A 72089-nucleotide genomic window follows, 5' to 3' on the forward strand; every position below is an offset into this window, starting at 1 on the left:
ATGGGGGCCTCAATGATACCCCCAAGAACTACATCCATCATTAAATAGATCCAATTGACATTCCCCTACAAGAGGGAAAGACAAAGACTAAGAAGCTCCCGCTCCCTCTCCTCCCCCCCCCCCCCCCCCAATAATGACTAATATTTTGTAAAAATGGTAAGTGTCTAAATGCAAAACATTATCTAATGCTTACAAACAACTTGTCTCCCCTTGGGGAGAAACAAAACCAAGTACAAATGCGAGAATGATTCCCATTCAGGAAATGCTTTGAAAGATGGAAGCATGAAGAATGATGATGATGTCTTTAACAATTACTTGTGTGTCTCCTTATCCATGAAAGATGATGATGTTAGAATCCAATTAGGTACATTCCTAATTAAAGAAGAAGGTGACAAATTGGAACTATGTGAAAATTGATTTGAACAAGCTCCAAAGACAAATATGGTTTGACTATAGGAGGGTAATGGCTATCATCAAATTGGAGACTTAATCCCCAAATGTGTCCTCCAAATCTAAAAGACAATGATGGTCCTCATGAGTAGGTGTGATGGAAATCTCAAATGACTTTGCACAAGGAACCAATGGAATTGAAGGTACATCAACTATCTCCGAAGAAAAATCAGGAACCTCTGAAATAACATCGTCTTCATCTTCTAAAGTGTAAAAGTACTCCAAACAATGAAATTCCCCAATAGTATCACAATCATATGGTATCCTTTTTTGAAAGGCACGTTGCAATTTTAAATAGGATCGTATGGGAATGGTTGAATATCAGGATCTCCCTATAACTCCCAAATTGTTCTCCAAAGAGCATGAGGATACTCAATATCAACAATAGACCTCAATATTTTATCATCAACATGCATGCCAATAACTCCTAGGATATGATCCCCTTTACAAGTCCAAGCAAATTTCTTACAAATGTGCCAGGTAGGGGAACAAGATTATAGAAATTGGGTTATAAATAAAGCCATCTAAGATGAGTGATGATGTCATATCTCCATCATTTATAGTCTCCCCTCTTTAGGATGATCAAAGAAGAATGAAATATAAAACCCATTAGAAACTATGATAATTTTTCAAAATCACAAAGATATAAATCCTCACATAAATATAGAAACTATCAAATATGATCAATATTGCAAATGAAGCCTTTTCAAAAAGATAGAACATCTCCAGGAAGTAGGATGTCCAAGTAATAATTCAATATGCCATACAATAAAAAAACTAAATAAATAGTACCTAGGGTTGAATCTAGAAAAAGTGCATGGGCACAATGATAGAGCTCTTTAATACCCTTCCAGCATTACAAGAATCAAGAAAATCGGAGTTCGTGAAGAAAAGTTATAAGCTCGAAGGTCCAAAATGGAAAATCCAACTTCAAGTTGCAATAAATGTTATCAAATAGCAAAATCAAAGAAAATCACGTAAACCGCTACGAAGTTGACAGATGCAACTTTTCGACGATATCTCGTTTCCAAAAAATTGACTCCATATGCCTAAGATATGGCTCAAAATGAGCACCTACACAACAAAAGCAAAAAATAAAGACACTGCTAAGGGCACCCAGACAATGATGCTTGGGCTAGTATTTATGGAGAATGTGTTCTAAAGGATATATCCACATAATCAAATATTGCAAGTATATTAATTTATACAAACCACATGGTTGTATCATTTGAGTGTTTGAATATTTACTTTGCATGCATATGTTCGAGCATTACATACTTGGAGAAGCATGATCATTTAGGATTCACGTGCACCTCAAATTGGGGATAAAAGGTAATGATAAAATTTGCATACCCATGCCATTTCCCATTTAATTTTATGCTCACTTGAGGAAATATCTTGGTACATGTATGTGGTGACAAATAATGTAAAGTTGTTTAAAGATGGACTCATTTTCCTACCTTTTGTCTACCTCTATATGCACTCATTTCTATACATTTAACACCTATCTTATCCATATCCATTTGATTATTACATACATCAATGCACACATATCCTGCTAGTCATTATGCACTTTGACTTGGCTCTTTGAATGCTCTAGGATAGGTCCACAAACCTATCCCACGGTAACTCAAATTCAAGAATCTAAATTTGATCAACTAGCACTCTTTACCTGTCTTGCCCAAAGCTAAACACATGTTTGTGTGATTTGATTGTCATGTGCTAGCATTTAAAGATATTTGTTACACTCATTATATTCATCCAAACATTTTATGTCTCTCTCATCATAGAGCATTAAAATAATACTAAATAACATAACACTTCGATCTTGGTATACTAAAATTAGTAATGTGAATATACATCTTAGGTGTTTGCTTGATATCTTCGTTGAATTGTTTAGTTGCAAAAGCTTCTTATAACCTATCAACAATCCTTCAAGGTATTTTAAAATACCATAAATCCCATAAGTTGACAAAAAGAGCAACATAATTGATATATTTTTATAGAGTGGGCAAAAAAACAAAAGTCTAAATTAAAGGTAGCACAAATTATGATGTAGAGGATTAAATTGCAGTCATTACACATATCCACACACATATCCTCTAATAATCTAGAGGATAGAATCAAAACTAAAAACACTTATGAAAGTGAAATCACATTAAAAAAAATCAAACCCTTTAGCTATTTATATAGCTTAATGTGTGCTTATTTATATGCATTCTACTGAATTAGGGTAAGGTACTATTGAGGGGAGCTTCTTAAAAATATTCAGCGGGTGTTGCTAATATTTTTTAGGAATATTTTAAATTTGGTGGTCTCATGAATTTAGTATGCAGATAACTTAAAAATTTAATTTCTGGAATTTAAGGAAGCTCGTGGTCTCATAGACATACAAAGGCAAAAATAAATAAAATAAACTTCATTTTCCTTCGAAAATTTTGTTTTGGTGAGAATGTAAACTTTTAGATGTTTGACAAGTGACAAATTAAATTCTTAAGCAAGTGAGGCAATTTCTAACTCCACCCATTTGCGCCTCTTAAATATGTAGATCTAAAATGTAAGGACTACTATTTTTTTGGAAAAGATTCTAAATAATAGCATAGCAATTTTTTTGCTTCTTCATAGAACCCCATCTTCTATGAAAATAGAAACTGAAGCCCCTTCATGAAACCTTACCCTTAAGAAGCAACATTAAAAAAACAACAATGGTTGGTACACTCCAATTAATTTTCCTTTTCTTTTCATTTGAGTAGGACTTTGATGGGAACATGATTAATTGGATCTACATCTTTTGAAAATATGTGCTAGCATTTTATTGCCACTTGGACAATTCTAATTACATACATTTTCCCAAAATTTTGGTCCATGGCTCTTTCTTCTTATCTAGTTTATGCTTTGACCTTTAAAATAGATTCCAATACCAATTCCAAATGGAAAGATACTTTTCAATTAAAAAGTGCACGTATTTTTTTGTTTTCCGGAGGAGTCTTTATCATTTCTTTCTTTATTTACCATGCCGTGTGGCAAATAATGTCCAAAACCCCACTCGTCTATTTCAAGGTTATGATGTAAGTGATTACGTCAACTTCAATTAATTTAATAAATTGTAAGATATCTTAAATATGTCTTTATGAAGAATTATTTTATTATAGAAAGTTAAAAGTAGTTTATAGGACAATGATTTTTTAAAGTATTAAGTTTTTTAATTGAAAAATAATTAATCTAATTAATTTTAATGTTGATGTTTATTATTTAGTGTGATAATGATTGTTTTGTTTTTTCAATCATCATTTTTTAAAATATTTTTTTAATAAATTTACTAATAAAATATTTCTATATTGAACTTGAATGTCACTTTAAACTTTGTACTTTAAAATAAAGTGATTATTTATTTCAATTGTCTTACATGTACAAACAACATATACCTTCTCTTGTCATCCTTCTTTAGGACTCTTATGTTTGCTTGTTTCACATCAAAGTTGATGTGAGTTAGTCTTTAATTGGACCACAATTGTCCTTACTCTCCAATTGATCTTTGTTACTATATAAGCCTTTTGATGGTGATCGGATGTAGGGTTGAATTCAACAAGATAATGATTCTTCTTCCTTTTGACTACTTTTCCCACATAGGTGAATTTTTTTCATAATATATAATTGTATGTCTTTGTTATTTTTTGGAGGCACATTAATGTTAATTTTCTATTTGTTCATCCACTTGCTGTTCTCCTTTGTCTTGAAAACTTCTTTTGTAACAACCATAGGCCATCTATTTGCATCCATTTGTTTAGTTTTAGATATGGTTGGAGACAAACCATACGAGTTGCCTCTATATGAAGGTGCATGCTTTTTCTTGAAAAAGGACATTACGAATTAGAGCTTTTATTTTGAATTTACTTGTAATCACTTCTCCTTCTAAATCCTCTCTATTTGTCTCCATTTTGAGTTATGATGTGTTGTTAGCCCACATAAAGAAACATTTGTATCACTTATGACCTAAATAAAACATATATTGTTTTCTAGTCCCATACTTCAATCTATCTACTATTGTAAAAATTATATAAAGAATACTTTCCAGTATCCTAAAATTCTCTTCTTATGCATGTTTCCCATCTAAGGTTATTGTTCAATTCTATTCCATGATCTATTTGTACTTAGTTACTCTGTTTAGCAGACCCCCTTCAAAATAAAAGTAGAGTTGTTCTTTTCTTTTAGTTAGAGAAGATCAAGATCTTGGTCTTGTTGGTGTTTTCTTGCATGCCTACCTACTCATAAAAGTTCTCAAGGCCTTTAAGTGCTCTTCTAGTCCCTAAGAAGACCTTGCAATCAAAATGAGGCTATATACATACAAAGGAAGTCTCACAACATGCTCTCGCAAACACATATTATCCCTTCCTTATTGATTTAGTCATTCTTCAAATTTGCTCATATAATAATAAAAGAGATGGTAAAAATCATTATTCAACTCACATGAAACTCCCAAGACATTCTTAAAATCCTATTTAAATTTTAATTTGAACTCAAAAATCCTCATAAAATATGCAAACTCACGTTTATGAGGTCAAATTTGTGAATGAGTTAAATTTGACATATTATATACTCCTCGACTCATAACACTATGTCATTAAGGTTGAGGAGATTTATTGAATTGTACTGCACACACTACCAGTAGGTTTTTTATTCTTAAGTAAATTTGGTAATGATGTATATTACAAGTGGTTGTGAAATAATTAAATAATAAATGAAAGGTTACTATGAACAAAATTGTACCATGTCAAAGTTAATATTACATAGGACTTTTATATTTCAAATTATTAAATAATTTTTTATGAGATCGATGTTAGAAATTTTCATAAACAATGATTCTATATAGGACCCAACACTTATGAGCTAATCATAAAACTAGGAAAATGAATAAAAATATTCTATTTAATACGATAAAGTACTATTAGAAAGACTAATGTACAAATATATATATGTCTCTATGTAAGCAATGTGAGTTCAATGTTGTCATTGATGTTAACCTGATATGTGTGGATTTTGCTTGACATGCAAAGGTCCGAAAATGAGTGTTCAGATGTTATAATTTCTAGTGGTGATATTGAGTGAATATGTGGTGTTTCCAAAAGATGATAGTATTGGAAGTTGAAATATGCAGGAAAGAGTATTTAAAATCTTTATGGAAGAATGCTTTGCATTCCTCCACTATTGAAGATGATGGCTTGTGGTTCTGGATTTAATGTCTATGTTTTGTGGATGTTGCACTATTTTTTTTAGGTCCACAATAATTGAGGTGTTGAAGTTGGTTGTTGCAGTTTGCTGATAGTGAGGTTATCATTTAGCATTGGTTCGAAGAAAGCTCTACAGTGTTGGTTCAAGTGTTGTGGCTTGTAAACCATGTTCATGTTGTTTGTGCAGTGTTCCAGTTCAAAATTCAAGTGTTAGTTTTCTCGGCAAGTGAAGTTATGTTGTTCTGTTGTTTGACATTGTCATTTGTGTTGGTATCTAGCCAAATTAGTTGGTTCATCTTATTTGGATCATACTCTTTTGGTTTGGATATGCATTAGAGGTTTTGTTAAGGTGTTGTTATGGGTGTTACCATGGCATGTGAAGATCCGCAAATGTTAAGTCATTTGAATTAGATAATGTTTTTGGGGTGACTAGTTAACATGCTTTATTATTTATCTACACATTATGTTTGATGTAGACTTTGGAGGATGCGTTGTTGTGTGTGGTTCATTGGAATCGACTCAAGAAGACATGTTGTGATGTATTTGGGTCCCCTTTATCTCTTAGAGTGGACCACATTTAGCATAGTTGCTCATGGATGTCAGCTTTGTGTAAAATATGATTATTTTGTTTGTGGTCGACCTGGTTAAGAGTTTTGGTGAATAAATTGATATAAATGGATGTGCAGATGTGTGAATTTGGGTATGGATTGATTGAAAGTGATGTGGAAGTATATGTGAGAAGTAGAAGTGTGAATATCATCTTTTGATGAGCCTTGATGCTCATATCTTTCAATATGATAGAGTTTTAAGACAACGAATGTGTGTGTTGTATTTGCCATGATATTGGTCCCTTGAATAAGAGGTTTAAGGATAGATTCATGATCGATAGATCTTATTCATTTCAATTTATCGTTCCTTTGTGTTTGCCATAAGATAGTGAGTCCTTTTGGCAACTTATATGTAGATTTGTATCTTGGCCAACTAGGATCATGCATCTCGACTTGCAAGTCCATTGTACCTTGCCCTAAGGTTGTGCACCTTGGCCTGCAAATCCAAATTAGGAGTAGTGAGGTTCCTTGGCCTTGTGCCTAAAACATTGTATTTAGTTATTCATATAGTGAGTATTATTCTCACCTTTATTTTTCCCATGTTGGGTTTCCACGTAAAATTATGATGTTCATGTGTTTGACATTTATTGCTTCATCTTTCATTAGTGTTTGGATGGTTAAAGATAATTGATAAGTGTTTGTGATTGAAAATTTATAAGGATTTTCTCGAGATTGATTCAACCCCCTTCTCAATCTTGTGGTGTGTTGTACAATGGTATTAGAGAAAGGTTCCTCTAGTAAAAACTTAACAGCTTGAGGAAGGTTCAGGATGGTGTAGTACAATGGTCACAAAGTACCAAAGTTTGATGGCTCAAATTACTCCTTTTGGAAGGAGCAGATGTAATCTTATTTGGATTCTATGCCATTTAGAATATGGGATGCTATTAAGAATGGTTATAATCCTTTGACTAGTGGTCGTTTAACTATGGATGAGATCAAGATGTATGAAAATAATGACAAGGCAAAAAATGCACTTATCAATGGTTTGAGTGATTCAGTGCTCTTGAAGGTCATGCCTTATAAGATTGCAAAGGAATTTTGGGAGAAGCTAAACAATATTTATGAAGGATATTAGAAGATCAAGCAAGTCAAGATGCAAAATTTGAAGTATAAATTTGAGACCTTGATGATGTTTGAAGATGAGATCATTGATAGTTACTTGTAAAGTGAATGAGATAGTAAGTGCAATCAGAGGTATTGGTAGAACTACGGAAGAAAATGAGGTTGTGAGAAAAGTGATTCGAACACTCCTTAGATCCTACAGACCAAAGTTGTATGCTATTGAGGAAATTCATAACATGGATACATATACCTTGACTTGACTCTATGGATCGATCCCTACTTTTGAGATATTAATGTTTGAAGATCATCACAATGTTAAGAAGGATGTTGCATTCAAGATAACAAGAAGATTGAAGATGTAACTGAAACAAGCAATGATCCATATGATGAGGAAGAAGACTTTGTGATAATACTAAAAAAACGATCCAAAAAATGCAAAGGTAAGTTGCCCTTTAAATGTTTTAAATGTGGAAGAATTGGTCATTATGTTGCTAGATGTACTTTAAAGGAAGACAACTATAAGCGAATCAATGACGATAATAAGAGAAAGGATGATTATACAAGAGATGATAGAAATAAAAGAATAGGTAACAAAGACAAGCCCAAGAAGAATTTTTATTCATTGGAGACCCATTCATCTGAAGATGAAGATTGTGATGACTCAAATGATGAATTATTATTTTAAGCCATAAATTAAAAGGATAATGAAAGGTTTGATAATTCACATGATGAAGAGAATAATGAAATATCAATTATTATAACGAGTGCACTACATCCAAAAGAAGAACCTAAAGCTTGGATAATTGATTTCAGATATTAAAATCATATGATAGGTGACAAAAGGAAGTTCTGACTTTTAAAAGTATGATGGTGGATCAATGAAGTTTTCTAGTGAAGCATTTGCACCTATTTGGTGGTAAAGGAACCATATCTATTGATGATAAGAATAAAAAAATGATATTTATTATGTTAAGGGTTTAAGACGTAATCATCTGAGTGTGAGTCAGGTGTGCAGTAAAGGTTACAAGCTCATATATTTCTAGATCCAAATGAGAGATCAGAAAAGGGGTTTTCAGAAGGTTAGTTGCAAAGGATATAAGAACAAATGGCAATGCCTATTACATAAAGGAGAATAAAGGAAGTAGTTGTTCGCTGACACGAAGTAGTGAATGTTGGTTGTGGCATGAAAGGATGGGACACATTAATTTTGACAACATGGTGAATATTAGTTCTACTCAAGCAATGAAAGATTTGCCAAATGTTATCAAACATGCCAATACAATGTTCAAGGAATGTTAGATGGGAAAGCAAACAAGGAATAGATTCAAGAACAATGAGTATTCTATTGCAAAAATATTGGAGTTGATTTATATAGACTTGTGCAAACCTACAAGGACAAGAGGACTAAATGGTGAAAGGTATTTTATGTTGCTTATTAATGATTATTCTAGAGTGAAATAGGTTATCTTCTTGAAAGAAAAATAAGAATCCCTAGATAGATTTAAAGTGTTCAAATCTATGGTTGAAAATCAAGTACAAGCTAAGATCAAATGTCTAAGGTTGGATAGAGGCGAAGAATTTAAATCAAATGAATTTGGTAGATTTTGTGAAGATCATGGTATTAGAAGACAATTGTTCTCACTTAGGACTCCACAACAAAAAGGAGCTATTGATAGGAAGATTATAATTACTATTGAAATGTCTAGAACTATGTTAAAAGATACAAAATTTCTTAATGTGTATTAGAAAGAAGTTGTGCACACTGTTGTCTATCTTATTAACAAGGTACAAGTGAGAGTGAATCATACAGAGACACCTTATGAGCTATGGTATGGAAGATCACCTACAGTCAAATATTTCAAAATCTTTGGAAGAAATTGTTGCATCAAAAGTTAATTTACTTTTTCCAATATTAAATAAATACGAGATGATAAATATCAATGTTATAATACAATATAAAGTGGCCCCAAGAATGTTATCTTCTAGTTATGCATGTCCATCTAGGTTACCCTAGGTGCACCACACACATAATAAATAAATAATACATTATTAACATTATGAAAGATGCACAACACCTAATTCCCAACATTCTCCCACTTGTTGTATACATTGCATGAGGAGAAAAAAGTTACCTCAAACATGAATAAGGGAACAATCCCTCTGTCCACACATACCATCGAGGAATCAAAATGCTCCACATGCTCCATCAAGATACTTGTAATAAGAAACAAAGTGACCACCATCTTAAACATGGATGCTCTCATTAGATTCCATCATGCCATTGTCATTACACAAAGATAAGAATCCATACAATTTGTCACAACAAAGCATAAGTCCTACCTCAACCGAAATCCCAAATACAAACACTCAATCCAAAGGTATCAATAACGCATCAGTAGCTGTCAAAAAGCCGATATCCATAGCTAAAATAGCACCTGCAATAAGTGCTAACACATCCAACTATCCATGCCTCTATGATACACAAAACATATCAAGTGTATCTCATGTCATCAATATATGCAACCCATAACATACAACCATAACTTCCAAGTGCTATACATTTCACATATACACCTAGAAACTCCCACTACATAGGTAATGCCAAATCTAAAAATGATTAAGACATCTAAATATCCACAAATAGTATCATACATAAAGTGTAACCATAACAATGCAGTATCAAGGAACATCCACAACAATATATATAACTCGTAAACCAATAACGTGCAAGTACAATTCTCACCACAAGTCTCTATAGCTTTCCCATGTTCTCCACGACCAACAAAAGAAATAGATAAAGGAACCTCCATGTCATCTCCCACATGACAACACATGACCATAAACATAGCAATCACCACAGATCCAATCATACCTCAAATCTAATGTAATGCAAAAACAAACAAGAAGATAACCAAGACCAAATAAAGAAATTGCAAATGAAAAAATATAACATGTCCTTCTAAATACACATCTAAATCCCATCTATGTCAAGTATAACATCCTCCATAAAACCCCCGAGAGAATAGCATGAAAAACACCCATCTATTCAATCCCATAAGATCAAATAAACATATATACCATTCAATCAACATGGATGCAAGACTCACATAACCATTAAGATCAAACTCTTAATAACAACCATTCCTAATGAAGGAAATAAGCCTAATACCATGTCCTAAACTCAACACCAATGAATGTAAATCGCAATGCATGAGGAGATAAACATGACATGCACACTCCTCAAATGATCCATCTAAAACCAAACTGTTGGCAATTTGGAGGTATGGATTATGTGTTGTATTGATGTTTTGTCATTGATGTCAACACTAGCTGCTTTGGCTATTTACCAGTATTTGGTTGGTCTTGGTAGGTTGATTGGTTTTTGGTTGGTAAGATCATGTTGATCCAATATACTCTAGTATGCTTTAGCTTATGGAATTGGCTTAGTTATGCTATTCATGCTACTCATATATATGTTCAGTCAGTTGGTATTGATTTGGTGATCGGATGCTATCCTATATGCTGGTAAGCCTGGTTTATTGATTCAACGAGGGTTTCATCGGTAAAGCTTTGTTGAAGATATTTTAATATTATGCATAAGTGGTGTTGGTGCGTCTTCTAGTAGGGATTTAGGATGCTGATGGTGATTGTGTTCAAGCCTTGACTGATTGGGATCATTGCTTTAGCGTGTGTGGACCTAAATTAGGTTCAGTGCTATCTAGGTTATGGTCCGACTTAATGTAACGTGTTGTTGGGACTTCTCGTTGTGTTTTCAGGATGACTTATGGGTTGGATGATATTTGTTTGGTCTCAGGCTGACATGTTTTATAATTATGTAATATGTTTTATTATCTGGGTGGATGATCTAATTTTTAAGGTCTAGGGTTTGTATATATATGTATGATCTCATTGTAGATGATGGGATGCAAGCGAATAATGTAATAATCATTCATGCAGAGGATTTGGTCGATCATAGGTGATTGATTTGGGTTTATGGAAGAGGTTTAAGACCTCTGGTATTGAGCTTAATTAGAACTGTACTCAAGCATATGAGATGCTATTATTGCAGTTCATTCTTCCTTCTGGATTGTAGTCTAGATTTCTTATGTAGTCAGTGAGACTCCTTTTGTAATGAGCAGTGTGCTCTGGGATATTGGCCTTAGTGCAAGTGCAAGCCCCTCAATTTGCAATCACATACTTACTGTAGAAGTATTATATGACCGTGGGTAGGCTTCCCACCGTGGTTTTTCCCTTTATCGGGTTTTCCACATACAAATCTTGGTGTCATGTGGATGGTATCTATTCTCTAATTGTTGCATGTGCTTAATTGGTATATCTGTTATTTCGGTAATTAGTTTATGTATTCTGGTATTAATCTTATTTGTTTCGGTAATAAAGTTTTAAATGCTTAAGGTTCCAGTGATCTGGTGACAACTGATTCCCCCTCCCCCCTCTCAGTTGTCCTTCGATTATTTGAACTGTCTAACACAAACAACTATAGCTTAATATCCATATGTATAAGAAGATAAAAATCAAATCATATTGCACTTGAAAGTAACAATGGGAATACCTATCAAGTGATAAACCACCTAGTAGACCATGAATAGGGAATGAGAATGCTCCTCCAAAACATCCAAGTCATCATGACTCATCTAAGAACAAAATCCTCATAGGTCCACATTGAACTCAGGTCCAAACAACTTCTTGCTAAAATCCTCACCAAGAGTATCCATCTCAACAACATGTCTATGGTGTAAGAGAACTCCAAGCCTCATTTATGTCTCCGAGTATCCATGAGTACTTGTATCCAACCAATCCTTCCCAAACTCCAAAATACAACATAGCACCAATGTGAAGTAATCAAGGAAATGATCATGTAATAAATACCAAGAGAACCAACCAAGATAAATGTCAAATCTCCAACCATATAATTGGGAACATAAACACGACAACATGAGCTAACCATCCCTTCCTAGGAGATAACATGCTCCCTATGAACATATCAAATAGCTATATCATGCCAAAACTCTAAGCATGCAATCAAGAGTAAACCATGACATAATAGCAACCATCATATCAAACAAGGATAACATTTTAATTAAAAGCATACTTCACACCTCAACCAAGGACTCCATGAGTCCTCCAAGATGTCAACATCTCCAATAATCATGAAGATAACCATATCCTACAAGTGAACCTACAAATATGGAAGACCCTTTTGTAGCAATTGGATCAAGTGCTTCTCCAAACATCTACAACACTAATGAAGATCATCCACCATCAAAAGGTGAATCTACATCACTGCCAACAACTCAAATTGAACCGTGATACCGAATCACACATGAAACCATGATAGCCATCTCCTAAATGAAGATCATCCAGGTCTACACACACATACAACTATAATGTCAAAAACCAAGATCTCTAAGCTAAGAAGATACAAAACTGCCAAACATCACTACCACTAGCTCCAACTGAAAGTGTAATCAAGTTATCTATGACATCATGATAAACCATCCTCTAATTGAGCATCAACCAAGATCTTGACACAACCAAAAACTTGAAAATGCACATCATGAGCTCCCAAAAGCTAAAGTTAAACCATGATTCTCAAACAAGAAAATACATCACCACAACCAATCAGAAATCCAAAATAATCACGACCAACAAAGCACCGACAAATCCAACCATGTCATACCAAAGTCCCAAAGCACACATAACACCCATGACATCATGATCACCTCCACTGAACACCATCTAACCTCCAATTTGTCGTACTTGTCGGCATCACATAGTCAATAACATATGTACTCTATCATGATTGTACTTGGTAAAGCTATCTCTCCTCCTCAACATGACAACCAAATCAGCAAACCAAGTGACTAAACCAAGCCATCAATCTGAATGTACATCAACGAAAGGTCTATATGCATAGACAACCCACATCTGAGCCATACATGTAACTTGCAAGTGTATACAACCTACATCACTACACAACTTGTAATCCCAACAATGCAACATAAAAATCTAAACCAAATATAGATAATCATGTCAAAATGAGAATAATTTAAGATATAATTGAGTATACAATGACACAAGCTACAAATCTCCAAGATTTAACTTGCCATAAACTCATAAAGTCATCATAGTAAAAAAAAAACCCTTAAACAACTCATATTAGAATAACATCAAATAAATCATGTTAAAACAACTCCAAACCTAATCCATTATATAGTTATTAGAACAAGCTCTTTGCCAACTATTAAAGTCCAAAATCCAACTCCATTTACTCAAGTTACAACCTTAAAGCCAAAAAGGTACCACAAACTTCCAAAAATCATTTCACTATCGAAACAATAAAATTTAGAAAAAATAGCCATACCATTGCATAACACTCTAAGTCACCTTTCCAACAATTATAAGAAGTTGAAGATACAACATCATATGCCTGAGTTATGCTTCGTAGAAAAAATAGCCTATTAAGCTAAAAATGCAAGTATGAGTGAACACAGACTCCAAAAGTTTTTCCAATTGGACTTAATCAATAACTTTTAAATAATTTAAAAAATATATTTTTGGGGGCTGGACCAGACCCGATCCCCATTAAACTCCAAAAAATGTATAGTGGCATTTTAAAATTTTAATTTTTGATTTAGTAGAAAAAAAAATATTTTTTTAAAGTTTTCGGTGGGCTTTTTTTAAGGGGTTGACACCCCTATCGGTCAATGAGCTAACAAAGCCAACCGAGACTGTGTCTCATACCGACTTACCAGTACTTGATGATAGGTGTAGTATCGACAGTGGTATCGCTTGTCAGTGCTTAACATAGGGTGAGGAGTTGTGTGGTTGCACCACCAACAAGACACACTACACACAACACCATTTTTTTCATTTCGACTTAAAAAATGAACAAGATTTTTTAATACAGAGGTTATATTTTTTTTACTATATCTTGCAGGTTTGACATACGGTCGTATGACCTAATTTTTTTTGCATTTTTGCAATTGCACCAAAGGGGGTCAAATTTTATATCATTTTTTGTCTCTCGACCAACCTGAATCCAACTCTGAGGTCCATTTTGTCTCAGGAGGTCATCTGCAACACTTATCCCATAAAACCCTCATATTTTGCCATATCTTCTATTCTCTCATGCAAGTCTATAGATTCAAAATTAAACAATATTTGCTTGACCTAGGGTCACCCAACTACAACCATGGTTTTGATACCAAATGTTGGAAAATATGCAGCCATACAATGACATTTTTCAGATAAACCATAAGAGAAATCAATGTAAAAAAGTATTTGAAATCCATATGCAAAAGAATAAACAACATATCCATGAAAGATGACAAATATATACCCTAGGAAAATCCTCGTGAGGAAAAATCCAGCCTCCAAAATCATCCATCGACCATGTATTACTCAACAATGCAACATTACAATACATACATGAACACCTAAATCACAAGCCCTCTCCAAGCACTCCATGTGAAAAATTATGTAACCACACATCCCATGCCATGCTTCAAACCTCCACAAATGTTAACTTGGCTTACCTGATAACCTTAAACAACTACCCTTGCGGTTGCTTTTATACACACAAGCTCCCACAAAACTACTAAATGGTATTATAAAACCATGTGACTAATACCATGGGATTACAAACCATTGACCCAACATTTAATATTGGGTACTAAGTTTTCATTTTATTAATTTTCTTTCATCGATATTAAATAAATACAATACAACATAAAGTGGCCCCAAGACTGTTATCTCCCAGTGATTCATGTCCATATAGGTTTCCCTAGGTGCACCACAAAAATAATAAATAAATAATACATTATAAACATTGAGCAAGTTGCACAACACCTAATTCCCAACATATCAATCAAATAACAAGCAATACTTACAACTTATGCCCCAAAACATTTATCAAGATTAGCATCACTCAACATGTTCTTAGTTCTTTTCGTTAAGGTTTGATTCATTCTTTCTATTAGACGACATTTTGTTTGGGAGCATAAGGAGTAGTTTTCTATTGAACAATACCTACATGCCTATAGAACTCATTAAGTTCTCTTGAATAATATTCACCCCTATTGTCAGATCCCAACACCCTTATAATCTATTTATTTCTTAACTAAGGTTTTAAATTCCTTAAAATTAGCAAAAACTTAAAAATACATGCATAAAATAAATCCAAGTGTATCTTGAGATATCATTAAATGAAAGTAATATAATATCGAGATTTACCAAAAGAGTCAACATTCATTGGTCCAAACACATCCAAATGGATGATCTCTAATAATCTCCTAGACTTATTAGTCCCATTAGGACATGATGACCTATTATGTTTACTAAACACATAAATCTTACATAAAATATTTTTTCCAATAAAATAATGAGGAATATCGTCAACCAAATTTTTATCTAGAATGGTCTTAAGACCTTTTTCACTTATGTGATCCAATCTACGATGTCACAACATATATGTGTTTTTAGTGCTAATTACATGGGAAAATTTACAAAAAGTATAGGTATTAAACCTAAATATAGTTCATATTTGAGATCCTTTAGAAATCATCAAACTTTCTCTTACTAACCTACAATCAGACTTATCAAATGTCACATGCATTCTAGAATCATTCAACTTGAACACTAAAAGTAATTTTTTTGCAAGTTTTAGAATGTGTAAAATATTATCAAGGGTTTTACCCCTTCCATCACTAAAACACAACTTTTTGAGATATAGCTTGTTTGAAAAACTTTTAGCTTGATAAATTCCATCTATACTCTTCTACAACTTAAATGTGGTATCCTATAGAGATGTTCAAGAAACTGGAATCCCCCATATCTTCTTGTCCAACTTCTTCCAAATTTCATCCACCATTACAGATTTCTTCGTATCTTACGAAATCGACAACCACTGATCTCTCTTTTCAATGAGATATTCTATCTTCAATCTCCACATCTCATAGCTAGTACCATTAAACTTCTCAATATGCTGAAAAAAGGTGGTGACCATGGTATGCAATCTTATCCACAAATGTGCAAGACCCATAGGGCAAAAGCTCTTGCTGCAACCAAAAATATTCAATACTCAAGAGAAAAATGTCCCCCTCTTAACAAAACAATTAGCTTTGATACCAAATATTGAGAGCAAGGTGAAACTAAACTAAACTAATAACCAATGAACATGTTTTCATATCTAAAAACAATGATTATCCAATGTGATAAAGTGATTGCACATTCAACATAAAAGTAAAATTAACAATATACCAAAGTACACTTTAGATTTATGTGGAGAAACCATTTCGAGAAAAAAACTCCACAAGAGAAAGGGGGAAAAAATGTTATTGATCTTGAAAGAGACATACAATAATATTCTTCACTATAAATCTTTGAGCAATTAGGTAACACTTGGATACTTGTAACTCAATATGAAAATACTATCCCATGGCTCCAATCTATAGAAATTTGTGTGAGTGAAAACCACTACAGTATTCTGAAACAAGAGAAAAAAGCCACTATGGTATTTTGAAACAAGAGAAAAAAACCACCTATAAAAACTCACAACTAGCATAATTGGCAATTGATAAACTTAGTAAAAATAATTAAATGATCACATTACTCTCACATGGGCTTCTAACTTCCCAATGCACCATTACTCCTCGATGGCTCCACAAATGAAACACACAAACATATGCACACTTGGAAGCCCCACTCAGGAGAACATGCAAATGACTATAATCAACATGCATTAACACACAATAGGAGACACTCCCACTTCCTAAAGTGGACACCTAAGAAGAATATTCCTCCATTGTGCTTTGTAATCGTCACCAAAACATGTCCACCTCTACGAAATATAATTACAATTTATCATAGAAAATAAATATTAAATATTTTGACTCTCATGCCCTCTAATACACTTTTTAAGGAATCTGGAGACACATTAAAATGACTTTGGAATGCAAGGTTAAGGTCACTTATCTTAACAAGTTCAATCCTTGACTCCCAACAACTCCCTTCCATAGATAAGTGGAAGCCCCAACTCTTGATCGCAAAAGAGAGACGATAGAAGAAGAAAATGATTATGAAATTTCCAACTATCTCCATTCCCACCTCAAATGCATTATTTTTAGTATGCATACTTTTGTTGTTAATGTGACTAGGAAAGCAAATGTTAATCATTACCCTTAGCAATTAGAAATGTCCCCACTACTATAGCTACTCCACAATTCAAGAATTCAATCATGCCAACAATCTTAACTTTTGATTATAATGTTTAGTGTAATTTAATAAAGTAATATTTTCCAAAAGATACAAGTAACAAATGCTAGAGAGTATATTTGTTATAACTTCAAAGTTGGCATGAACCACAATATTGCTTAAATGTGACCTAGATGCAAAAACAATAAAATATATGTTTTTTATGTTCAAATTTCAAGATAAATTAGAGAATCAAATTCATTGGTTTGAGTATAAAGTAAGCACCATTCAAGTGGATTTTAGTGGAATAAAAGTTGTGACAAAATAAATGTATTAAAAATAAACAATAATAAAAAATTCTCACAAAATCAAATAATAGAATTAATAATAAAAAGTTGTAATATAGCCTAGTGAAATGATTTTATAATATGATTTTGTAGAGTTATTTTTTTCGTAAGATTTGTAATACTTATATGCTTGAAAATAAAAATAAGACTTAAATTGATTTATCTATTTAAAAAATTATCTATATTATTTAACTGTTTAGCTTATGAAAACTCTAGTTTTGAGATACAATTAAGTATTTCCTCTACTTGAAATCTTGAAATTTCCATAATATTCGTAATTGCTTAGTATTTTTTAAATTTGATCATGTTGGTAACTGAATTTGATCGTATGAAATTTTAGATCAAACAACATGATCTTTGATGAAACAAGTGCCACATAGTGGCGAGTACTTGCCTGACGAGTACTTGCCTTTGTTAATTTTTTAATTGAGTGTAATTGAAATCTTAAATAATTTGAGTTGTATATAAATATATGATAAATTATATATATTAAAAAAATAAAATATAATTCCTAATAGATCATAGTTCAAGATTAATTGTCATGACTTTTTAGTTTTTTTATGTATATTAATTAAATAAAATAAATTTTATATGATAATATTTTTATAAAAAACATCAATAAAACTAATTAATCTAAATATTTAACACCAGTAAGTACTGATATGCTTGGTATTGAGCTACCAGAAAAAATGAATGATTAATCTGGTTGCCCTCATTGTGATATGTTTTAATTGACAAATTTTTATATTATAAATTTTTTTGTTTTATGGGAATCCTTTGGAAGCAGCTTCAATTGATGGACTACTGGAATATAACAACAAAAGTTGTATTGGCCAATCAAGATACAAAAAAACAATTTTTATAATATGTAAAAATTGCACAAATAACTTTAGAAAATAAAAATATTTTTATTCAAATTAAATTTTTTAATAACTGTGAAAAAGAAAAACTCATTAATAACGGCAAGTACTAATGACAAGAGGAAACAGAATTTCACCATCCCATTAAACATCCCATTAGAGATACAATTATCAAATCTTTCGTCCTCCCGTTAAACATCACATCATAAAAGTAGCTCCGACAGCCCCTTCATCGTCCCCTCAAAATACGCCAAAGCAAAGCCTGCAGTTATATACAATAAATTTCCCACATCAACTCATACTCCACACTGAAGAAATTCAAAGCTTTTTCCAGGCGTGCATTCCCATTTACTATTTCCAGGTACAATTTCCTAGATTTCTGTAGGAGGTTTTGTAATTTCTAATTTTCTCTAGAGTGTTTTTACGCTCCATTATGAAGATATCGGTTGGAGAACTTCAACTTATTTGAAAGCTTTTTGTCCAATTTTCTGTAAATTTTTCTGAGCATTCATTAAATCGGCTTTGGAAAGTGTTCTGTTTCTAAAGAGTTTTGGACATTCTTTTAGTCTTAAGATTTTCTGTTCTCCCTGTATATTCTTAGAAAAATGCTTTGTAAATCCTCTCTGGAAAAGTGCTTTCTTTCAAAAGGCTTTTAGCCTGTCTGTCATATCTTAACAATTTTGGTGTAATGACTATCTTTAGCGAATAAGTTTTGAAAAATAAAAAATAAGTCGAGCTTTGACAGTATGGGAAGTTGAGATTTGAGGCTTTTAACATTTATTCCAATTAAGTCGAGGCATTTTATCCTATGATAAGTTTTTCATCTGGTAAATACCCCCCTTTTTGGGCAACTTTCCGCTAGGCATTTGAACTTGAGACCCATTAAACCCCCAACTGCTTTAATGACTTATTTGACAATTGTGTTTTATAAGGTAAATAAATTTTATAGGAAAAAAGGACAGTCTTACAGATATAATGAAAAACTTACTACACCCAACCAGAAAAATCATGTATGGCCCTTGTTTTTGAATATGAATGCATGCCTTTGCAGTGAATTCGAGAGCAATCCTTGCTGACAACATACATGAAAGTTTTACCTTGATTTTCTCTTTGCATGCAGATTCCTCTTCATTCCGAACATTATAAGTTGACGAGTATGAAATTTCAACTTTCCCTTTACTTGTTTTGAATAGCCAAAAAAAGGTATATTTCCTTCCCTATTCCTCCCTCGATAAGGCTTCGGCCTGGCGAGGCTTGTTACTCAAATAAAAAAGCTTCAAGTTGTGGCTGAGAACTCGAGATAAACACTACATCTATTTTCCTTATGAATTTTGTTATGAATCTTGTCCCTTTCTTGCTTGTTTTTCTTTAGGGATTTATTCCTATCATTCAATTGACATTTGCTTCTTTTTGCTTTACAGTCCGATCTTTGAAGTTAATTCTTCTGTTGCCCTTGCCGATATTCAGTTACATTTGGTTATTGCTTCTCGTTTTTTTCCTTGGGTTTTCTTGTTGTCAGTTGCTTTCTCATGCTTTTAACTCTTGGAAACATCCTCTACTATTTGATCTTAATCGATCGTTGTGGCTGAGAATGATCAGGGTTTGCATTGTTATCTAATTCATGTCAAGTTTCATTGAAATATTCTTTTCCCTGTAGAGCGTCAAAGATATTTTAAAATTTTTTTCTTTGATGTTTTTTTTGTTTCTCTTCCTTGTTGACCTGACTTTGCCTGTTTGAAATCTTCATTTTTCAGTATGTTGTGAATTTCTTCTTTAGCCTTCTGAGTTTGCTTCTTCTTTGTTACCTAAGTTAGACTTCTGAGTTTTCCATTGCTTTTGGGGCCAAAAAATATTCATTAAGAAGCTGTTTATATTCATATTAAAACCTACAAAGTACAAAGTGCATTCAATTTCTGTAGCCATTCCATGACCCCAATGTAGGGTGTGATGCTCTTTGGGAGAGGCTTTTCCAATCTGCTACTACACATATCTCCGCTTGAATATTTATCTTTGCTGCTTATTTTTAAACAAAACATCTTAAATTTGTATTGATAGTATTAATACTAATTTGTGCACTTAAAATTTGAAAAAAACAAATAGTAATAAAATCTTAAAAAAAGAGGGAAAGTAAATTGTGAAGCCACATGGCATTTTTGTTAATAACCCCATGTCTCCATGCGGCTGCTTAAGTGCAATTTCTGCTTAAAATTAAGCGGTCAGAGTGTTCCCATGCAAATTTTTAATTAAGAGGAAAGGATAAATTGGAATCTTTTCCTATTTAAGTGGAGCAGCAGCTGCTTAAAATTTAAAAATAAGCTTTGAAAAAAAGTGGGGGCTGGAAATAAGCAGCAACTGCTTATTGAGAAGATTGACACGTGGCTCTCCAAAACAGTTTCCCTCTTTTGATTTGTTTCCAATTTTTTCTCCACAATTTATGTGACCAATTAGAATTAAATATTAATAATGCAATTTAAGATGGCTGCTTATTTTATAAGCAGCAAAATTTTACATTCATGGGGCCACCAGCTCCACAAATTAATGCTAAAAAAATTGAGCAGCGACTGCTAGCCAAAATAAGCTAAGCAGCTGCATGGGGACCTGCCCTAAGCAGTCGCTGCTTATTTCCAGCCCCCCTTTTCTTCCACAGCTTATTTGTAATTCCTAAACAATAGCTTCTCCACCAAAATAGGGAAAGATTCTAAATTATCATTTTTTCACGTTTTTAAAGTTGCATGGGAACACTTAACTGCTTAAATTTAATCTGAAAATAGAGTTAAAGCAGCAGCATGGGAACATGAGGTTAATATAAATTGTCTAATAAATTCTCCAACCTTATTGAGCACGTTCACTCTACAACTTATCCAGTAAGGCATATAGCTTGATATGAACATGGGCTCTAGTCGGCGTCTCTTTTGCAGGTTTGAAGCCAAGGTGTAACGTTCCTTTTCGATTTTTTTCTTATTTTTCCTTATTTATAATAAAATCTAACTCACAGTAAAACTTGCACAGTCAATTATCAATAAGAATTTTCTGATTTATTACTAACTTAATGTTTGTTGTTAGATTTGATTTTTATTGTTTTGGACACAGAAATCTGCTTAAATCCATGTCAAATATTTGCTCTTATAGAATTATTGAATTACTTGAAGTCTGCAGCAGTTTAACACACTGAAATGCCTTTGGAAAATAACTTCCCATCTGCTTGAGTCACAGGTTCTTGTCCATCAATTCTGCAAAGAAAAGAAAAGGATTTTTGTCTCTTAGTTTTCAGGTCTAGAGGGGTTTTGTCCTTGGGCTGTTAGAACACTATCTCTGGTTCACAGGAGAAAAAACCAAATATATAAAGATGTCTTCAATTATGCCTTCCTTCCTCCCTGCTCGACTTTTTATATCCTTCTCTTTTAAACAACCTCCTTCGTTTGTCTTTACCAAGAAATTATTTTTGAGTTAATTTTTGTCTCTCCTAAAGACAGGTGCTGCCTTTGATTTGGTTTAAACTGTTTTTCCCTCATAAAACATTTTAATGAATGGCAGCAATCTGTAGGACATTAAAAAACCCAGTGCTTTTCTGGGAAAATGCTGCCCACCTCAATATAAAATTAAGGAGGGGGCATTACACTAGGTACAACTTCATTAAGAGTTATGCATTTGAAAAACCATGGGACACCTTGAAAGTTCCTATCTCTGTCCACTTCATTCACTAAAATACTATGCGAAAGTAAGTAGCCTTGAGGACATGATTGGGGCTTCTAGTCTTCTTGGATTTTCCACTCCTTTGTGTGTCCATATATAGATTACGGAGGGATGATTGAATCAAGACAAATCTATAGATCATCCCTTAGTACCTAAAGTTGATACGTTGGCTAACAAATTTTCTTAATCCAGATCCAAGCTTGAAACACATTTTAGTCCTTTGATCTCATTAGCCCTTTTTTTTCTGCTGCTTCAATCACTGCTGCTATAACTGTGTCTGAAGGCAAAGGATTTTCTCTAGTAAAAGTTTGATGGAAAGAAGAGCGTCATGGTGCACAAGCATCTCCACCAGCCACATCACATCATGAATCACAGGCACAGATGAACCACACAGATGACAGATCTAGATTCAAAGATTTCTGAAATAGATTCTAGACACCCTGATAGTGTTTTCCCTAAACCTTGTGGAGCTTTCTCTCCCTTGCATCCCAAATCTGATATAAAAAGAATCCTTAACTTTTTTGAATATTTTGAGCATTGACATTTTTTCTGATCAAGTTCTATGCAGTTTCAGCTTTGTCATCAATGATTAAAATATGCATTTTAAGCTGTACATTTCTTCTGATTAAATGTATGCTTTTTGAGGTTTTATATTTATGTTTACTAAATAAGTGCATATGAAGCCTTGACATTTATTTTGTCTAAATTTATGCATTTTAGCCTTTGACATTTATTCTGGTTAGATCTGTGCAATTTTCCATTAGTGTAACAATGTTCCAGAATTGGTTTGGAGATCATCTTTGGTTAATGAATCTATAGTTTTTCTTTTAGTAGGAAGTTTAATAGCATAGTTGTAAGGATTATATTATTTTATTTTCCTTATCGGGTTAATTTGTTAGCATCTTGTAGCATTTTGTTTGCTTCCCCCATACTTTTTATTTTAGTTGTTTTGCTTTTGGAAGGCTATTTAGCTGAGCTTCTTAGCTTTTAGTTTTTATTTTGCCTCACACAAGTCTATTTGTGCATCTTATAGCTTCTTTTCTGCTAGTGAATAAATAATCAATAAATGTGAAGCCTGCCCTCATCATTAGTATTGTTATTTTCATGGATGTGTGTTTTAGTCACTATATGGGTCTTGTTTTTGTGTTCTTTTATTTTTTATTTTTGCTCGGTAATGTGATTTTTATTTATTCGAATAAAAAATTACATCAAAATCTGTAAATCGCTTCCAAACATTCCTCAAAAAACATCCCCCAAAACCACCCAAAAACAGAAACATCTGTTCATGCATAACCATCACCCCAAAAAACCTGTTTAGTCCCAGTTTATCCATAACGAGCTCAAAAAATTTGCTCGCAAAACCAGAGAACATTTTCCAGAATCGGGAATCGACATTACCCATCTACACTGTTCAAACTAAACTAAGAATTTTAAACTAAACATGGTTTAACCCAAAAAGAGAGCACAGTTCATCTAAAAAACTTGAAATTCATTGCAGAGCGAAAGAGTTAATTGCATGCACCATTCGAGCTTTCTGGGTCCGCAGCTTCCACCAGCCCACACTCCTGCTTCCTCTTCCGTAGACACTTTGCCCTCCGAGGGTTCTGCTTCTGCCTTTGCCTGTTGAATCACTGCATCAAGCTCCATTATCTGTACAAACACCTTTAAAGCTTCCCAACTATGTTTGGCCTCGGCTTTGCGTTGTGTTCTGCAACATCCTTTAGGCCAGCGAATAAAGGGAAAGGGTCTCTCAAAGCGTTCATGGTGTGCAGATGCAATTCCTTCACGAACATCAAACCTTACTCTTGGAATCACCCACTCAAGGATTGAATCCATGCCATCCAGGAAATCCTTGTGTACAATTGTTTCCATCACCTTTCTCACCGTTTCCACTGACTCGCCCACATCCAGTCCCCATGCCAGAATTAAAGAATAAACATCCATGTTCGTTCTGTACCTGTGTCTCAGGTTGCCAAAATCCCAGAATTATCTGCACACATTTGATCAATCTTTCATCTTGGAATAAAAACATTCCTTCTCAGTCTTCTATCTGTTACATCTCCAAAAAAAGGACATAACCGTTTGCGTGTCTTCAACGTAAAATTTGCCTCCATGATTTCACTATAACTCCAATACCGTCACCCTACTCCCCACCCTACTCCACACCTGCTCAATGGCTTCTTCAACACGAAAATGGCTGTCGATTCATCAAGAAATGAATGTACACATAGAAGTAATAACTGCCACTCCATTCCGCCATAAATGCAGTGTCCTCCACATTCCGCCACCCTTTCTCACAATACTTCTCCGAAAAGTGCAATAATTAAAACTCGTCAGAGAAGTACCCCCATTAATTACTTCGAGTTATCCCTCCCCCCCGATCACTCATCAAGTTGCTCTAGAGACAACTATCTAAAATCTTCAGTTCTTAGCTCACCAACCTCTTCAAAAGTTAAAGCCCATTTCGAAAGAATGTCTACTTCCATGTTTCCAGATCTCCTGACATGGGTTATACAAAAGTCCTCAAAAAAGGCTAACTCTTCCATTATTTTGGCAATCGGGTTTTGTAAATGCCAAGCTTCAATACTCCCCTTCATAATTGCTTGAATTATAATTAAGGAGTCACCTTCTAAGTGAATTTTTAGCGCCCCCAGTTTCCTACCAAATCTAATAGCTGTTAATGCTGCTAAGGCCTTTTCTACATTATTTGTACCATTATCCAATTTCTTTGCTCCCAAAGCTACACATCCCCTCTCCAATCTCGAATAATGTTTGACGGCCTAGTTTCCCTTTCGACGCCCAGTCAAAGTTAATTTTCCACCATCCTTCCATTGGTTTTTCCTAGGCAACCTCAACTGGCTTATCCAAAACTGAATTAACCCACTTAGGCCCCTTAACGGGCCGTTTTTGTGTTCTTTTATTATTTTCATGGAAAATTCTCTTATACATTGTGCTAAAATTCTGCATCCTTTTACACTTGTACATCTCTATTTCAACTGGGTAAAATTATGTGTCCTCTTATACTAGTACACCTCTGTTCCAACCGGATGTAATTTTAAGCCTCATTGACTTATTTTTGGACATAAATAGAGTTTGTTTTCTTCTTTTTGGCCTCTTTTCTGTATGTATAGGTTTAATTCATCTTTCATTGTGTCATAAATTATTTATTCTGCATCCATGAACCACATATCGGCTTGCATTAAATGGTTCCCTTCTGTGATTTAACAGAACCTTATTTTTTTCCTTGTTGCAGATTTAAGTCTTGAGTAGATCAATTTGAAAGCATGGGAGATGTTTCTGTATCAACCTCTCTGTCCTTTGAGTTGAATACAGGAGCTAAAATACCAGCTGTAGGACTGGGAACATGGCAGACTTCACCTGGAGTTGTTGGAGATGCTGTCAAAGCAGCTATAAAGGTAACTGAAGCATTTTATTCTTTATTCATATTCAGTACATTGCTCTGTAAGCCTTTCGCCTTAGGTAATTATTAATTATATTATCAATGTCTTAGTCTTTTAGAAATAAGGAATTTTACATAACTGGGAAATAACATAAGTTAATCTTCAAACTTCATATTTATATGTTTGCAGTCATTGTAATGGCTTGACCCGTAGCAACTTTGGTCAATCTTAAAAAAATATGACTTCTTCCTTGACATAAGCAAGAATTTTCCCCTTCGGCAACCCATGTTTGTTCTGCCACCACAAGCGATGATTCTTTGACCAACAATTGCATGCTAATGAGCTTTCACTCGATTACATGAGCTCTTATACTTGCCAAAGATAGTTCATAACCTCCACAAGCTATCCCCTAACCTCCACGAGCTAGAACTACAAGCCATCATAAACTATACCTTTACCTACATTTTTTAAGCAAACAAATCTAAGGGAAATCCAAAAAAAAAATTACAATAGTGCAACTAGGCAACCATTACTTGTTAAACATAAAAAAGTAAGACAAAAAATAATGTAACCTAATTACTTTATTATAGCTAATCATAAGTAAAACAGTTAATTATCATAAGATCAAATTTGTTTTAAGTCAAATGATGTAGCATTCCATTAAAATGCAACCCAAGTGCCCAATTTGGGTTTGGGTATGGCATGGTGGTACATATATATTTTTTTCACTTCAGGGTTGTTTTTGAGTTTGTCTGTCGCACACACACACACACACACATGCACACACACGCATGCATGCACATACATGCACACGCGTGCACACACACACACACGTGCACACACACACACACGCATGCACACACACACACCTGCGATATTTCCTTTAAAGATCCCAAAACTAAATGGAAATCGACATGGCTATGCAAATTTCACCATGACACAAATATACCCTTTTCATTGAAAATGGATTACCTGCTACATCTGCATGAAACGAATGAATGTGTTGTCTGTGAACACTATTGCACTCAATGCTTGTCACTATCAATTATTAAAACAATCCTTGCTCTGAAATGAGTGTGTTCTCTGCACTTGATGCAATCATTATACGAAAAAATTGTGCCATTATTCATTTGCAGTCTTCCATGCTTGATCTTCATGAAGCCAAATATGCATTGTACATATCATGTTCTGTTTTGCACATTATCCTTGAATTCTTCATCACTGCACTTGCACATTGAGAATGCCATGACGATCGTATTGTATCACATGAGGGTTTTTTTGATTTGACACTTCACAAGGTTGCCATTTCCGGTTTTCAAGTGGAAAAATCCCTGAATCATCCTTCCTGTTTGACCTGAGAATTCCACTACATATCCCCATTATTGGTTTTTAATTTGATCTGTAATGGCAATCCACACTTGGCATTTTGAGAAGTTATCATTTTTACCCCATCATGAAGTGACCGGGAGAAGAGGTTGACAGAAAATCCTTATTTTAAACAAATACCTTAGAAAATGATCTGTGAGAATTTGGGTGGCAGCCAGATGTAGTAATTGTTTTTAGTAATGATGAACGATGTATATTCATGTTTTGAATCACTTATCTATTTCTTTTCACACGTGACAGACGCCAAAGCTAATTTGTTCTTCACATTTTCACAGTTTCTTGTAGTTGTAATACATTGTATCAAAACATGCATGTTAAATGTTTCTTTTATTATAAAAGAACAAAGAAGCTGTAAGGTTATGAGATTAAAGATATGGATTAGATATTACATATCCTCAAGAATAGAGGCTCTACATGTACAGTGGAACAACTTCATAAAACATGGAACAAAAACCACAACAAAAATTTATTACAATCATATCTTGGTACTTTTTTCATTTTACTAGAAATCCAAATTGAAGACAACATTTTAATATTTTACATGACATCTTTGAAATTTTGAGGGATACCAACAAATGCTATAAAAGAACAAAGAAGCTGAAAGTTCAGGACACAAGGATTAGATCCTAACTACATACCCTAAAAGAATGGAGGATTTGTATTACATTGGAACCTATTGGTAAAAATGGAAGAAAAGCACCCTGAAAATCAATTGTAATTTTCTCTTAGTATTCTTTCATCTTATTATGAATCTGAATTAAAGGACATATTTCATTATGTCTGACAAATTTTGAGGTATCAATAATCTGTTCTTGAAGAAGTCGCCATTTTAATCTTGTAAAACTATATCTGTGATGCATTTATATTTATTTCCTAGTAATGTCCTAAAATTGTAGAAATGGTGTACCATAGGATGATAAATGATTTAGAAGAATAGACTTTGTAAAATTAGGTTTTGTGACATGTAAGGTTAGCTGGCAAGGCATAGCGATTTTTTATATCTTGTACATATTGTGAGTAGTTTTCATATTGGAAATAAATCAATTACATCTACTAATGACTATGAAGTTGAAGGTCTTACATGTGTGAGAACGTTATAAGCACTTACATTGCTTGATATATTTACCTCTAGCATAAGCATACCACCTTATTTTTTATAATCTTTTTGTGTTTTAGTCATAAACATATTGGCATTGTTTTCTATTTTGGGCATTTTACGATCAGTAAGTGTATTTTTCAATGTAAATAAATTGAAATTATTTAACTGAAACATAAAAATTATCTTTGCAGTGTATGTGAATTGTGTTCTTATTAGTTGTTTGATGTTTGAAATATCTAATACTTATCATCTTACTTGTAGGTTGGTTACAGACATATTGATTGTGCACGTGCATATGAAAATGAAAAAGAGGTAATTTCCAAAGATTTGTGTGACTAAGCATTGTTAATAGTCAAGAAGATTGATCTCCAAGAATAATATTAACCAACGTTTGCAACCTTATTATTGTTTTTGAAGTTCCATATATTAGACAGAATAACCTCTATTATCAATGCCTAATATTTCTTAACTTCTGATCAGATTATGGCAAGGTACTTGGCTTAGTGGTGTACTTCTAAAATAAAGTGGATTATAGAAGATTTTGTGACTATATAGCAGGCATTCCAAGGGACCTAATTTTGAAACTGAGTGGTCTTGTGTGGCAGGTTGGTCTTGCATTGAAAGAAATGTTTGAAATGAATGTGGTGAAGCGTGAAGATATGTGGATTACATCCAAACTTCGGTAATACACTGCTTTTTGTAGGACAAAATTTTATTCTTGTTCAAAGTTAGCATGAATGATAAAAAATAAATGGATGAGTTCATGGTACTTCTAGTGTCAGAACTAGACATTGTATTTGTTTTTGTCTTGTATGGTAATCTCTAATCATAATATTTGAAGTTTAACTTCTACTCAAATTGTACATTATTTTGTGTTGTCAATTTCTGCATTGTATTTAATAAAAGGAGAATTTATATTGCATAATACAATGGTTACAACTGACTGCCCATAAATAAGGAGAGCTGAAACAACATAAAAGGGGCTAGATTCAAAAACTAATATAAAAGAGCTAGAAAGTACATAAGAGTTATGATTATAATAGTTTACACATGGCAACATGATAGAAGACAAAGACTTTATGACCACAGCATATCTAAGTGAGGACTTCAAAACTGTGTTAAACATGCATAAAGAAACATATTGTTATAGATTTGTGTCATCATCATGTTAAGTTTGATTATCAACATGTAGTATACCAAATGCTCTATAGAATTTGTTGTCTTCTTGATTAGTTGTTGGCTTATGTAGTGTAAGTTATATGGTGGTCATATACAGTGGTTCCCTTCTTTTGGGCAGTTTCTTAATTCACAATGGTTGGCCATTCAAATAGCACACCTATTTTTGGGATAAGCTTGTTGATTTTATGATAGGAAGTCAGGTCAAGTTCAAGTTTCTTAGACGGTAAACAACAATAATTAACTAGGCATTGCATTATCTCTCAAGATTCCAATGCTGATTGTGGCTATGAAACACAATGGAAACATAATTTGCAACAGTATGAGGAAAAGTGTCATCAGCGAAAAGGTGAAGGATTTGAATATTGATACTGAATTGAAAGAAACTGATGTTATCGAGCTCAAAGAAAGGTAGTAAAATAAGAAAACATAGTCAGAGAGGAGATTGAGTGAACAAATGATTGACTAGATTAATGGAAAAAACAAAAGCTGTGAGATGTAATCAACTCAAAAAATCCATCAGCACGGTCTTTGAAACAATGGGATACCCAAGATGAAGGGTAGGCCAAAGTTGAAGCTGAAACAAAGAAAGAGATCAAGCTATGTCCTGGGTCGAAGATGCTTGGCAAACAAGCAACTTCTCCTTCTAGAGGATGAAAGTGCAGTCCACTAAGTCGATAGAGTTGACTGATTCCCTTCAAATTGGGGGATGACATAATTTTGAAACAAAATCTAATGACTCCCTTGTAGAAGAAGAAAGGGAAGTGTATAAAAGTAACATTTGAGGTATTGGAGAATTGCTATTGAAGATATAGAACCAAGGATACCAAAATAGAGAATTGGGTATGAACAAAGGGAGATTGAAGGTGACCAAAGTAGCATACAAATTGCCAGGTTTAGGAAGGGTTGAGGATTCAAACATGTCAAACAGTGTTCGAAGAGCAAAGGAACCTCTGTTCAGACCTTGAGGAGGAAGATCATACCGTTGCAGTTACATTAAGAAAGATGTCTACAAATGGTTATTCCACTACATAGTCCAAGTTTTTAGAGGCAAGTTTTCACATTTCACTAGTGATGGGCCTGAAGATCTAGTGTACCATTGCAAAATTTGCATTACTATTTGGATAGTTAACAAATAGTCTGATGAACGTTCATTGGTTGTGGTCATTCCCAATCGTACTTAAGGAAGTTGCGATTGATTGTTTGTAGATGCAACACAAAAAATGCCTCTTGGGAAAGATTGTGGAAGGCCTTTGAGACAATATACAATTTTCTTTGATACTGTTGGTGTTGGAAATAAGCCACACCCGGACCGACGATGGACTGGTCCAAGAGGGGCCAGTAGCTCAGTGGTAGAGCACTCCAGCAGCGTATGGAAGGTCCTAGGTTCGAGTCCTAGCTGGTCCATGTCTCAACAGATACGACAATGAAATTGTTGTAGTTATATGATTTCCACAGTCCATATTGTTAACACGTATAGCTTTAGGAATCAATTGTGTGAATTTTTTTGCTCAAATTGTTGCCAAAATCTATGATGCTTGGAAATAGAAGCATGAAAATGTTTGAGTATAAAATTGTAGGCTTAAAGAACAACTGGGTAAACTAGAAAAAAGAACTCGTTGATGGGTTGAAGAAGTAATGGTTAATTTAGGGACTCATTGTGGGGAAGGATGAATGTGGTGCCACCTTCATATTACAAGGACACATGTAATAGTGCTATGAACATCAAGAGTAAAAAATCAAATTTCCTCAAGCTCTATACAAAGAAATGAAGATGATTCAAATGCAAGTGGTGACAATGAATTGGGATGTTTTCAAGATCTAAGATGGGACATGTTATAAATGATGGAGCTCAAGGGAGATGATTTCAAGCTTTGAGACATGATATTGTCTAGATGATGGAGCTCAAGGGGGATACCAATAGAGAGGTCAAGGACTTGTGGTGCTAAGACTTCAAGATGCAAGGTCACACAAGGCCAATTGTTTGAACAAGATATTTTACAAGATTTGCCATGTAATGGGGTTTTCTATCAAAGATTGCCCTTATAATTTTAAGAGCAAAAGTGCAAAATAACTTTTTCTCAAAAAATCCAAATATTATTAATGTACATTGGGACTTTAGCAAACTTGGATACAAAATGACTTAAAGGCCAGCCTATTGTGCAATGTGTGGGGTGTGTTGGAAGTGATTGTCTCATAAATCAGGGTTATATGAGACTTCTCTTTAGATGGTGTGAACCTAGAGATTATGATGATACAAAATTTCCATACCAAAAATGTAGTATAAATATCAACATGATTGATTTGGACAAAGATCAGAGAGAATTGGTCATCACATGAGCTCAAACAAAAAAGATTGCTTATTTGGACCCACGTATAAAGCAAGAAAGATTCTTTGAGGTAAGGGGCAAAAAGAAACATCCCATGATTGATGAGCAACACCGCTCACATGAGGAAAGCACTTAAAAGTTTAAAACCACCATACTAGTGAAAGTGGTAGACTTATCGCAACACATTCTAGAACTTGGGGATACCATAACCACCACCATATCAATACTCAACGATAACAGGGAAGATTAAATTCCGCAAGTCACCTAGTGTTGGGGGATAAACACGAAGAATCAATAGTTAAATGAAATGACCAATCCTATGCTCTCAATTGCGAATTTAGTCCCACAATCGATAGTGATGCATATGGAAATTCTTGGAACTTGGAAGAATCTATTGAACACTATTGTTGATGGTGTGTTCGGGTTGAAGGTGCTACCTAAAGATACCTAGAGAAGGTTATACAAGCATACCATTTGGCCTTTGAATTTCCACCCAGTAGGAGCTAACCAACAACGCTCAAAATTGTTGGGGTTACTATTGGCATAAGAGGTATTGATTAAAACTCAACCCTTATTATTGAATTTTGTTTTTCTCACTATGTAAAAGGCATATGATGTATTGCTGGTTCAAGGTGTGAATATAGAATAGAGGTAAGAAATAGAGAATAGATCTTAGAAATTAGGCAGTGAGCAAAGAAGTAGCTTTATCAAGTTCATTGGACTTGAACTCTAGAGATAACTGCCCAAAAGAGGGGAACCAATGGTCTATGAACCACATGTTGAAAGAATCTTGGAGCTCCAATTGTGCTCAATGGTTTGTTCCATTAGAAACTGCAATATTACAAGATGTTCCATCCTAATTGCCCGTTTCTTGGAATATTAGGGATTGATTTAGAGAGAGATGAACATAAAGTTTAAACAAAATATGGGTGATTTGAACCCCTTTGTACTATCAAGTTCTTCTAGACCATAACTCTCAACATCGACATCTCCTAAATTTGGAAAAATAATGGCATGGACAAACTGAATGATAAGGTGAGCCATGAGTTTGAAAGTGTAGCCAACATTATGTTGAAAGAGCCAAGTTCAAAAAGTGTGGATATGGTGTATGAGGGTAACATAAGCATAGAAGGTGAAGTATATCATCTTGAAGTATGGTCAGTTGTTAACATGGTCACCCTTAATGAAAGGAGTCATCATGCGATGGCATATGAATTGTTAAAAAGGGAACTTTGTTGAAGAGGAAGAAGCATTGGTATGCCAAACACCTTTGAAGAATGAATATCTTCATTATATGGTCCTCTACCTTCTTATTGTATGCTAGTGCTGAGCATATTTCCATTGTTGACCATACTCTGATTGTTTCTACTTGCAATGTTGGGAGCACATTTTACTTTAATTATTGACTGCTTCATTGTCGATCATATTTCCATTTTTGAATGACTTCCATTGGCAATTGTGATTCCATGCTTCCACATCATCCTTTATCCACCGTACACCTCCAAAATGACTGTACATTCCTTCACCATGCAAACTCCATTTGACACCATATGATCTCATACTATACAACCCTTCTCTCCTCATCTACAACCAACTGTTGTAGAGTTGCCCCTTTCCATGCAGTCTTTCCATTCTGTGGTAGTACTGCTTGCACAATCAACAATATGGTTCCCTACTGAAGTTCCACTCTACACTGTGTTCTCCTATCTTCCCTCCACTGTAGGCCGTAGGCTTTATTCTGCCATATGGCCCTCTGTCCCTTCTATTGTATTACTAGTATTTTCTTTTGCAGTCTGCCAGATTCTACAATTTGCCATATGCTGCTCCACTATATATGCTATGTTCTAACTTTGAGGCCTTTGCTACTTTGGTAATGAGTACCAGACTTGTTTATTTGTGTCAACATGTTTATTTCCTGAAGATTCTTTAACTACTAAAATTATCTCTCCTTTGATAAGGTCCTAGAATATTTCTCTTGTAGAAAACTTATTAGGTCCAGGAGCTTTGTTAGGATTAAAGGAAAAGATAATCGTTTTGACTTATCCTTAAGAAGCTTTTCGTGGCAAAAGATTTATGTAGTTGCTCTTGTACTTTCTTTTCCTCCTCCTAATCAACTGTTTATGAGAGAAGAGTTTTGAATTGGTTTGTATCTAATATGTTTATTCCCAGAGATTAGTTACTGTTCTCCCATACTGCAGAAGTATTTCTGTTGAGGCATTGATAGTCTGTCTATTTAAGATTAACTTGTAGAAATATGCTGTATTTCAGACCCCTTTCAAGGCCCATTGTATCTTTGTTGTCTTTAGAGACAACATTTTGTTATTGAGTGATTACTATTTGCAGTCTAGCATCCTACTCTTCTTTGGCCAATGCTTTGTTGACTTGCTTGTTCAGGATCTGTTTTTGAGTAGCAGTGAGCTTGGTGCCTGCTTTTTCAGATTATTCACAAATGTTTTTGAACACCTTTCTGTTCCAGTCATGGATCCTTTGTTTCATGTTTTTTTCAAGTCTTTACATTGTGTGAATTAGGATGAAAGTAGCTGAATTCCACCAGTTTTCTACAAGAGAAGTGAAAGATTGATGAGTGAGCTACATCCTTTGATACCTAAAGATTGGTTTGAATCTTTCTTGTATTACTTGTTGAAAGAAAAATGGGCCAATGATAAAAATGGTACTAGGAAGGAATTTGGATCATACTTTTGGAAAAGGCATATCCATTTTTCACAAAGCAGTGATTTATCTAGCTTTCGCATCATGTGGCTATTTCTTTGTGTTCCACCAAAATTTTAGGATGGAGACGAGGGGCACATTCTAGAGATGGATTTTTTGAGGCCATTTTAGGGATGACAAGGTGTTGTGCCTTGCACACACTCCCCATTGTCGACAGGGTCCCCCCTTCTTTGTTTTCTCGTCTTGTCCTTGCTCAGGTCCTGAGTAGGAAGTTCTGGTAATTCGAAAGAGGAGTTGCAACAGTTAAGAATTTAAAGCGTTAAGGAGATGATCCCGAGCCAGCCTGAGTCTCAAGTCCTAGAGAATTAACCTTGAAAGATGAGTGTGATTCTGTTCGCAAAGGAAAGTTGAATAAAGAACCTATAAGGTGAAATCGCAAAACATTGTCAAGACGACATCACTCACGGACAAGTTTCAAGCCTGAAGTTGGTCAAGATAAGTGAGTTGTCCAACTTAAAAGTCAAAATTGGCTTAAAAAGCAAAAATGCCAGTTGAAAAAATGTTCCTAAAACTCAAAGTTTGAAGAAAAGCTCACAAGTCGCGACCTCCAAGGCCGAAATGCGAGATAGAAAATGCAAATTGACTCCCCAAATTCAAAACAACCTTTAATTATAGTCTGTCAAAATCGGCCAAATAGACCAAAATGCGAATTGCAAAGTCGAAAAATCTCCCAAAATGATCAGAAGGGGCCAAATAAAAGGCGGGTGTCAAGAGGCCTTAGAGGTCGAAAAACTCAAAAAACTCACAAAATCGGCTTGTAAGCCGAAATTTGCTAACAGAGTCTAATTCACACAAAAGGTCTATAAAGGCCAAAAACGAACTTAAAACTTCAAAATGGCTAGCAAAATCGGCTTCAAGGCCGAAAATGATAAAAGCACAAAGTATTTAACACCCGCAAAGGAGTTCTTTTAGCTGAAAAGGGGTAAACACAATGCAATTTGGCCCAATTTGCCGAATTTTGAAGACAAAAAGAAAGCATAAATTGCGCATTTCAGGCTTTTAAGCCGAAAATAACAAAATAGGCAAAATTGCGCAAATTCATGAAATAGCTCGAAATTAGGGAGACGTCTATAAGTGTAAAAATAAAATTGCGCATTTTGATCAAAAGGGTTGAATTTTAAGAAAGGACGTCACAAACCAAAAAACATATAAATCGCGCAAAAGGCCTCAAGAGCTCGAACTTCATCCAAGGCGTTTTAGTTCAGAAGTTAAGTCACGCAAAATGGCTCTAAAAGCTTGAAACTTGAAGGCTCAATAGGCTGAAAAACTCAAGGCGATAAAAGCATAAGACATAAAAAATCGCACAAAAACCCAAATAGGCCCAATTTTATAAAAGAGGCAATATAACTAAAAAGGAAAATGGAAAAATCGTTCTTTTCTTTTGAAATGGCCGAATTTTCATGAGTAGAAGGGCATAAGAGCGAACCTTGTGATTTTTCTATTTTCTCTCCAAAGGCCGAGTTTGGGCGATTAACAAAGACTTTCATTTTTCTCCAAAGGGCTAAGTTTGGAAGGGCATGGGTCTTTCATATTTTTTCGTGAGTTCTAATTTGCCCTTAGCAAGCCGAGTTTGCACTTTGCCTTGATAGGTCGAATTTCCATCCAAATCTAGAGGTGCTGATGAAGGTCGGGGTTTTCAAAGAGTTCAATCTTTCTTTTGGGCTAAAGGAGACGCTTTTTCCCCTAGAGGCCGCAAATCCCCTTTCAAGGGCAGCATATAAAAACAGGAAAGTGCTTTAAAGAAGGATTGCAGCTCTCATTTCTTCCTAAGAGGCTGAATTTTTCATCCATTTTGCTGGATCAAGGGTGGTAGAAGGGCATTTCACTTTTGATTTCTATCAGGCCGCTTCGGTTCATTCCTAGGTAAGTTAAAATTTCCCCTTAATTGTTAAAATTTTGCATATGAATGATCATGTTTTAACTAGGGTTAATATGCAAACCAAATTCAAGTAAATCTTAAACTTAACCCCAAGCAATAGCCATTGACTGTCAAATTCAGCCTTTAGCAAAGATATAAAACTCAGGAAACAAACTAAAAACTTAACGCTTAAACCAGAAACGTTTACAATTCTCGCACCAACAAAACAAGGAGTAGTGATATTCTGAAAATTTGCTCCACCAAACCGACCAATTTTCAACCTCAAATTGCATTCATTCGCCAAGCGCAAAATTTGAATATCTCGTTAAACAGGCTTTCGAGTTTTAAGCTAACGCCGTCTCTTGGCACTGCTAACCCATATTTCCGTTTTTCCTCAAGCTTGTCTTGTAATTCGTGTCCGGCTATGTAGGATAAATGCCTAAATCAGCGACAGAGTCTTCAAAGGCACCTGATGCAACCGAAGCATCACGAACTTCCAAAGCTGACATTCTCGGCAAGTTCGAAAAAATGAAGTACTAGTACCAAGGAGGAGGAGTCAAAGAGTCAAAGGTCCAAAGTGTGTGGGACAATGTAGGAGATACAGACCTGGGACATATCGATATTCAGGATTTCAGGAACAAGGTATACTCTCCTAATGCCTATGGTAAGCCCAAACGGATGTTGGAGAGTGGTATTGCTCAAGCTGCTGGTTTCCCACCGGCCGTGCAGAATTATGAACTAGTAGTTGAAGCCGCCAAGCATTATCAGCCAGAAACCAGATTGGTAGTGTTGAAAGGGATGGTAATGGCCGACTTCACACTTGAAGCCTATGGGGAAGCATTTGATATCCCGTTTCCTGATAATCCCACTGCCGTTGCCATTGATGAAGCCCAAATTGCAAATGACAAGAATCCTACTCCGTGCAAAACACTGATAAATGAAGAGTGGTTCAAAGAAAGAAGACCCCCAAGCACTAGGATTGGTAAGAAGACCCACAAAAGTGACTTCCACAATGAGTATGGTGATATGGTTACCTTGCTTAGTCGGGTCATGGGACTTCTGCAATCTAATCTCTTTGAGGAATGGATGTTCTACTTTACCGAGAAAGTCTTTGGTGGGAAATCTAAGATTGATTGGGCGCAAATTATCAACGATAATATTCATACACAGCTGGTTGAACTCGAAGAGAAGAAGTACTTCGCTATGACCTCCTACTTGGTCTATATGTTTGTTTGACATCAGTCGCTGCCAGGATTAATCAAGAGAGGTGAGATTGGGAATGGGCCAATTAGGTAAAAGTATATGATTGCTAACCTCAGTTGCATTACTATGACGTAGCCCAAAGAGAAAAGAATAACATTGCATATGCGATTGGTCAATATGAGCGGGTCAATGACGCTTTTACAATGCGCATAGTCAGATTGATGCAAGGAGGGTTGCACATAAGGTTGTCAAAGCAGGCTACCACCTTGAACCGAAAATAAGGTGCATGGTTCATCCAGTTCCCCAGATTCACCTACATCAGAATAGCAGGCTTTGAGGGAACATCGTACCGGCTTCCGCGTTACCCATTAGATAGATTAGTCCTCATGGAGGTTTCAAGGCAGGCACATTCAACATGCAGCATACTCAGGGACAAAAAGCAGTCAGGATTTACCTTCCTTATGATCTTTAGGTAACTTGATGTGCACTTCAAGAATTTAGTGCAAGTCGAGGAATCATTCGACGAACTGGCCTCCTATTGCTTATAGGAACATATCCTTAGGAAATGCTTTGATCATGATGGATTGGGAAAGAAGGCCTACGACAAGCATTACAGGGCCAAGGCATCAATAGAGGACTACTGGAGCAAGTGTACGGATGATTTTGAAGTCTGCCGGCGGGAATATTCAAGGTTGAGTGTTCAACAAATGCGACTTTATGAGTATCGGCAGGTTTCGGATTAGGTAACAGACTATGGAAATTGCTTGCAAGTTCGAGAATTTGAAGCAGTCAAGGACCTCCTGCCAGCCATTGATTGGACTTAGGACCCTATCACAGATTTTGAAGCTGTCATGGAGGGCCCAAGAAGATGCACAGATAGTTGGCTATCCCAACAGATAGAAGGCTAACCCATGAAGGAACCCAATTTACATATAATTTGATGGGTAGTCTCGATTCCCAGTCTTCAGAGGACAAAGGAACATCAAGCGCACCAAAAGAAGAGGTTGAGAAACCCGAAAAGAAGAGAAAGAAAGCAAGAGCCAATAGGGGGACTCGAACGTCGAGAAGGACAAGAAGAGAAAAGATCCCAATCAAGAGGCCAGAGGTTACTTCCTCATCCAAGGACCCCAGTTCAGAGGATGATATGATTGAACTTGATCACTTTCCAACTCCACCTTCACAGGATGATCCCGTTGCATCAGAGGCAAATAATCCACAAATACAAAATGAGCAAGAAGCGGAGGCAAGGATCATTGGTTTGGATGGACTTGAGAATCAGGTCGAGGAAGGAGAGATTGCACCCAATCAAGGGATTGGTAAACAAGAGCTCATGCAAGAGAGCAGGCATGAATTGCAGTAAGAAGGCGGCAACAAAGATGATACCACTCTTGAGGGATAAAGGGAAAAAGATAGAACCCAAGAACCTAGCAGAACTGAAGAACAACCACTACTAGAGGGTACCCAACAGTTGCTCAGTGAAGTGGGAGAGAACTCAACCGTGAGTAAAGGATTAGATACTGCACCCATTCCTCCTATGTCTGATCAATTACGGATAGGCAGTGAGTCAGCTGAGGCCTCCAAAGAACAAAGTGGGGTGTAGCGTCCTAAAATTGCGACACTTGCAATTTCGACTGCATTTGGGTCTTCACGATGGCGGCGCAACGTTGAACCTGAATGGAGACCCCGAAACCTGTTTGCGACATCAAAAACTGCATATTTCTGCACCTTGGCCTGATCCTTCCTTGCACCCTGCTGTCCCGGGAGGTGGGACCATGGCGCCCAGCGCCCTGGTCCCCCAAGACCATGGCGCCCAGCGCCCTGGTCCCTGGCCCTATTTTGGGCCCGGTCTCTTGTTGGGCATCGGGTCTTTAAGTTTGCAATTCGGAAAATAATGTTCCTATGTCGGCCTAAGGTCGGAAAAATCAATCTCCTAACCCTAATTGACAAGTATATAAACTACTTTTCCTCTCCTAGAAAGGAAGGAAGGAAGTAAGCAAGAGCAAGACGCGGAAGCGATATTCAAACATTCAAACATTCAAGCATTCAAGCATTCCTTCAAGCAATTGAGTATTCTAAGTCTCCATTCAAGGCTAGGTGTTGCATTCAAGACAAGGATTCAACCATTGAAGAGGAGATCATTTACAACATACAAAATACAACATTCATTACACCTTCGCATGTAAGAATACAAACATTCTTACAACAAGGTATCAGTACTTGTTTACATTACAAACATTTACATTTACAGCATTCTCATTTCTTGGTTAATTCCAAAACCGGGGTTTGACCTAAAGGCAAACCCCTAATCCCTAACCCCCCAATCGTCCTCTCTTTTCTGTGTGTAGGTTGCAGGTATGCGGTTGTAATTGAAGATTTGGAATCCTTGTGTAGAGACGAACAGATCCCCCTTCGTTTCGTGGATTTTTCGGAGGACCGTGTGCACTCCGGGCGCCATCGTCCCGTCAACTTTCGCTCAAATTTGCAGGACAGCATCGTCTCGACATTTTACTGCTAATTTCAGGTCCGTAGCTTCATCTTGTGTCCCTATCTCCGTCTACAAGCGAATCTTTCTTACTTTACATGCATTCCTAGTTCAATCCTTCTATCTACATTCTTTACAAAAGAGGGTATCCTTGATGTCTCAACCCTTGAAACTCATTTAGAATCCAGTCTTGCATTGTGTGGGATTGGATCTTGTGGGTTTCAACCCCTCTTTTGAATGTAAAGTCTCTCCTAAGTGAAAACCGTCAATCCTAGTGACCTCCTTTCTCTCTCCATGGAGTGGGGGAACACCTAGGGTTCGATTTTCCGCTTTACATGGGGATTTAGTGGTCACATCTGGGCAAACCATCCCTCATGACAGGTTGATAGCCCAAGCACAGCGGAAAGCGGTTTTCAAGCCACCAATTGACCCGGAGAATATCTTCTCTCGGATAGGAGAAATAAAAGCTGAAGGAAAGAAAAAGACAAAGACTTACTCCAGGATTACCAAAGATGAGGAAAGGAATCGTACGATTTATATTGCTGCCCCACCTGCAGACAAACCAGCAGATCAGGTTGCATTGGCTGACTATAGCATCGCGTCCATTCCAATAGGGCGAGCAACCAAAGAGCAGGAGAGGGAAGAATTCAAGGATTCCATACAAAATATGCTTAGACAGCTAGATGAAATGTTTGCTGAGAGAGATAAGTACCGAGCTCGTGCTGAGCAGGCTAAAGGATACATAGACCACTTGTTAAGACCGCTGCAACATACCGTTGAGTCCCATGTTCCTCCTTTGGCGTTGGCACAAAGGACTACAATTGAGTTTGAGGGAGTGCGTGACACCGCCAAGGCCGTCAGAAAATGGATCTAGGACGTCAAAAGAAAATGAGAGAAAATCATTATGGATGTGCGGAAAATGGCCTACGACCAAGAGACCATTCGCGTCAAGATTTTTGAAGTAAAGAAAGAATGTTTCAAGGCCCATGAGATGGTTGGTATGGTTTTGCCCCTCATGAGGGCTTTTTTCTGGACCCACACTTAGATTCCCACATTGCATACTATTCTAGATCCCCACGACATCAACACTTTCAAGCAGTGGTACTGGATTGCCAACATGAAAAATGATATGAAGGACACCATAAATAAAGAGCAGGATGAGTGTGATGAAGTTTTGCCAAACATGAAGGATCTTAGTGAAAAGATCCTTAGATTGATGGTCCTTGGTTGGAAGAGTAGCGTGAAAGATAATGAGGTACGACCACGAAGGGAGGATAGACTGAGAATTGATAAAATCATGTACTCCACAAAGGACCTGGAATTAGCCAGTGAACTGTATGCATACATATTGGGTTTTGAAGCTCGTCGGTCAGTCTGGAGCAGTGAGTTGAAACATGTGGATCGCCACCGAGCCTCCTATGCCTCCCAGCAAGGAACTGTTTCAACTGTGCATAAGATTTCAGGATTACGTTTGGGTAGAACATGTATCAGATCGAGACATCTGGAAGGATTACTTGCAAGATGAAGTTGAATTTTTGGAGAAAGAGTTTACCTCGGGGAAAGAAAAAGTGCTTTCATGAAAATATCTGTTTTCTTTTAAAAAATTCTAAATGCACTTTTTCAGCATAAAGTTTCTTTCCAACTACCAAAGTCATTGTAAATTTTTGAGCTCTGTGCAAGTGCACTTTTTGGAGCAGCTTTATGTTTGGTATTTGGTAGTTATTAGTTAGTTGATGGTTGGTGATGATATTTTGTTATCCATTAATGGGTATGGGCAGCCATGTTTTATAGGATGAATCTAGGCCACTTGTAAGATTAGATCTTGGCCATTCATCCATTTTTGAAAGTCTATATAAGGGATGGTTTCTCCCTTATTTTTAGTAAGAAATCTTGGATTGTTGCAAAAACTTTGCAGAAATACATTCAGACTTAGTGAAGATTAAAGCTGTTATTGTTTCATGTGAGTGCATGGTCTATTTCTTCACTCTTAGAATTTATGTTATGCATTTTGTTTTACAAAATAATATGTGCAAGTTGATATCTGATTGAAATCTTAGTTCATACCATTAAGGATTGGCTGATTGCGAGTTCCTCTTCATGGTTAGTCTGAACTCACTAGTATGCTTATTTCAGTTATTTAACATGGAATGTATGAATGTCTTAAATTCAGCGTTTATGTTTAATAACATGAAAATTTGTTTCCCCTTTGGAGATTGCATCAATTTTATCTAGTTGTGTGAATTGCTGGCGAAATAAAATTTGATTATTGCAAGGTTTCTGTCTATCAGCTTAAATGTACTATTTTTAGGTGGAAGTAGTTACCATCCTCCTTCCCCCTTTTTACCTCTTTTTTCCTCTCTTTTTTCAAAATCTGAAAGTAAAGTATCCATGCCAGCATCAAACATACTGCAAAATCAGATGAATCAATTCATAGAGCCTAGGGGAAATCATGTCTGAGACCTTTTGTAATGTCCCCTACTAGGTTTGAGACTGTTGTAACCATAATTAATCTATTTCAACAGACTTATGACTTAAACTAAATTTATTAGGAGACAATTCTATCTTAACCTGACTAAAATCACGGATAACGTAATCTTCTTTCTTATGTTGAACTGATGATAATCCAATCTGAATTATTTTCTCAGTCTTACTTGTCATTCAGATTATTAAGTTCGGTACTTAGATTATTAGATTTAGTACGCAGATTATTAAATTATAATATTCAAATCATTGTATACCCAGATCGGTATGCTTAGCGGAACTATCTTTTATTACTATATAATAATATCAATGATTATATTCATTGTATGATGCAGAAGACATCATTTCTTAACATATAGTCCTACTAGGCCTTGATATATATTCATTAACAACTAAGAACCATTCATTAACGAAAAATGTTCATTACTTATATTCAACAACATATATATTAAAATATTCATTATTAGTATTCATTAATATTCATTATTAACATTTATTAATATACGTACTAAAGTATTCATTAATATTCATTATTAACATTCATTAATATACATACTAAAATATTCATTATTAATGTTCATTAATATTCATTATTAACATTTATTAATACACATTAAAATATTCATTAACATATATATTAAATTTGCATTAATTACATTCATTAACATATATATTAAATATTCATTCATTAATATATATATTAAAATATTAATTACTTATATTCATTAACATCTACAGTAAATAAGCATTAAGTATATTCATTAACATATATAAAAATATTAATTCCTTACTTACCTGTTCTTAATCCCGCAACACCAGTTTCCGATCTATACTTGCCTTTGCTGTTCGTAGTTTCTGATCTGTACCCCTTCGCTGTTCGTAGTTTTTTTCCCATTTATAACTTGCCAAACCATAGGATGACACCTCTTCATATGCGATGGGACACCATCCATACTCAGCGGTTTGTCTTCATAACTAATCAAGTTATTTGCTATCGATCAGCATAATCACTGTTCTTGATGACTCATCATATCATTGCCATTAATGATGGGTTAGCATTAATCTTAATCATGTCCACTTATTAGATATTATCTACCGATATGTAGCAATACATTTATACGCTGCTATTCGTAAGGGCTAACAACTATTATTAATGACTGATGGATATCCTTGGGTAGTAGTAATTATCGCCAATGATCTGCCTATCATATTGTGTCTCCACTTGATAATGTCTGACCTTATTATGAGATCAGTCTGATAAGCAATGGAGACGTATGGTCATTATATCGATCGTCTTCATGAGCTGTTGATTCTCTTCATTTTGTCGACCTCTTTGATAGGAGATAACTATGGTATCACATCCTCTTATCACCCGATTTAATTAGTGACTCTTAATTATGGTTCAGTCAAACATTAATATTTTGATGTCTTATTTATGATGACTCCTACCATTTATCTTTGCCAGCTACGTATTTTCCACGGTTCTTGGATGACTTGAATCTTTCACTTATGTCCACATCCACAAAGTTTCTCTACTTTACCACAGTGCCTAAGTACGTAAATAATAATATATATATTAATATTTATTATTAATAATAAATATTAATATATATTAATTAAATAATAATATATTAATTGCATTAGTAATATTAATCGTATTAACAATATTAAATTCTATTTATAATAAAATGTGATTCACATATTACTAAATAATTTTTGTATAATAATTTTCAATATTAATTTGTGAATAATAATAATAATATTTAATAATTAAATATTAATGGATATTAATAATAATATTTAATAATTAAATATTAATAATTTCAAATAATCATTTGTTGATTGTATTAGTTTATAATAATAATTGTTTCATTTAGATTATAAATAACGAACAAGGAGGGGACATGACAGTCCGCCCTTCCCAAATTTGCTTGTCCTCAAGCAAATGTTTATTTTAATTTCCTCAACTAAGTCATCGACCAACATGAGTTTAAACAACACAAAGCATATACATGGGAAACACGAAGCATACACGTGGAAGGCACAGAGCATACACATGGAGAACACGAAGCATACATATATGCAAACACGGAGTATACATGTGAATACACACATTGTGAAATTTCTTTCTTGTTATGAGTCAATTCCATATTTAATTCCTAGTGGGATAAAAGGGATAAGCTACCTTAGGATTCCCGTAGCGCTTATCAGGCCCAAGGACGGTACATACCCCCTTGGCCCTCCTGCTAGAAGCCCTTTGTCAACTACAGTGGGTGGGCTACCTGACAGAGGCCTAGTTCCTGGCTTATCAGGCCCAAGGACGGTACATACCCCCTTGGCCCTCCTGCTAGAAGCCCTTTGTCAACTGCAGTGGGTGGGCTACCTGACAGAGGCCTAGTTCCTGCTATCCCTGTTGCCTAATTCCTCATTTATCTCACTGGGTTTGGATATGCAATTGTTTTATTCATTATCTTGGTAGTAACTTATATTATTAAGAATTTCAATTGGAATAAATGTAATGAGTCTGATTAGCCATATCGACAAAGAGGATAGATAGCACAATGTTTGGATACTTTCCTCAAGTATTAAATGGACTATGCTTAACTCCCTATTCGCCATTAATGAGAGAGAGGAGATTTAGACACAATGAGACGCCCGTAGCGCTTATCAGGCCCAAGGATGGTACACACCCCCTTGGCCCTCCTGACAGAAGCCCTTTGTCAACTGCAGTGGGTGGGCTACCTGACAGAGGCCTAGTTTCTGCTGACCTCATTGTTCTGTCTCTCTCCCACACTAGTGGTGAATGTGAAGTCTAAATTTCTTTAAGATTATACTGTTATCAATGAGACAATTCCACTATTTTAATTTGAATTACTCTAAAGTCATATCCATTCAATATCTATTTGGCTGATAATAATATATTTTAAATTCATCTTACAAGATAGAACCTTCGTTGCTTATCGGTCATGGTACTTGCCTCTGTTCATTGACTAGAATAATTCGTTGATTCAATCTTACCCTTCAGGATGGCAAGATCATTGCTCTGATACCATTTGTAATGTCCCCTACTAGGTTTGAGACTGTTGTAACCATAATTAATCTATTTCAACAGACTTATGACTTAAACTAAATTTATTAGGAGACAATTCTATCTTAACCTGACTAAAATCACGGATAACGTAATCTTCTTTCTTATGTTGAACTGATGATAATCCAATCTGAATTATTTTCTCAGTCTTACTTGTCATTCAGATTATTAAGTTCGGTACTTAGATTATTAGATTTAGTACGCAGATTATTAAATTATAATATTCAAATCATTGTATACCCAGATCGGTATGCTTAGCGGAACTATCTTTTATTACTATATAATAATATCAATGATTATATTCATTGTATGATGCAGAAGACATCATTTCTTAACATATAGTCCTACTAGGCCTTGATATATATTCATTAACAACTAAGAACCATTCATTAACGAAAAATGTTCATTACTTATATTCAACAACATATATATTAAAATATTCATTATTAGTATTCATTAATATTCATTATTAACATTTATTAATATACGTACTAAAGTATTCATTAATATTCATTATTAACATTCATTAATATACATACTAAAATATTCATTATTAATGTTCATTAATATTCATTATTAACATTTATTAATACACATTAAAATATTCATTAACATATATATTAAATTTGCATTAATTACATTCATTAACATATATATTAAATATTCATTCATTAATATATATATTAAAATATTAATTACTTATATTCATTAACATCTACAGTAAATAAGCATTAAGTATATTCATTAACATATATAAAAATATTAATTCCTTACTTACCTGTTCTTAATCCCGCAACACCAGTTTCCGATCTATACTTGCCTTTGCTGTTCGTAGTTTCTGATCTGTACCCCTTCGCTGTTCGTAGTTTTTTTCCCATTTATAACTTGCCAAACCATAGGATGACACCTCTTCATATGCGATGGGACACCATCCATACTCAGCGGTTTGTCTTCATAACTAATCAAGTTATTTGCTATCGATCAGCATAATCGCTGTTCTTGATGACTCATCATATCATTGCCATTAATGATGGGTTAGCATTAATCTTAATCATGTCCACTTATTAGATATTATCTACCGATATGTAGCAATACATTTATACGCTGCTATTCGTAAGGGCTAACAACTATTATTAATGACTGATGGATATCCTTGGGTAGTAGTAATTATCGCCAATGATCTGCCTATCATATTGTGTCTCCACTTGATAATGTCTGACCTTATTATGAGATCAGTCTGATAAGCAATGGAGACGTATGGTCATTATATCGATCGTCTTCATGAGCTGTTGATTCTCTTCATTTTGTCGACCTCTTTGATAGGAGATAACTATGGTATCACATCCTCTTATCACCCGATTTAATTAGTGACTCTTAATTATGGTTCAGTCAAACATTAATATTTTGATGTCTTATTTATGATGACTCCTACCATTTATCTTTGCCAGCTACGTATTTTCCACGGTTCTTGGATGACTTGAATCTTTCACTTATGTCCACATCCACAAAGTTTCTCTACTTTACCACAGTGCCTAAGTACGTAAATAATAATATATATATTAATATTTATTATTAATAATAAATATTAATATATATTAATTAAATAATAATATATTAATTGCATTAGTAATATTAATCGTATTAACAATATTAAATTCTATTTATAATAAAATGTGATTCACATATTACTAAATAATTTTTGTATAATAATTTTCAATATTAATTTGTGAATAATAATAATAATATTTAATAATTAAATATTAATGGATATTAATAATAATATTTAATAATTAAATATTAATAATTTCAAATAATCATTTGTTGATTGTATTAGTTTATAATAATAATTGTTTCATTTAGATTATAAATAACGAACAAGGAGGGGACATGACACCTTTCAAGCCAAATCCATCCACAAACATCAGTCCCCTTTGTGTTTCCAGCAAAACACATCAAACTGTTGAGCTATCCTACAGTCAAGACCTGACAACCAAATGATTGACGTCACGCCCACATGATCAAATCAAACAGCATTAGGGATTTCCTTATTTCAAGAGAGGATAGGATACTCAACATTCTATTTTGCGTTGATCGGAGAGAGTTGTAGCGATACGACTTTAGCCACGTCAACACAAGGGAGGACTAATTAAAAAGTAGGGAAATTTTAAATATTCATATGATAACATTGATAAGGCATTCACCATATACATTATAGAATCCTTAATACACAATATTAGAGTTGAATTGAGAGCTCACATGAGGGTCGAACAAATTAATAAATGCTAAAACACAAAATTTATTGTCAATGTGTGTATGATATGAAATTAAAAAATACAGCAAAATGTCCAAAGGTTGCAAGTTTGAACTACAAAATGACAAAGTTACAAAATCAAAATTGGAGATTGACTTCGAGCCATTGCCACTATGAGGGATTGCCTCATCCAATGGAACTCCAACCAATCCCTCCTGTGTCTTCTACTTATCAATAGGAGGTTGTCTTTGGGATCAACATCCCACCTTAAAGTTGGAGTTTGTCGATACTTCAAAGTTTGATGATTGTGAAGTTACAAATCACTATGCATGTCAGCCAACTTCTCTATTTGATAGAGTGGATGAAATTGTATATGAACAAATTCTTCTCTATAGTAGAGGAACTTGCAACTTGAGAGAGAAGGCAAATAGCGAGCATTCTCAACTTTGGTGTATACTTGTTGTGCCATGTCCACCATGCAATTGGATCAATTTGAGCTAATCTAGTTTTATTTATCTTCCCCTCTGGTTTCTTGATTGTTGGACCACGAAGATTAGTAAAGGCAAACCATTATGTGTTAAGTATAGTTGACTCCTTGCTTGAATACGTTTTTTGAAGGCCCTTCATAAACTCTTCTTTCACCTCTTTCTCATCACAAGGAGGCAACTTACTAGCCTTTGATGCATACCAATTGGGATTTAGAGCAAAGACTACCATATGAAGTAGGGTGTTCATAACATTCCAATGGTGCATCACAATGAGCTTAATATGTTGCTCATATAATCCCAAACTAGGATCCCTATTATAAATTGTTTGCTTCATCTGTGTTGGTGTAATTTATGACTCATGTAATTGCACTTTACTTGAAGTTGACTTAGTATAATGCATTTCATAGTAATTTGCATATGAGTCACTTAGGGAATTACATATCTAGGGATACGGTTGTAGGAGAAATTCCACCTTTGGTGGGTGTTCTAGCCTTTATTGGAATTATCTATTGTTTCTCCTACCTACCCTACCTACCCTTATATCTCATTGAGCTACATGTCATGATTGTGTGCTCTCTTTTCTCTATGGCCTTGCCTTTGTTAGCAGACTCATTTACATTGTATGTAATCCAGTTAGTCCAGTTGGGCATTTTGCATCTTGATGAGAATACGATTTGTTCTTGTCTATTTTGTTCTCTCTTGCTTTTGTGCTATTCATTGGCCTTTGGATCTTGGGTTGTTATAGGCAAATTCTTACATGGTATTAGAGCCATTAGAGTGCCATTGGTTTTTGCCATTTGAGAGAAATTTGGTGCAATTTGGGGTTTTGTATTTTGGAGTTTTCTATCGCAGGTTAATATTGGAGTTTGTTGGGTTAGATCTGAGGTTACCATTGGATTGAGGAGGTTCGAGAAAGTCAGAATTGCCTTTTGTTTCATCCAAATCCGACTCTGGAGGCCAAATCTAGAGCCATTTGAAGGTGGAGGGTGGTTACTTGTCCCAGGAGCGATCTGCAATTTTGGAGCACTTTGGCCAAAATCCGACATCGTCATCGTTGCTTAGAAGGCCCCAAAACCCCAAGATCGCCTATTCTTTTGTTGAAATTGGACTCTGTCACCCTAAGTTGAAAAAATCCCCCTCCTTGGTTGCCATACGGATGCAACAAGTACGATTTAAAAAAAATAATTTTTTTTTTCTGCGCTTTTTTTAATTTGTAGTTTTTTGTTTTTAAATTTTTAATTAAAAATTGAAATTATATTTGTTTTGGGGGCTTTTTGTTTTGTTTTATTTTTCAACAGACCTTGCAGCCTGTAGTGTACTTGTGGTACCACATGGTACCTACAGACTAAGTCACTGTATTCGGCGAATTTTTGCCATTAGGTTTGAAATTTGCCAAACTCAAAAACCCTCTATGAAATTTGTCAAAATTCAGAAGATATTTGTACGACAAAAGTGACAGATGACGTGTTTTGGTAAAAGCGTATTTTAAACTTGCGTTTTTTAGGTTTTTGTCTCTTTTTTTAATAAATAGGGTGCCGACCTATAGATGAATGCACAGGTCTCTATTCGTAGTGGATTTTTGTTTGAGCTTTTTCAATTGATTTGTTTTAAGCTCTGCATGAAGCCGGAAGATGCCGTCGCCGTCGCTTTGCCCGCGTCCACCATGCTTCGCCTGCCACAGCTAGAAGCCACCGTCGCCGTCGCTCTACCCACGTCCTCCACGCTCCACCCGCGTCCTCTTGACTTGCCCAGGCATTCCATTAATGACTTCTGTGTGCAATTTTTTTAATTTATTTGTTTAAACTTAAGGTATTCGATTCAAAATTTTTGGCTTTTGCAATGTTTTTTTTTTTTTTTTTAGGTTTTATTAACATGATATATATTTATTCGATTTTAATATTGTATTATGTAGTTTTTAGTTTTTTATTTTAGTGTAGTAATATTTAATATTTAATGTTTAATTCGATTCGAGTGTAGTACTATTTAATATTTAGTAGTTTCTTATTATAATTTTTAATATTATATTAATATTGTTTATTTTTCAGTTTTTTATTTTAGTATAGTAATTTCTATTTTGTTTTTAAAGTTAGTATTTCTTTTTTTTTGGTTAAAACATGAATATATTAAAATAAATGTTTTATTAAATTTTAGTTAATGATTTATATATATATATATATATATATATATATATATATATATATATATATATATATATATATATTTTCTGATTGGTAATGGGCCGAAGCCGATAAGGTGTACATACCCTACCCCCTTGTAGGATTTGAACTTGTGAGACCTCTTTCAAGAGCACAAGTTCTCCACCACTGGCCAACTCAAGTTGTACTTTAAATATTATTATTATTATTATTTTTCATTGACTCATGCAGATCATAATTAAATGGCTCCAAAAAAATTAGATTCCGAAGTATGAAAAAATGTGACTCGGAATGGTGTTCATCTCTTTTGTAACATGTGTAAGAAAACTTTTATTGGAAGTAAAACAAGGGCAAGAGACCACTTGCTTGGTCTTACTGTAGGTTCAGGTGGAGGTGTTGAAGCATGTCTAGACATGCCTGTCAAACTAACAACTGTTTTAGAGAAAGAACAATCCTCTTCAATTGTAGGAATGATGAAGAAGGCACAAAAAAAAAAAAGAATTGAAGAGGATGTGTCCAAGTTCACCTCTATTATGTTTTCTTCCAGTTTTCCCAAGGCCACAGGTGCATCAAAAGAAAGTGGAACATTGAATAGCTTTTGGAAACCAGTAGAAAAATAACAGGTGGATGATGCATTAGTTGATTTGTTCTATACAAGTGCCATCCCATTCAACGTGGCAAGAAACCCTCATTTTCGTAATGCAATCCAGAAAGTTGCAGAGTTTGGCAAAGGGTACACACCTCCAGGTTCAGAGGATTTCAGGACAACTCTTTTAGAGAGGTCAAAAGATAGAGTGATAACAAAATTATCTGAGGTCAAAGCCTCTTGGAAGGTAACAGGTTGCACTATCTTGAGTGATGGATGGTTAGATATATGTCAAAGGCCATTGATTAATGTTTTAGTAGCTTGCCCCGAAGGTGTTGTGTTTTTGAAAGTGATTGACACCATGAACCATGAGAAAACTTCAGAGTATATTTTTCAGATATTAGAGGAAGCCATTCTTGAAGTAGGGGCAGAAAATGTGGTTCAGGTGGTCATTGATAGTGCAACAAATTGTGTGGGAGATGGGAGGTTGATTGTAGAGAAATATCCACAAATATATTGGAGCCCATGTGCAACCCATTGTCTAGATTTGTTGCTTCATGACTTGGCCAAATTCCCATGGATACATGAAGCAATTCATTGAGAAAGAGCGGTTGCAATTTTGATTAGAAATCACCGTCTCACATTGAGCTTGTACATGCAACGTGCAACTAGGGAGTTGTTGAGGTCTTGTGACACAAGGTTTGCTTCATTTTATATCACTTTGAAAAGAGTGGTTGAAGAGAAAACAACTTTGAGATTAGTGATTTGTTCCAATGAGTGGGAAAGTTCAGCGCTTTCTAAAAGTGCTAAGAGAAATAACATAGAGCAGATAATTTTAAACAGCAGCTTTTGGGAAAGTGGAGCAAAGGTTTTGAATATATGTGGGCGAATTGTTGATGTTCTTCGCATGGTGGATGGTGACACTCCTTGCCTTGGCATGCTTAATGAAAGCATGGACAGTTCTAAGGAATCTATTTAGAGAGCACCCAATAATGTAGAAGCAGAGTACATGGAGATATGGGAGATAGTTGATGCCAGATGGAAAATGATGCACGCACCTTTACATGCAGCAGCTTGCTATTTGGAGCCTAAGTTATTTTGTATTGATAGACAAGGTGATTCTAAAATTATGTTAGGGCTTTATGAAGCCATTAGCAGGTTTGAACAAAATTGAACAACTTCAACTCTAATCAGAGACCAGTGCTGGAAATACAAGAGAGGAGAAGGGTTGTTTGGAATAGAAGCAGCCTAAGAAGATATGTTGCGAGCTGAGGTTTCTGCCTATAGATGGTGGATGAGCTATGGAGCACATACTCTTGAACTACAACGCTTTTCCATTCGAATTTTGAGTCAGGGAGCAAGTTCATCAGCTTGTGAGAGGAATTGGAGTTGCTTTGACCACATGCATTCCAAAAAGAGGAATAAGTTGCTGTCCGGAAAGTTGGGAGATCTTGTCTACATTCGCAACAATCTAAAATTGTTTATGAACAGATCAGCAAATGATTCCACATCTTCTTCACAACAACAAATTTCGGAAGACATAGTAGTTGGAGTTGAAGATGAGCCTGACTTTTTGGATGATGAAGCTACAACAGTTCAGCCATGTGCTCTTGATGACTTGGAACTTTTTTGAAGTTCTATAATCTTGTCTTTTGATTGTACCTTTTTGACTAAAAGACTTCTTCACATTCTTGATGACTTGTAGCCTTTTTGAAGTTCTAAAGTCTCCACTTTTGATTGCATCTTTTTGACAAAAAACATATCAGCAATCATGATTATTGTGATTTCAAATGTTTCTTATGGTATTTGAATGTTGCATCTTAGCTCATTGTATCTGAATGTTGCATCTTAAACTATTTGATAATTTATTGGAAATATTACTTATATTTTTTTTAAAAATAAAAATTATATGAGGCGAATTTAATGCCGATTTTTTTTTTTTGAACTTTTTGCTCTTGCCAAACTTAATCCGAATTTCATGGTTGCCAAATTTGAACACGAATTCGAACGTGGTGACTTAGCCTACACATACTGCAGGCCCTGTGTCCCGCAGACACCTGTGGGTACCACAAATTCGGCCCGCAGGGGTTTTGCCTGCAGTGGCAGGTATCACTTGCCACAGATGTGATAGGTGGCGCTGCCATCGCAGGATCCATTTTTAATTTTTTTTTAAATAAGTTCTTTTTAATAAAAAGTTTAAATTATATTTTTTAATAATATTTTTTTTATTATTTAGTTTTTTATCAAATAAAATTTTATTAACAATTTTTTAATAAAGTTTTTTAAAATATTTTTTTTCTTTATTATTATTTTAATAAAGTTTTCAATGTTTTTTTTCTTTGTTAATAATTTAATAAAGTTTTTTTTAAATATCAAATTTTTTTGTCTTTATTATTTATAAATTAAGTTTACTCATGCTTTTTTAATTAATTTTTTAAATCTTTTAAGAACAATTTTTTTCATTCAATAAGCAAAATTGGGAATTGGGAACAATTTTTCTTTTTGTCCACCTATCATACCTGTCTCGCAGGGTCTCCAACCGGTGGCCAAGGGGGGTTAGTTGCTCCTACTTGTTTCTTGGCAACATTCCAATCGAAGGCATCTTCATCTGCAGTCTTCTTCAAGGCATCTTTTTGATGGCATCATCTTCATGTTTCCAGATTTGCACTATGTCATGTTGTATTCTCTTGCATGAGCTATGTTTTACACACTAATATAAAGTGCCATTCTTCTTTGTACTTTGTCATTGATGACATATTGGATGTAATATTCCTGTACTCAGTAGATTGGGAAATATCTTGTGAGACTTGGTGTATGGCTCCAGTTGAGACTTAGATTGTGCAAATTTGTGCATGGCTACAGTAAAACTTAGATTGTACCAATTTGCCATTGATGAGCATCCAACTGATACTCAAATAGGTGTCTCCATGTTTTCTCTTCATCATGTTGTAGTGAGTGATTCGTCGTTCATTCTTCATCGGCATTGGTACTTGGTTTTGTCATACTTTGACAATCTTGGTGCAACATTGACTCCATTTCTTCCTAATAGGGAGGAATGTTGTTCGACATCATTGGACCATCTTTGCAGGAGATTTAACATTGAGGGGGGGCTTCATGGTCTTTCCTCTTCTCTCTTATGGGGGGGACGCTTTCCTCACATGAGGTTTTGTTCTTCTCATATATCATTAAGAGCATTGTGTGCTTTCATCTCTTTTTGGGGGGAGTTTTTTCCCATTGGGTTTTCCTCTCTTTTATGTTTGTGAAAGATTGCATTGCATTTCATTTGTACATTGGTACCTAACATGGCCTAGTAGTCGGGACCAATCTTACATTGTTAGCTTGAGTCAACATTCCTCTAAGTTGCATTTAAGGGGGAGTGTTGGTGTAAATTTCATTTGTATATTGGTACCTAACATGGCCTAGTAGTTGGGACCAATCTTACATTGTTAGCTTGAGTCAACATTCCTCTAAGTTGCATTTAAGGGGGAGTGTTGGTGTAATTTATGTCTCATGTAATTACACTTTACTTAAGTTGACTTAGGATAATGCATTCCATAGTAATTTGCATTTGAAACACGTAGGGAATTGCATATCTAGGGATATGGTTGTAGGAGAAATTCCACCTTTGGTGGGTGATCCACCTTTAATGGAATTATCTATTGTTTCTCCTACCTACCCCTGCCTACTCTTGTATCTCATTGAGCCACATGTCATGATTGTGTGCTCTCTTTTCCCTATGGCCTTGTCTTTATTAATCAGGTTCATTTACATTGTATTTAATCCAGTTGGTTCAATTGGACATTTTGCATCTTGATGGGAATACAGTTTGTTCTTGTCTATTTTGTTCTCTCTTGCTTTTGTGCTATTCATTAGCCTTTGGATCTTGGGTTGCTATAAGCAACTTCTTACAATTTGCCCAAGCATGCTATCAAATTTTCTCATAAATCTTTCCAAGAATAGGAGAGTTCATATCAGTATATCTAATGACATCTACAATAGGTGAGATGAAAGAACAAGCATATTTCCAAACAAAAAAACAAGTTAGAAAATTAGTGTTAGTGTGAATGAGGTTGCTTCCTATCTACTCATTAGTGAGAACCTATTCACATGTTAACGTAGGTCCTAGGTGTCATTATCTAAGTTAGTTATAATGGGGCCATGTTCACCTCATTTACTTATAGTTATCTAGGCATTTAATATTTGCATCATGCATTTAATGTTTGTATTAAGGGTAGTTGTGCTATGTGCATACCTCATTATACCTTGCCTATATAAGCCATCCTCTCATTGTACATTACATATTCAACCGTTATTCAATCTATGCATTATTATGCAAGTTATCTTGCCATTCTCTCTTGTGGAAGCTATTTTTGTGTAGCAGGGATTCTGGGGTAAGCTATTTTCTCTAGATGATCCCGTTTCAGATTGTAATGTGCCTCTTCACTTTTCAGAAAGGATACCCTATGCTTGTGATTCTATTCAGGAATTTGATTCTTTATTGTACTTTGAAACTTTGGAAGATGAGGATGAGGTTGCTTTATTGGTTCTTGATTCTTCTTCAGATATAGTTGATGTACCGTCACTTCCATTGATTTCTTGTGCAAAGTCATTTGAGACTTCCACCATTCCTATTCATCAGGACCATCATTGCCTTTCAGATTTGGAGAACACATTTGAATGGTTAACTCTCCTCTTTGATGACAACCATTGCACTCTTGTTGTCAAACTATATTCGTCTTTGGAGCTTGTTCAACTTCGGTTTCCGCATAGTTTCAGTTTGTCACCTTCATCTTTGATTGGGCATGTACTTGATTGGATTGTGGCATCATCTTTCATGGACAAGGAGACACATGAGCAGTTTTCAGAGACATCATCATCATTCTTCATGCTTCTATCTTTCAAAGCATATCTTGAATGGGAAGCATTCCTGCATTTGTAGCTTTGGTTTTTTTTTTCATTATTTTGTCTTATTGAGTCTAGATTTGTTACGTCTGCTGTGGGATTTTTTTGTTGCGGTGGGTACTGTGATGCTTTTGATTACAATGAGAGGAGTTTGGATTGCCAAATTGTCTTGTTTCTCTCTAGTATTGTTTGGGTGGTTTGTGATCCTTTTTGATTTGGTTTGAGAGGTAGAAGCTTGCATTTTGAAAGAAATTATTTTCTCCTTGATTTAATAAGTGGATTTCAACATTTCAATGAATAATCTGTTTCAGAACTTTATTAGTTCAGCAAACAGAAACAGTTATCACTGGACCATCGAGGGGACCTCATTATTTGGTCTAGAGATACTGCCTGAACAATCTTGACAGATCAAACCGTTCTTTTTCCCAAAATTCTAACCAGCTTAGTGATAGAGCAATGATGTGTTGATGCATTGAGCCTCTGATGTAGTTCAATTTTTTAAAATATTTTTAGGGATGAGCAATGTAGTCTGTTTAGGTAAGGCATAAAGTCTTCAACATGTTCGTACAAATCTTTGCATACTTTTTCATGGCATCCGTTTCTACTGAATTGTGAAGGCTATGAGCCATTATAGGAGGTTCTTTTCTTATTTAGGAGCCTGGTTTTGCTTTGGGCATGCTTTTGGTAGTAGTTCTCATTGTATGGCAAGTTGGCCATGGATGATAGGCACATTTGGAGCTTTTATGGTTCAATTTTTTGTAAAAATATTGTTTTGGCTCAGTCTCTAGTCTTTTACTGTTTAAGTAGCTTAAAAGATATATGGTCATAATTTGGGTTGAAGACAGCTTAATGATCCAATGGTCTATGCTCTATATAGTTAAAGTGTTGTGAAGTTATAAATCATAAAAACTCGATGAATCAAGAACTAATATTGTTTATTCTGTATTTCCATGATATATGTTCTGAATATTATCATTGCCATTTTACTTCTTTGACGTACTTGTGTATTTGATTTGTTTAGATACTGCCTACACCCAGAAATTATCATCTACATGTATTGCTTTTTTTTCTTCCATTTGGTAACCTGGAAAATATTGGTGTGGACCGAGCTGGTTGAGACCACAAACAGTGGATCTCAGCCTCAGCATTAATGCAAATAGTCTAAATCTGTGAGCACATCAGTCTGGCAGGGGCACAATGCATGTGAGCTCAATTGCCCGACAATGGTTTGAACCTAGGTGACAACAACAGTGCCATATTTTAACTATTCCACCGTTTTCTTAATGGCCTGTGCATTTATTGCTTGCTAGAAAAAGTAAGGTATTGCAGTTTTAATATGTAAAAAATCCTCTGAAACATCTCTTATACGATTAATTATCACACTATCAACACATTTGGCTTTGTCTACTATAATCATTGACTACATGCTTGTTCCTAGAAGAAAAAAATAATTGCAAGCATTTTCAAATTCACTTGTCTTGCGTTCACATATTACAGGGTCAGTGATTGTGCCCCTGGAAAGGTGGCAGGAGCCTTGGATAGTACTTTGCAAGACCTGCAGTTGGACTATATTGATCTTTACCTTGTATGTAAATTTTATCTGCCTTTTTAATTATTTGTTTACCTTGAATTGATTTTTATGTAGCTTGGTAAGTACAGCCATAACATTCATTTGCGTGCAATAGATGCATTGGCCAAATGCTGATATTCCCAGCACATGGAAAGCAATGGAGAAACTTGTAGATACTGGAAAAGTCCGTGCTATTGGTGTAAGCAATTTTTCTTCCAAGAAGTTGCAGGATATGCTTGCCTATGCAATAGTGGTGCCAGCTGTGAACCAGGTTGAGCGCCATCCGGTGTGGCAGCAGCACAATCTTCAAGCTTTTTGCAAGTCTAAGGGCATTCATGTATCGGTAAGTATGCTTTGATGTGAAACAATGTCTGCTATTGAATATTGTTGACCTGTTCTAGGAGTCTTTGAAGTATCAGAACAAGCTGTGTATTATTGGCTTGCCAAAACATGGCGTATCAAATTCAATGCAGGAGGTGAATTTGATATTAAGTTTTCCAATGTTTTCGTTAGTTTTTTGATATTTTCTCATGATTACAGGCATACTCTCCACTGGGCTCTCCAGGTACTGAATGGTTTAAAGTGAAAGTAAAAATTCTAGAGCATCCTGTGCTGAAGCAAGTGGCAAAAGAATTGGGCAAGACGCCTGCACAAGTTGCACTTCGCTGGGGTGTACAAAGTGGTTATAGTGTGCTTCCAAAAAGCAGCAGTGAAGATAGAATCAAAGAAAATCTTGATGTATTTGATTGGTCAATCCCTCAAGAGTTATTTGATAAGTTTTCCCAAATTGAACAGGTATGCAGCACTAGTCAGCACTAATTAATTGCCATTTGCTTTCTAACATTATTTTTATGTCAATGTTAAGGCTTAATTGTCTGCTCTCTCAGGTAAGGTTGCTTCGAGGAGATTTTCTTGCCAACCCAACACGTGGCCCATTCAAAAGTTTGGAGGAACTTTGGGATGGAGAAATCTGAGACAATTTATATGTTCAGACTCGGCCTTGTCTACAAATAGGGAAGAGGAAATCCTCGATGCATTTGCCTGGGTTACCTTCCCGGGCTTCATCTAGTTATGTTTGCAATTTTTTTTTGGCGTCCGTTTTTAACGATAGCACTTTTCTAGATGTAGTTTTTTGCATTGTTTTGACGTCTTTTGATCGTTTAAGAACATTATTATAGTTTAGCTACTCATTTTTATCAGTTCAAGCGATAGATATTAGAGATCAAATGGGTAGTTGGAGCTTTAGCATAAAGGAAGATGTAGTGCACCAAGGAATGGAGAAATCTATAATAGATTTTGAGGAATCAACAGAAAATAGCCTGAGAAAAAATCTGTACAAGTTATATAATTTGAAACTGCAGCTGACTGAAACTTGTCTATCATTTGTATGTTATTTTGATATATATATATATTTAATAAACTATATGTGGATTTAGTTAAAAATCTGTACAAGTTATATAATTTGAACCTGCAGCTGACTGAAACTTGTCTATCATTTGTATGTTATTTTGATAAATATATATATTTAATAAACTATATGTGGATTTAGTTTTAACATACATTTTCCCTTTTCCATAAGCTATAAATGTCTAGTTAAGTCGTACAAATAAAATTAGCTTCACAAGCACTGAAATTAAATTTAAATATGGTTTGCTTGTGTAGCTTGCTATATAGTAGTAACAAGTATATATTCTCATTGTAGTTGGCAAAGTTAAGGAAATATTATAATATGAATGAGATATATAAAACAGTTTTCAGTAGTAACCATAACCAAAGTAAACGTTAAGAGGCAGCGTTTCCTATCAAATTTAATGCCTATTTAGTGGACAAAAGGCTCTGTTTGGAAAGATAAGATGTGGCTGGGAATGAGTGATTTTTTTAGTGGCTAATATTTGTGAATTGGTTATTTTTTGAAAGTTGGGAATCAGAATTTTGTTAATAAGTTCAATTTTTAAGGTGACCCAAATTGTCATATTTTTACAAATTTTTATTTTAATGTTATTTAAATCATCAGAGAATTTATTTAATTAATTTTTTTTAATTCAAAGATTTGCCACAATATTCGATACATGATTGGATCAAATTCGCCAACAATTTATAATATATTGTAGAAATCTAAATTAATTCACCACTAATATGTCATATATATTAGTTACTTTAGGGTTATATCATGGGGGTTGAAATTGCTTTTGAATTGTTGACCTCAATGAAAATCAATATTCGTCAAGATTTTATACCATTTTTTGAGAGGGGGTTTCTTAAAGGTATCACTGCTCGGAATGTGGTTTATATATATAATTAATTCATCTAAATGTTTAATGGAATTTAAAAAAATGTATTTATGTCTATATAATAAAAAAAAATAATTATACTAAATAAAAAAATATCTTTAATATATAAAAAATAAAAAATAATAACATAATATAATGGATCAAATATTTAGTAATTAATAAATTAAAAAAATTAACAAAAAGTTACTTTAAAAAAATAAAATAAATTTCAGACCTTTATATCAAATTGTTATTTTATGAAATGTAGGAAGTACATGTCACCGTGACTGTATATCCTTTATGTCATCTTTCATGTGAAGATTTATAGGTCAATTTTGGCCACAAATGCTTACAAACTCAGCGAAGCTAATTCCGTTTCATTCAAACTTCAACATGAAAGGCACCCTAGTTAACGGTACGTAATTGAGGAAAATGATAGGGACGCACCTTTTTATGGTCGAAGGAAGTTAATTACCAAGTTAACCAAATTAATTACTATATGACCATCCAAGTGAGAAATGTCATGAACATGCACTAGAATGGTAATAATGTGATAATTCTTATAAAGTGGGTGATAAGTTTAACTTTTGTAACATACACAGATTATAACAGGAAATATAATTAAGTATATAATGTATATGAGAGTGACGAGTTGTATAATGTGAAAAAATATTAGTCAAACTTTGATACAACACTCTTTTAAGATTGATTTTACTCTCTTTAAGATTGCTTTAAATTATTAGAGGTATCATTAATTGAATATATTTCTTTGATGAAAATTCAATTTGTGATTGTTTCTAAAGGTGAACAAATAAGTTGTTTGACAAAAGGCTCTTGAAGAATATCAATAGCTGTTGAATTATATTGTATGTCAAATTTTTCATGTTGTACTAGCTCAAGAATGTAATGCATATTTATTTTTATGTTTTGACATGTTGCACTTGCAAATGGATTTAATGTATGTCTATGTTAACGTGTTTTGGCATGTTGCACTTGTCAATGAATTCAATGCATATCCATGTTATTGTGAATTTAATGTATATACTTGAAACAACATGTTCAAATCGATTGATATAATCATTTTTACAAATCCTAAATGTGCAAAGGTAAGCTTTTCATGTATATGATGTGACCATTGCAATTGTTGTCTTTCCTAAGCAAAACTCTAATCCCTTTGCTCCATAAATGACCTAGAACAAATTAATGTTTGTTCAACCTATGTGTGTGTGCGGAAGTAGGTTTAATCATCATTCCTATACTTAAAGTATTGTTGGAATTACATTTGTCCACTTATTTCATGTAGTCATGAACCTCAAAACATAGTACTTGAATGATTAATTATATGCCAAATGTAATCAATTGTTTCACTTCAAAATCTCGATTGAAGATTCATGACATGTAATGTATAACTTGCCATCTTAACAAGCACCTTATTTTTTCATTTTATATTTTCACTTTGTTTTTATATTGATAAAAATGAAACCGAAAGGGACTTGACCCTTGTACTATAGAATAACCAATTGATATGATACAAGGACCATGAGATATGAGACAAATAGAGTAAACGAACTACTAGGCAAGACAAAAGAAGTATATTTGCAACTTAGTTACAAAACATAACTTTGACCAAAAGAAACAACATAGACCCTAGGGCCCCACTTAAATTATGATGGAATTGAATATGTTATGTTTCACACCCATGACTCTAGAATGAGAATGAGATATTGATTTGGGAAGGCCTCACTTCTACCTTCATACAATAATGCAATACAATTGATATTTTAATCCAAACCCATAGAATGAGAAGGGGAATTTCCTCCACCAAAGGCTCATCACTGCACACAAAAGGAGCCATGGGATGGCAAGCTACGAAAGCCAAGTGACAAACCACCTCTCCACGAGTAGGTTGATATTGAACCAAAGCTAACAACATTACATTTTGAATGATTGAGGAATGCAATGCCCCCTTTTGTATGGCCTAAAATATAACTAAATAATTAAAAAAATGTTTTAATTATTTAATACGGTCACTAATTCGTAAGTCTTAAGTGACCACTTTTATGTCAGGAGGCTATTTTATTATTTTCCAAGCTAAAGCGAGTAATTACAAGAAAGGGAAATATGAAGAGAGAGGGAAGTTGAAAAGGTGGAAGGGAAGAGTAACGGTCTGAGGCTAAATGAAGTTATTTTGAGTTTATTCTTTCTCTTAGATTGAAACCTTAATGGTTTTGGAGATTGGAACTTGTTCCATTGTAGCCTCTTGAGGATGCAAATCTCTTGGGAAAATCAGTTTCGTTGGTGAAACTATCCACCCTAGCCGGTGTTTGACAGAATCACTCAAATTCGCATTTAAATTCAAAAGTTGAGGTTTGACAATTTTGTAAAGTCTCATTCTAATACAAAATTGCAAAAAATGGGAGATATTGTATATTCTATAATCAATTGGACACTTGTATTATTTTGGAATAAAGAATTATTTTTCATATCAAACAGTTTTATGTAGTTTCATATTATTTGTTTCTTTGGAGTATATTTATTCGATAACATTGTGAATATTTGATTTAATCACAATATTTGAGATGGAAGATTAAAGTGACATGTTAGAGAAAATATGAAGGGTCATTTTAGTAAAGGAAGATATAAAATCATTGAAAAATATATTAATTCCCGATTCTTATGAGTTGATAGTATCTCCCCATTCTCCAAATTCTGGCGCATCCCTTTGAAACAATTCCCTCATTTTCTTGGTATGACTAGACCTCACTGTGTGATTCATCTTCCACAAGTGAAAGGATTCTAGCTTGGCTACAATATGAAGTCTTTGCAATAGATTAATTTCAGAGTACTAGAATTTTGTGCTGAAGTCGTGGGTTTTTTCTCATATGCTTGAAAGGAAGTAAAGTGTAAAATAATTCTTCCAAATGCTAAATATAGCAAAAGAATGAATGCAAAAAATTTCTTACAAACCCTTTTACGGTTAGAGATTAGATAAACACATACATTCAGATTTATGTGGGGAAACCCTCTCAGGAAAAAAACCCACATTCTAAAAGCCCACATTCCCATGCCAAGTTGCACATAGTAACTTCCAAAGAAACAATACCTATCTCATCCATAATGGTCACCTTGCCATATATGATGTAAGTACACCATAGAAATTATCATGACTAAGAATAGGCACCTTTCTTACTTCACACCAATCGTTAAAAGTAAACTCCACCATAAATACCAACTGCCAAAAAATAACTCTCATTGACTCTTCCATCAAGCTAGCAACCATCATAACCATAATGGAAATTCATCATAGTCCCAACATAGCAACCGATGGCAATAGTCCCTTAAACTTTAGGACTTCCAAAGTGGGTGTAAAATAAATAATAATCAAATAATCAACATGTTAGGACTCTAAGGTTGAGACACCTTAATCCCAACATTTTCCCACTTGTTGAAGACCTGCTAAGAGTCAAAACTCCGTCAACTACCCCAAGGCCCATAAAAATGACACATCATCAGAACTTCTCAAATCTCATTGATAGGCTTATACTATGTCTACTTTTCATAGTTTCACACCAGACTTCAGTTATGTTTTTAGGACATATATGCTGCAAACTTTAGTATAACTTGACTTCTTAAGCTACTAGACTTCATATGAGCACTTTAATATGCTTATACAAATGGATATGAATATGATATATATGCTTATGATTATGTGTGTAATGTGAGTGGTTGGATAATTGTTATGGTTTGCGATGTTGTGCATTATAACATGTTATGTAGTACTCTATTCACAGTGGAGGAAGTTGTTCCTAAGTCGGTGCTGTGCAACTTTTATAATTGAAGGTAAAAATAACTTTGAATTAGTGAGAGGCTGTTTGAGTACTCCAAGTTGTCAAAGAGTGTCACTCTTGCATGGGCTTCTTCAATGAAATGACCAACTATTTGAGGAAATGCTATTCAATAATCTATTATGTTGTTTGAAGTGGATATTTATATCTTGGTATGGTTATGTGTTTCAATCCTATTAGGACTCTCAGATACTTTATGTTTTCTTTACTTGTTCAATAAATTTCTCCCTATATCTGGGGATCGAGCACTAGTTAGTTGTAGAATGGGTCATCAAATTGGAGGCTATATACAAGTCCTATTACAAGTTGCAAAGGTTAATGATATTTTGAATGTTGTAACGTCTCTTTTTTGGTTATCAGTTTGTAAGAAAAGGTATGTGTGCTTGTAGCATATGAATACCAATGCTTTTATCAAATTAGTTATTTGACTACATGATCTTCTAAAAGAGTGCTTTACCCAAGGGGGCCCACTTGAGGTAATTCTACTTAGAGTTTTATTTATGCATTTTAATTAGATCTTTTTCAGGTTAATTTAATATTAGATTTCATACAATGGTTGTGTAGAATTTTTTGCATTACAAATATCCTATAGCAGTTATTATTCTTTTCATGAGATAGTGTAAGTGTTAGTTACAAAAGTTCTTGTTATGATTACTTTATTGTCATTTTCAACTTTCATTACACTTGTTCTTTTTGTAATATTCCTTTACCCATTATAGCAGTCTTTAGTAATTGTTTTCCCGCACTTTCCCTTACTATAACCTTTGCAGTTAATATGGAATAACAACCTAGGATGAATTCATAATGCACATACAATGCTGTCTCATTCAAGTTTTACAAACCTTGGTTTAACAAGTAAATGTAGCTTCTAGTCCATGAAGGGTTGTTTAGATTGGATAACTTGTTGGCATTTGATCATTTGGACAACCGGTATATGTCTGTTGTGCATAGAGATTAGATTTATGTATGATGACTATTTTGTATGTTGTCATTGATGACAACTATGTTTCTTTGAGTCATCTAAGTCCTATAGTTCAACCGGCTAGACTGAACTGGTAATTAGGACTTCAACCGGTAAAATGACTAACAAAGTCTCACACCGACAACCGGTACATGAAATCCATGAAGGATGAAGGAATGCAGTATTGCAACAACATTGACGACTATCAGATGAAGATAACTTCATGACTGCACGAGCAAATTTGATTAGATGAATGAGATTTGATCAACAAGGCGAAGATCAAGAAACACAGTCAACCGGTAGTGATGAAAATCACTCAGATCGGTAACACGACACATAATTGGATTTGTTATGTCAGTGGCCGACATAACTAAAGCACACAATGCAAGATTGTCTAGATGCATTGAACTTAGGAAATTGTAATAAGGTTCTAGCCGACCTTATGATAATTTTAATCGTGTGATGAGGTATGAAAGGATATATATACATGAGCTTGCTAGTGTGATATATGATGAGCAAATTTTGTATTTCTGATAGTGCGAAGATCAAAGGAGTTGAGAGATGAAGTCTCTGTGATGTTGTAATGTTGTGAAGTAGATCTTATCAGACACATAAGGTTTTATACTGAGACCATTTGTACTTGTTGTCTTCCTAACAATTGTAGCAAGAAAATCCTCTTACAAGGTCACTCCTGACAGGGTGCAGTCAGATCCTAACAATTCTGATCATTAAATCCTCTAACCAGGTGACACATTAGCTTGTGTATGCAAATCCCATTTACTTAGGTAGCTCCTAACAGGGCTGGTCCTCACATGCCTTTTTGTAATGCTCTTAACCGGGCTTAGACACTTTTAACAGGGTGTGCCCCTAACTGGGTGTTGTAGACCTTAACCGATCAGATCTCTATATTGCAGTTAGTGGATCTTGTGGGTATTAACTCCCACCGTGGTTTTTCCTATTTGGGTTTTCCACTTATAAACTCTTGTTTCACGTGGTTTATGCTTTGTGTGGTGATTGCATACTTGGTGTTATTTATTACATGTCTAAATTGAGTTTTAAGTTGGTGAAATTGATATTCAGATTTGTATTGTTTTTACTATCACTAATTCACCCCCCCTCTTAGCGCCTTATAAGTTCATCAATTGGTATCAGAGCCTAACTTCCTTAAGGCTTAATCGCTTGGAAGGGATCTCTAATCCTAAGGCAAATATGGGTGAAGGAATGAGCTATAGAGAGATGGCTAGAGAACTTGCAAAAACTAAGGATGAACTAGAAAACCTAAGAGGCAAATTCAAGGCTTCACAAGCAAAAAGGAAAGAACTGACTGAGCCATTATTGGAGATCTCTGACAGTAGCTCTTCAGATGAGGTAAACATTGATGCACTGGTTGAGGAAGTGGAGAAACTGAATGGTGAGAAACTTAACCTAAGGAGAGAACTTGAAGTGCTTACAATCCGTATGAGTCAAGAACTTGAAGCTAGGAGGGCAGATGAAGACTAGATCAAAGAGAAAGACCATGAGATCTTTAAGATCAACCAGGATAACACAACTTTGTATGAACACTGGCATGAGGAGAAAGAAGAAATCAAAGAAGATCTTGATATGCAATGTCTCTTAGAGAGACTCTTATGAAGCAAAATGAAGATCTTACTAAAGAGCTTATAGAAGCTAATGAGAAGCTTGCAAAATTCAAAAAGAGTTCTACTATGCTGGATGAACAGATCCAATCTCAGAGGATGAAAGGTGATACATATGGGTTAGGATACAATACATCAGATAAGGGAGAACCTTCCGATACCAAAAGTGACATGCATGAAGGTAAAAATGCTCCAAAGGCTCAGAAGCTTATCGGTAAGAAAGCTTACAAACTTGTTTGCTTTAACTGTCATAAACCAGGATATACTGCTAATGTTTGTAGAAGCAGATCTGATGATAATATTGGTTCTATAACTAATACTAGATATGTGCCTAGGAGATTTGAAGGTTATTGTTATACATGCAACATGTATGGGCATAGATCAGTTGAATGCAGATATGGAGCAAACAATCCTGCACATCACATGAATCCAAGACCTATTGGTGACTGGAGAAGGAATTTCACTGACCGGAGGAACACAAATTAGCAAAGACCCTATGTTAACCGATCTAGTCCTTATGAGATGGAAAAGAGAGTCAATGTGACTTGTTCAATCTGCAACAATTTTGGACATGTGGCAATGAACTGCAGAAGAAGAATAGGTAGAGGCAACTCAGGACCTTGGAGAGCATCTAGAATGGCATGTTATCATTGCAACAAACCGAAACACATTGCCAAGTTTTGCTGAACAAAGAAGAACCAACCGGTGAATCATCCTACAGTTCGGAAAGGAAAGCAAAAGGTTGATATTGAAGAAACCAGAGCCGAGACGAATAAGACCTGGAAGAAGAAAAGTGATGACAAACCATCTGAGGAATCAGATTCTTCACCTAATGTGGAGAATCCATCTCCGACAAGCTAAGTTGTTTCTACAACTTGGGGTGAGCTTATTGTCAAATCTTGAGTTGAACTCCTCGATGATGTACGGTAAGTTAAATTTGCATATTCTGATGCATTTTGATTTTTTTATGTGTTTTTGGATCATAACCGGTAAATATCATTAAATTTTGTCTTCCGGTAATATGCTTCAGAGTTTGCTAAGGCATTTTAGGGTTTTGTCGGTAAATGCATTTATTGCAGTAGTTAAAGTGCAAATAACTAGAACTTTTTGAAATTCATTTATCACTTTGCATCCTGAGAACTTTTGGTGAAGCGAGCAAAGCAGAGATAAGTTTGTGCAAGCTGCATTCAGATCATTTATTTGCATCCGAGGGGATCGAAGTAAAGTTTAATTATGTGATTGAGTATTAAAAGTTTTTGACGGTTGGAAACCCTAGCACCAAAGCAGAAGAAGTATTTATCAGCAAATCTTACTCTTTGCTTCAAAGTTTTGCATATTGTAGTATGGATACTCCACATCTAGTTGATGTGACCGTGAGGGCAATACCTGAATACAAATGACATCCATACAAGTCAGAGCAAACTGACCCTGTTGGTGCCCTATACGGTGTACCAAATGGTGTCTTGCATGTAGAGGATGTAAGATCCTTTTATCACTGCAAACTTGAAGATTTGGGAGTTGCAGTTATTTATGAGCAATACAGATATCTGTGTAATGAACATGGAAGATTGGAAGAATAGTTCAGAAGCATAGCCGATAAAGGTTTTCATGATGCGATCAATTTCATTGATGATTTTGATGACGAGTTGGTGAGATTTGTTTTGAGCCGTATTCATGATCAGTTCATGTGGTTGGACAGACCTCACAAAATCACTAAGGAAGCAATCCATGTTGTAACTGGCTTCTGCTCAACTGATGAAGTGCCATTTCTTAGGTCTATACCTAAGGATGATGTTGTGAAGTTAATTGGATCTAGATGGGATAAAAGAGCCATGACTGTGAATGAAATTAATGATCCAGTTGTTAAATTTGCATCTATGGTGATTGGCTATAGAATTTTCTATTCAAGCAGAATGAACAATATACCGACAATAACTATTCACACTGCCTACCACATGATTAAGGAGGATGTTGATTATGATCTCTGTGAAGCAATGAGAAGTCAATTAATGGAAAATTTGGAAGTAGTCAGGAAGGAAAAGAAACTGAGATTCAAGTTTGGACAACTTATCATGGGCTTATTCTTTTATTTCCAAAATTTTTCCCTAGTATTGGTGATGTATAATGGTTGACGAGACACCTGCCCTATTGCAGATGAAGAACAACATTAAGATGCTGAAAAAAAAAGTTCGATGATATTTCATGGGGATATTTTAAGAAATTTCAAAAGGAAATGCATGCTAGAGAACACATACTGGTAGAGATAGTCAACTAGTATGAGGATTCTATTTGTTTTATCGTTGACACAAACACATGCTTGATGTAAGCTGTTATTCCCAGGACCACATGGGTAATGCCCATGGGTTATGAAGTAGATAAAGATCTACTTGTTGCTTATGCTGATCATTTGTTAGCTCAAGCGGTTGATACCATCACTGAGAGGTTTGGAAGCTACAAGGAGAAACTACTGAAAGTGCACTCTGAACTACAGAAATCGATGATTGCAAAGAAAGTAAGAAAAGAGGTACATGCCTTTGTTGAGCATACCAAATTCACAAAAGAATAGATAGCTGCAGCAAGAGCCAAATTTGAGGCTCAAAAAGGTGAAACTTCCAGTGTACCAACCGATACCTCCATCGGTAAGACCAGAGCAGCCATAGCAGCTGAGAAGCAGAAAGCAAAAGAAACTAAGGTGAAGCCTGCTGAATCTCAAAGAGGAAAACCCTCTAAAATACAATTCCGGAGGAAAGGTAAAACTGTTGAACCTCTTGTTGTGCCTGCCCAAACCACAAAAGAAAGAAGGAGAAAGCTCACAAACTGGTGACAGATATAGAGGAAACAAAATCAGAAGAAGATAAGAAAGCACTAAGGGCAAGTGCTAAGAAGAAAAAGACTACTTGAAAAGGTAAAGCAACTACAAAAATATTGACACTTGAATATTCTCTTACTAGAATGATTAAGATTATTAAGGAGCATGGTATTTACAAAGGTTTAAACATACTGTTTCCTCATTTGTCTGAAAGTCAACGAAGGGAGATTGAAGATGCAGTCATCTTCAGTATGAACAAGTTTAGTAGAGCCCTCATTGAATTACAAGGGAAAATTCCAGATTCCTTATATAATTTTATTGATGCTAGGTGGCAAGGGGCAATTAGCCTTGATAAAGAATTTAGTGATTATACACTTAAACACTTGCAACTGGAAGCAACTGAAGAGGAAATTGAACAGATAAAGGTAAATGCAAAATCTTTGTTCAGATCAAAGAAGAGATTAACAAGAATGCTTATTGGTGATACTAAATCAGTCCAAAAGGAGATTGAAATTTTGATAAAGAAATCTTTAGGTCTCATCCCTGAAGAAGAAGAAAAAGATGAAGAAGATAAGGATGATACACCTGATAAGTTAAGGGGAGAATATTTTCCTGAGGGCGTTAAGCCTACTGATTTAGAGCCAAATAATAAGTACTTGTATGATGATCCTGTTGATACTAAGCCTATAGATATACCAGATTATGATGACACCGGTAATGCAGTTAATAATGACACAAATAATGTTGACAATACTGGAGATAATATTGCGAACACTGCTGACAATGTAGATGTTTTTGAAGTTGATGTACAAATGGATGATCCCCAAGAGCAACAACAAGATGTAAATAATGAAGGTGAGAAGGAAACTGATAAGAGCTCAAGTGAGCAACCGGTGAATGCACAATCTACAGAGACTCAGACTGCACCAGTCAATGTAAGTGCAGATGCAAATGTAAATGTTGCTACTGAGGATAATCAGAAGGATTCAGTTGATAAGGCAAAGGAGGCATTGGCTACTGAATAAAGTGTGAAAATGCAACCACCACTGGTAAAGGAACATCATGTTGAAAGTCAACTGCCACCGATCACTACAACAACACAAAAGGAACAACTAGAGACATGGAAAGAGAAACCTGAGAAGAAAACAAAGGAGAAAAAGAAAACCTTGATCGATGATGATGATGAGGACTCCATGAGTATTAAAGGTCCAATAGACATGGACAATCTGAGTTCATCTGAATTAAAGGAGATTGCTACTGCTATGCAATCCCAAGCACAAAAGAAGTTTCAGAAAGAATAGAAACGAGAAGCAAAGACCATTCAAACTGCTGTTGAAATTTTATCAAGTGTCCTACCAGAGACTGATACAGATAATCTATCCACCCCTATTGCGAGGCTTGTACAGTTAGTTGTTGATGCTAGTGAACAACTAAAATCACTTGAAGAGGCAACTCATGCTTTAACAGAAAGAGATTACAAGAAGAAAAGGGGAGAATAGTTAATGGTTGAGATAGATAAAGGAAAAGTGGCTTTAACGGTGAACAAAGATCTTTTGAAAACCAGAATAGAAACCGGAGGTAAAATTTTGGCCATTATATCTAAAGTATCATTATTTTGTTCCGACTTAAAGAAGAAGAGAGAAGATACAAAGAAGGAACTAGAAATGATAAGTGATGCTTACATACCGGTACAGGACTTCGCAATAACTTTTGGTAAATTAGTTGATGCCTTACAACACATATTAGAAATTTATGATATTGAATAGGTGAAGCAGATAAGATCCTTGAAGGAGCTGAAGAATTAGTTAATTCCGAAAGTTAAAATCTTATAGAGAGCATACAAGGAGTCTGAAGCAATTTTGGCTACCCCAGAGATGAGCACTGTTGATGCTAGGGAAGAATTTGCTGCACAGATTTTGACACATGTTGAAATCACTGAGACACTGTTAGAAAAATGGGACAATGACCTTAAGCAGTTAAAGGTTCATTTCAGTGATATTTTCTTGCGAATTGCATTATAAAAACTTCCAAGCTCTTATATCTATCTATATATGCAGTTTATGTTGAAATTTTTTGATGTAATGTATGTATTTTACTTCTTTATTTGGCATTGTTGTCAAAGGGGGAGTAGAATTAGTTTAAGTGAGTCAAAATTTTGTATGTGCTGTTAAGGGGGAGTTGCACACTTAGTTGACAAAATTTTTCCTAAGTGTTGCCATCAATGCCAAAGGGGGAGATTGTTGGCATTTGATCATTTGGACAACCGATATATGTCTGTTGTGCATAGAGATTAGATTTATGTATGATGACTATTTTGTATGTTAGCATTGATGGCAACTATGTTTCTTTGAGTCATATAATTCCTATAGTTCAACCGGCTAGACTAAACCGGTAATTAGGACTTCAGCCGATAAAATGACTGACAGAGTCTCACACCGACAACTGGTACATGAAATCCATGAACGATGAAGGAATGCAGTGTTGCAACAACGTTGATGACTATTAGATGAAGATAACTTCATGCCTACACGAGCAGATTTGATTAGATGAATGAGATTTGATCAACAAGGCAGAGATCAAGAAACACAGTCAACTGGTAGTGATGAAAATCACTTAGATCGGTAACACACCACATAATTGATTTGTTATGTCAGTGGCCGACATAACTAAAGCGTACAATGCAAGATTGTCTAGATGCATTGAACCTAGGAAATTGTAATAAGGTTCTAGCTGACCTTATGATAATTTTAATTGTGTGATGAGGTATGAAAGGATATATATACATGAGCTTGTTAGTGTGATATATGATGAGCGAAATTTGTATTTCTGATAGTGTGAAGATCAAAGGAGTTGAGAGATGAAGTCTCTGTGATGTTGTAATGTTTTGAAGCAGATCTTATTAGACATAGAAGTTGTTATA

General features: G+C 34.9%; 1 protein-coding gene across 1 annotated transcript; it reads left to right on the forward strand.

The window, feature by feature from the left end:
• The first annotated feature begins 18952 nt into the window (after window positions 1-18952).
• On the forward strand, window positions 18953-59070 carry LOC131074216 (NADPH-dependent aldo-keto reductase, chloroplastic). The gene is made up of 8 exons (XM_058010780.2): window positions 18953-19128; window positions 25714-25876; window positions 28608-28658; window positions 28952-29028; window positions 57575-57662; window positions 57763-57990; window positions 58188-58442; window positions 58535-59070. Exons 2-8 carry the CDS (start codon window positions 25745-25747, stop codon window positions 58619-58621), a joined length of 918 nt encoding a protein of 305 aa, XP_057866763.1. The 5' UTR covers window positions 18953-19128; window positions 25714-25744; the 3' UTR covers window positions 58622-59070.
• The last annotated feature ends 13019 nt before the right edge of the window (window positions 59071-72089 follow it).

The sequence above is a fragment of the Cryptomeria japonica genome, chromosome 8, assembly GCF_030272615.1.
Source record: "Cryptomeria japonica chromosome 8, Sugi_1.0, whole genome shotgun sequence".
NCBI classification, from domain to species: Eukaryota; Viridiplantae; Streptophyta; class Pinopsida; order Cupressales; family Cupressaceae; genus Cryptomeria; species Cryptomeria japonica.

Coding starts and splice junctions, on each gene's coding strand:
- LOC131074216 (XM_058010780.2), top strand. CDS start 25,745: ATGGGAGATGTTTCTGTATCAACCTCTCTGTCCTTTGAGTTGAATACA. Junction 57,663..57,762: donor ACTATATTGATCTTTACCTT/GTATGTAAATTT, acceptor TGCGTGCAATAG/ATGCATTGGCCAAATGCTGA. Junction 58,443..58,534: donor AGTTTTCCCAAATTGAACAG/GTATGCAGCACT, acceptor CTGCTCTCTCAG/GTAAGGTTGCTTCGAGGAGA.